The 55,151-nt window shown below is 40.1% G+C and overlaps 2 protein-coding genes across 10 annotated transcripts; one reads left to right on the forward strand and one right to left on the reverse strand.

Moving 5' to 3' along the window:
- Positions 1 to 1,399: 1,399 nt before the first annotated feature.
- On the reverse strand, positions 1,400 to 6,988 carry LOC119566783 (protein BTG1). The gene is made up of 3 exons (XM_037904158.2): positions 6,655 to 6,988; positions 1,818 to 6,152; positions 1,400 to 1,536 (listed from the first exon to the last, which is right to left on the reverse strand). Exons 1-2 carry the CDS (start codon positions 6,770 to 6,772, stop codon positions 5,800 to 5,802), a joined length of 471 nt encoding a protein of 156 aa, XP_037760086.2. The 5' UTR covers positions 6,773 to 6,988; the 3' UTR covers positions 1,400 to 1,536; positions 1,818 to 5,799.
- Positions 6,989 to 24,925: 17,937 nt separating this feature from the next.
- LOC102944948 (ATR interacting protein) lies at positions 24,926 to 52,081 on the forward strand. 9 transcript variants are annotated; one of them, XM_007055588.4, is made up of 14 exons: positions 24,926 to 25,062; positions 27,294 to 27,747; positions 32,123 to 32,205; positions 32,496 to 32,666; positions 34,704 to 34,819; positions 36,548 to 36,708; positions 38,856 to 38,951; positions 39,829 to 39,958; positions 42,716 to 43,432; positions 44,905 to 45,047; positions 48,595 to 48,686; positions 49,588 to 49,671; positions 49,930 to 50,179; positions 51,336 to 52,081. In XM_007055588.4, the coding sequence occupies exons 2-14, from the start codon at positions 27,312 to 27,314 to the stop codon at positions 51,401 to 51,403; spliced, it is 2,547 nt and encodes an 848-aa protein (XP_007055650.1). In that variant the 5' UTR covers positions 24,926 to 25,062; positions 27,294 to 27,311; the 3' UTR covers positions 51,404 to 52,081. The 9 variants fall into 9 exon arrangements, with proteins under 9 accessions (XP_007055650.1, XP_037759871.1, XP_037759872.1 ...); XM_037903943.1 differs by having other exon boundaries at positions 24,938 to 25,032; XM_027817995.3 differs by having other exon boundaries at positions 24,947 to 25,002.
- Positions 52,082 to 55,151: the final 3,070 nt, after the last annotated feature.

A 55,151-nucleotide genomic window follows, 5' to 3' on the forward strand; every position in this document is an offset into this window, starting at 1 on the left:
TCAGGTCCCAAACGATTTCTCAATTTGGAATGAACTAGTTTAAAGGAAGACAATATTCTTTCTACACCGGCAGAAGAAGCTACTGCTGTTAAAAGTGAGATTATCACTTCAACAGTCTCTGAATCTGAGTCTCTGTGACTTTCTTTAAAACATCATCAGCAAACATATACTTCTTGAATGGTTCACCCTTAGCTCTGAAGTTTATTATAGTTGGTATTATGGTGGGATGATTGCTGGATGTCCATGTCATAGCCAACTCCTCTTCTTCAGCAGTTAAGGTTTGACCGTGGTACCGAGTATTGAGAATATTTGCAAGAAAATGAGCTGGAGATAGTGCTTGTCCCATTCATTTTTTTAATGCTTGTAATTTAACTCTGTCATTGCATATTTCTCTCTTTAAGATCTCACTCAGTTCCTTCCAAATTTCAACAGCGTCAGCAATAAAACAGCTGTTTCCCTGCATTTTTTTCAAGGCTACAGAAATAGGCTTCAGGGTACTCAGCATGTGTTCAACATTTCTCTTAAGCCCAATGTTGAGAACTTTGGCTGTGACAGTGCCATCTATTTTGTCACAATTTTGTTCACTAACTGTCATCAGATTAGGCCAGTTCTTGATATAGTGCTCAAAACAGTCCACCACTAAGTTCCATCACACGTCTTGTTCTCTTGTCCCGAGAGTTCGCTTGGTTCCTCCCACTTTTTTCAGAGCAGCTACTGCAAAGTGGTTGTTACAGAAGTATTTTGCAATTTCAGCAACTTTAGCCTTTATTTCTGGACACTGAAGTCTTTGGTTAGGAGGTGCATCAAATGAGCACTGCAACTGTATGTTATTAGCTTGGGACTATCTTCAGTCTCTTCTAAATAATTTCTTCTCATCTTGGATACATTTGCAACATTGTCTGTGACCAAGCTGCGTACTAGACATTTTAATTTTTTTTCACAGTTTGTAATAGCTTTTACTGCTACTTCTTGTAAATATTCTGCTATGTGTGCATTTCCTGATGTATCAAATTGTTTCTGAAAGGAAGACATTCCCTTCTTCTGTTGTCACACAAGCACATACAACAGGATCATTGTGGTCATTGCTCCACCCATCAAGACTCAGGTTAACAATTTTACCCTCTAGACCTTTTGCACATTGCTCAATTTCTCTTTCATACACTTTATCCAGCAATTTGCCTGTGACATCTGGTCTGGGTGGACTGTATCCTGGTCTTAATGACTGAACCATGTTAATGAAGTGTGGGTTCTCAATCATACAGCAAGGAGAGTTTGTTGCATAAATAAACCGGGCAATTTTTTCATCAATTACCTCTTTTTGTAATCTGCTGGTTCTTATCATAAATTTATCTATGGTTGTTTCTGGATGATGGAGATTTTTTTTTCTTTTTGCTACAGGTGATATATTGTGGCTATATGACATACATTATGTGACTGAAACACTATCATTGGCAGATAATTCTGGAACTATAGAAAATGATGGTGATCTTGAAGGTGGATAGTCTTCAGAATCCTGTATGTTGAGGATGGATTCTCCTAAACAAAATAAGTCAATGCAGTTATTTAATTATTACTACCATACTGCTCATTTAGTATTACTCACTGCATTCACTGACACTCAGTACTACTTTAAAGGTGAAATTGTAAAAGGAAGATCTGCCTATTTCAGCTATTTATTTTTTATCAGAACTACATCTAAAATGATAGTAACATAGAGTAACAACTATATTTTTTGCTCAAACATGAGAATTCAAGAATAGTCCAGAAGGAAGACAGGCAGTCCTTAAGAAAGAAGTATGAAATAAAAGTTTACCAACCTGAAGATCCTGCGTGTTCAGACATGTTCCTTTCATCATCTTCAATGCAGCTTCCTCCTGAGAAGGAACACTTCTCACGATGTTGTTTCAATCGGATGACCAGGCCTTGGATTTCTTTGATGTACTGTTTGCATTTTACACACATGCCTGTCTTACCCACAGGTAGAGGAACTTAATTAAACTAGGTCTCTTTTACGGCCTGCTGCCATTATAGGTTTTCCCTTCTAGTGAGACAATGGTACGATAGATCTCAAATCAATGAAGGCTACACTCAGAAAGACCTCAAGACTTCTGAAATATGCTGCTCAAACAGTTTCACTTTTTTGTTCCTACTGCCTGTTCCTCCCTTCTCACATTTATCTCCAGACTTCTTTTCCTTGTCCAGATTTATTCCGCTCCCAACAATCTTCTTTTCATTGAACTTTTTGAAACTTTGCACTTTCAGAGAGAGGTAAGGGATTGACTCTGTGTACAGAAATTTACAGAGGGACAACTGGGTTGAGGTCTGTTATTTCTCACCTCCATATATTATTTATTTATTTAAAAACATTTTTGCTGCTAGCAAGCGTGTTATCTTTGGAGACACAAATCCACAGTTTGAGAACTGCAAAACTAAGCATCTCTGATGGTATCTTCTAGACTGAGCACTGAGTCCCATTGGGTAAATAGAAAGATTAACCTAAATAATCTATACAGAAGCCCTTGGAACCTCATAAGATTGGGTCCCTAATCCATGAACTATTGGAACTCATTTCCAAAACTTTTCTTAAACATTACATGAATATATTGTCTCATGCTATAGAATTAGAATTTATAATCCCTATTCTATGACGAGATGTCTTTGAGCTATAATGTATCTATCTTTAGATAAAATGCTTTTTGAGGAAAACACCTATCAAAAAAAGCCAATTTAAATAAAAAAACCCGATTTTATTTTCTAAAAAAAAAAAAATCATTTATTTTTATCCACCCTGTACTGCCAGTGCCCTGACTACCCTAGGGACTCCCACCTGCAGGTAATGTTAGTGGATGGGGGAAAGTCTAGCATACCTACTTCCTGTGAATGAGTAATGAACCAATGCCCCAGTATAGCGACGAGAGCATTATGCTATGAGAAGTGCCATCAATTGGCATTGAAAAAAAATGCTGCGGCTCTTCAAAGGAGATGAGGTGTAAACCCAAATATCTTAGCCAAAGTCCATCCTGGCTCCCTAACTTCACCTTCCAGTCAGCAGAATAAGATGAAGTCTTACAATGTGTAGCATAGATATATGAAATTGAACAACTGTCATATTGCACTCAAGAATAATGGCATTTCAGCAGTTAAGTATCAGTGTCATATTTGTAAAGGATGTTGTGATTCTTGATGCAAGATATATCTTTATGAAAATGTATGCAGTACTAACTTTGTTTTTCCTATTACTATGTGAACATATCAGTTACAATTTAAAAAGTATAAAATACCTTTTTCATGTTACACCAGCCACGTGAACATACTTCACTTGGAATTCAAATGGCAAAGTGTGCTCCTTAAAAAAATTACAATAGCCTGGTACCAAAGCAGATTTTTTCTATAAGCACTTGCTAAGATGGTTTGTTTCATCAAGCAAACAAAACATGTAATGACTGGATTCATTAAGGTATATCTCCACCCTTCCACTTTAGAATTTCACAGAAGGCAACATGCAAGAGAAACATTTTGATGAAGCCTGCCATTTCCATCTTTTAAATACTCTGTCTACATGTCAAACCACAGCCAGGGAACTGTCTCTGCAGTTTTCATAGCACCCAGTGTCCTAAAGAGCTAATGTACCTGCTGCTCTCTAGCTAGCACCCAAAGAAGTGTTCTTCCAAAAGCAGCACAAACCAGTAATTCATAGCTTGAAATAATAATTTTCTAGCTTTTGCAAGACTGCCCTGAAAGAACCCAGAGGTTACTGAAACTGGTTCTTTTATTTCCCCTGCCTCGATTCTGTTTCTTTCGAATTCTTTGCTATGCAGTTCCATGCAAAAGAAAGACAATTATACTACAGTCCAACACAACTTTCATCCACAAACTACACAGAGAGAGAGAGAGAGAGAGAGAGAGAGAGAGAGAGAGAGAGAGAGAGAGAGAGAGAGAGAGAGTCTTCTAAAATTCCATTCAATGAAAACTAGGCACGACTAGTTAAGAATTTAAACCATGGAACTATATTTTGTAGTTTTAAATCAGGAAACAAAAATACAGCATCTGTACCATCTTTCAAAAAATATTCTTCTTCTAGAAACTTTAGTCTACTTTCTCTTTTTCAGTTACTCTTTCTACTAAACATCTGTTTAGAACTGATTGTTACGTGTGTGTGGTAGGAGTGACATATTAGAAGCGTAGCGGTTATTTTACTGTATGTTAACTTTTAAAAACTTAAGGTTTTTTTTTAAAGAATGTAACAATTATGCATTCAGTTCAGATTAATAGCTCCTGTTACACAAAACCACTGTCACCTAGTTAATTAGGATGTAACCAGCAGTTACAAAGCTCACCAGCTTTTCCAAAACAAAAATGGATTATTTTCAGATGAGTTACAAGGACTATTTCTAACTTGCCTGGACTTGTCCATCAACTGCATGTTTTGCCATGTTAATGAGACATTTTGCAAGGCTTATTGCTGACATGCTGACAGTAGACAAAGCTCTCTTTCATTAACCACGTAATTATGATCTAGTACAGGGCTACTGAAAACATGAACACTGGCTGTATGCAGTCCTCAAAGGTTCTATTAAAACGTATAGCTTATGACTACTAAAAAACAAACTCCTCCCAACATCAAACAATTTCACTCTATCTTTTGGTGAAGCATTAATACCAAAATCTCCCATGTAGCAGACTATTTGGCAGGCTATTAGCCTACTTTTTATTAAAATCATTACTTCCATCAAACTCTGTAATTGATAAAGTACTGTAGATCATATTTAAAACTTTAAAAAACAACTAAAATGGCATAAAATGAAAGTTTTAAAATTAGTACTGTAAATTTGTAATTTCTTGTAAAATAGGATATAGATGAGACATTACTACATTCAACTGTACAATTTCCATCTGGTTTAAGATGAATATACTATCTTACTCTGTACTAAAGATGTCTATGACTAACTGAAAACTCACTTTTCCAATTTAACAGCCAAACACCCAGAAGCATAAATAAGCCCTTTACTAAGTCAGATGTATTCTACCTTCCTATTTGCTCAAAATTTGTTACGAGCAGTTCTGGAAGGAAAAAATGGCTACAGAACAAAACAAGTCAAGGTGAACTGACATAACGAAAGAACCTTACACTTTTCTGAAAAATATCTTATGTTCATTAAAAGTTTTTATGTATTGTACTGAAAGTTGGATGAACAGATTTGTCTGAGCACGTCTCTACCGTATTGGTTTGCTCCAAGATAGTCTTTAAGTTTATAGGGAAGTAACTCCTTCTTTGAAAGCTGCTTGGGCAAGATAGGATTTCTTCACCATGAAATATGTTAGTAGGAAAGTTATATTTGTCATTTGTGCCTTCCAGCTGTATTTTTATGACCCTGAGAAAAGTTTGTACAGGCAAGTCACTGGAGAGATTTTTAATTACAGTTGGTTAGAGCTGTGTTTTTTTCCTAGAAGTTACTCAATAAGTACAGGAATCTTGTAAAAAGTTATTAACTAAAAGCCATTGTAAAGAGAGAATTAAGTAACTTTTCTTTTTATTACAAATAGCCAAGGATTCTGTCAAAATATATATCTGTAGAACAATCAGCTGACTGTACATTTCATTTACAGTATACAATCCAGAAAATTACATGCAGTTTAAAGAACTGCTTATACATTAGCCCTTGGCCACAACGAAGAACTTGGCAGTACAACTACAACTTTAATGGCTATGGGGTGAAAATCAACATCTCAATTACATCATCTAACTTCATTATGAAACTGGGATACATACATACATCATTGTACAAGGAATGTTAATTTTTAACTAGAAACTGTCATCATGTTGTAATTCTTGGAAGGGCTTGATCTGCCAATTCTCCATTCCTCTTTACAGCTGTTTCTACTCTCCAGAGCTTTGGCAGTCTTCAGACCCGGTGGGGGGCTTTCATAAAGGACACAGATAGACCCATCTTCTCCTATTCTATAGGACACCTCAAAGGGGTCAACCCAAAGAGTCAATTCACTGGGTAAGAGCTGGAAGAGTCTCTGATGGCTCAGTCCAATCATGCCGGCTGCCTTCCCTATCAAGGGGTCCATCTTGTGGTTGATCCTAATGCATCGGTACCCTGAGCCCTTGGAGGGCATCAGGGGAAACCAGTGGTGTCTATAATGGTCTGTGCGAGGGAACAAAGAGAAAGACAGAAACGTTACTGCTTGCACAAGGGTCCAGGCAACTCCAACACAATCACCTTCCCTCAATCCCTTTATGAAGGGCCCCCCAGCTGCACAGGGATTCACAACACTAACGCTGGGAAGGGGGGATACTAATCAATGGAGGATTCAAAGTAACAGCCGTGTTAGTCTGTATTCGCAAGTACTCCTTTTCTTTTTAATCAATGGAGGGTTATTTAGCCACAGACGGGGGTGGGGGAGGGAGTGGGGGGACGTCCCAAGCGCCAACCACCCGTCGGCCCGAACAAGGGAAGAGAGAACCGATAACGCGGAGGGGCAGAGACAAGGGAGCAGAGGGAGACAAGGGAGCAGGGGTGCTGGGCTGCCCGCCTGGGGCATCTCCGACACCTGCGGGCACAGCCAGTTCAAGGGGCCTGAACCTTCCTGCCCCCGATAGAAGGGCTCAGGCCGACCCCGGCACCGCCCCCGCCCGACCGCCCACACCTCGCAGCGCCTCCTGCAGTGACTCGCTGAAGCAGCGCAGCTGCTCGTCGCCGATGCCGCCGGGGGTGCGCAGCAGGCGGGTGATGAAGCCCGCGGCAGTGGAGATCTCCGTCTTCATGGCCGCCGGCCCCGCTGTCCGCCTCCTCAGCGCCCCACACCAGTGACCGAGTGGTCCGGCGCCTGCCCCGCGCACGATCCGCGCCTGGCCCCTACCGGCGCAGGGCTCAGCCGCTAGGTGGTGCGGGACGCGCGGCCGGCCCCGCCACCCACTGGACGCTGCTACAGCGACCGCTGGGCAAAGAGCTTGAGTAAACAGTGAGGTACCCTCTCTCCGAGGGGCGGGGCCCACCAGGACCAATGGCACCGCCCCGCACCCACTGCGTCACAGAGAACGGCCTCCAAGCCTCAAGACACACCAACGGCCTCTGCACCCCGATTGGCTGGCAGTCGGGGGGGAGGAGAACCCGAGAGCACCCTCCCGTCCTGATTTGCCGTGAACAGACGGAAACAGAAGCGCCGTTTGTGTATGTCTGTGGGAGGAGGAGTGAGAGCCCGAGCAAAGGGCTGTTTGAAGGGGGCGGGGACAACCTGAACTCCGGCAATGGGATTGGGTAGGAGGTAAACCCCACGAGCGGGAATGACAGCTAGGGGTACCAACCCCCGAGCGACTGGCTGGGGCAAGGGGAGCCGCGCCCGTAGGCTGGCTGAGCGGGGCACTGTTGTGTCGGGCGTATGGGGCTGGAGAAACACACTGTCTGTAACGGGGTAACTGGAGAGAGAGGCTCCTCCTCTGCCCCGACCGGCGGGCTGATGTGAAAACACGCACCTCTGGTGCAGGCCGCAGAGAGGGGGCGAGGCAGTGCACCCACCTGCCGGCGCAGTGCCGGGGGGTGAAAGGAGAGTGGGGTTATCCATCACACACACGCACCCACCCAGGGACCGCACCGCGCTGGGCTTTCGCTTTGTGTGTTAGCAGTGGCGAGATTTCGGAGTCCTTGGGAATATTAATTTAAGAAGCCTGGTTTAATATACACCCCAAATGACCAAACATGTATTTTAGAGATTAAGTGTGATGGTGTCCGACTGTTTCTCCCCTTCTCCACATTTGTCATTCTTTTCAGCCGCAGCCAAAAGACAGTTTGAGAGAGCCTTAGGGAGTCCTCGAGCTGGCTAATGATCAGAGCGCATCAAATTTACGATCATTCTTGAGTTTCCTAACTGCAAACACTGAAATCAGTATTACTGGGATTGATGTGATTTTTATCTAGGGGTTGGGAAGAAAAATAGTGTTCTCAACGTAATAGGGAAACATCTTTCATCAAGTTTCAGAGTAACAGCCATGTTAGTCTGTATTCGCAAAAAGAAAAGGAGTACTTATGGCACCTTAGAGACTAACCAATTTATTTGAGCATAAGCTTTCGTGAGCTACAGCTCACTTCATCGGATGCATACTATGTTTTTATACACACAAACCATGAAAAAATGGGTGTTTATCACTACAGAAGGTTTTCTCTCCCCCCCCTTTTGTAGTGATAAACACCCATTTTTTCATGGTTTGTGTGTATAAAAACATCTTCTGTATTTTCCACAGTATGCATCCGATGAAGCGAGCTGCAGCTCACGACAGGTTATGCTCAAATAAATTGGTTAGTCTCTAAGGTGCCACAAGTACTCCTTATCTTTCATCAAATTATTAATCACACCCTAGAGGCAGATTTTGGGGTTAGCTGGAGATGACTCCACAACAATGAGATTTAAGACTTATTTTCCTCAAAGGTATCTGTTATTTGGTGTACAGGTTAAAAATAAGTCCCTGCAATTTGGATTCAAATGTCAGTTAAGAGGCTTGCCTGTTTAGTGAAAGTTCAGAAGCATGAGCAAGAATGTAAAAAAAAATAATAATAATAATAATAAAATAAAAATCCTAGCAACATTTGGACAGTCAAGCTTTCTTTAGTGTGATATAAACTGAAGTAAATTAAGAACACAAGAACGGCCATACTGGGCAGACCAAAGGTCCATCTAGCCCCGTATCCTGTCTTCCGACAGTGGCCAATGCCAGGTGCTTCAGAGGGAATGAAAAGAACTAGTAATCATCAAGTGATCCATCCCCTGTCACCCATTCCCAGCTTCTGGCAAACAGAATTTATCAAGTTCTTTTTCTGAACCATTTTGTAGTCTTGGCCTTTACAACATCTTCTGGAAGAGAGTTCCATAGGTTGAGAGTGCACTGTGTGAAGAAATCCTTTCTTTTGTTTGTTTTAAACCTGCTGCCTATTAATTTCCTTTGGTGACCCCTAGTTCTTGTGCTATGAGAAGGAGTAAATAACACTTCCTTATTTAGGTTTCAGAGTAGCAGCCGTGTTAGTCTGTATCCGCAAAAAGAAAAGGAGTACTTGTGGCACCTTAGAGACTAACAAATTTGAGCATAAGCTTTCGTGAGTTACAGCTCACTTCATCAGATGCATTCAGTGGAAAATACAGTGGGGAGATTTATATACATAGAGAACATGAAACCGTGGGTGTTACCCTAAACACTGTAACGAAAGTGTCAAGTAAGGTGAGCTATTACCAGCAGGAGAGCAGGGGAAAAACCTTTTGTAGTGATAATCTAGGTGGGCCATTTCCAGCAGTAGACAAAAACGTCTGAGGAACACTGGAGGAGGGGAAGGGGAATAAACATGGGGAAATAGTTTTACTTTGTGTAATGACCCATCTGCTCCCAGTCTTTATTCAAGCTTAAGTTAATTGTATCCAGTTTCCAAATTAATTCCAATTCAGCAGTCTCTCGTTGGAGTCTGTTTTTGAAGTCTTTAACAAAAAGAATTGCAACTTTTAGGTCTGTAACCGAGTGACCAAAGAGATTGAAGTGTTCTCTGACTGGTTTTTGACTGTTATAATTCTTGACATCTGATATGTGTCCATTTATTCTTTTACGTAGAGACTGTCCAGTTTGACCAATGTACATGGCAGAGGGGCATTGCTTGCACATGATGGCATATATCACATTGGTAGATGTGCAGGTGAACGAGCCTCTGATAGTGTGGCTGATGTGATTAGGCCCTATGATGGTGTCCCCTGAATAGATATGTGGACACAGTTGGCAACGGGCTTTGTTGCAAGGATAGGTTCCTGAGTTAGTGGTTCTGTTGTGTGGTGTGTGGTTGCTGGTGAGTATTTGCTTCAGGTTGGGGGGCTGTCTGTAAGCAAGGACTGGCCTGTCTCCCAAGATCTGTGAGAGTGATGGATCGTCCTTCAGGATAGGTTGTAGATCCTTGATGATGCGTTGGAGAGGTTTTAGTTGGAGGCTGAAGGGGATGGCTAGTGGCGTTCTGTTATTTTATTTGTTGGGCCTGTCCTGTAGTAGGTGATTTCTGGGTACTCTTCTGGCTCTGTCAATCTGTTTCTTCACTTCAGCAGGTGGTACTGTAGTTGTAAGAATGCTTGATAGAGATCTTGTAGGTGTCTGTCTCTGTCTGAGGGTTTGGAGCAAATGCGGTTGTATCGAAGAGCTTAGCTGTAGACAATGGATCGTGTGGTGTGGTCTGGATGAAAGCTGGAGGCATGTAGGTAGGAACAGCGGTCAGTAGGTTTCCGGTATAGGGTGATGTTTATGTGACCATCGCTTATTAGCACCGTAGTGTCCAGGAAGTGGATCTCTTGTGTGGACTGGTCCAGGCTGAGGTTGATGGTGGGATGGAAATTGTTGAAATCATGGTGGAATTCCTCAAGGGCTTCTTTTCCATGGGTCCAGATGATGAAGATGTCATCAATGTAGTGCAAGTAGAGTAGGGGCATTAGAGAAGGAGAGCTGAGGAAGCATTGTTCTAAGTCAGCCATAAAAATGTTGGCATACTGTGGGGCATGCAGGTACCCATAGCAGATGTGAAATAGTTATGGGTGAGGACTAAGTCACAAAGTTCAGCCACCAGATTTGCCGTGACATTATCGGGGATAATGTTCCTGACGGCTTGTAGTCCATCTTTGTGTGGAATGTTGGTGTAGAGGGCTTCTACATCTATAGAAGCTAGGATGGTATTTTCAGGAAGATCACCGATGGATTGTAGTTTCCTCAGGAAGTCAGTGGTGTCTTGAAGATAGCTGGGAATGCCAGTAGCATAGGGCCTGAGGAGGGAGTCTACATAGCCAGACAATCCTGCTGTCAGGGTGTCAATGCCTGAGATGATGGGGCGTCCAGGATTTCCAGGTTTATGGATCTTGGGTAGCAGATAGAATACCCCAGGTCGGGATTCCAGGGGTGTGTCTGTGCAGATTTGTTCTTGTGCTTTTTCAGGGAGTTTCTTGAGCAAATGCTGTAGTTTCTTTTGGTAACTCTCAGTGGGATCAGAGGGTAATGGCTTGTAGAAAGTGGTGTTGGAGAGCTGCCTAGCAGCCTCTTGTTCATATTCCGACCTATTCATGATGACGACAGCACCTCATTTGTCAGCCTTTTTGATTATGATGTCAGAGTTGTTTCTGAGGCTGTGGATGGCATTGTATTCTGCACGGCTGAGGTTATGGGGCAAGTGATGCTGTTTTTCCACAATTTCAGCCCGTGCACGTCGGCGGAAGCACTCTATGTAGAAGTCCAGTCTGTTGTTTCAACCTTCAGGAGGAGTCCACCCAGAATCCTTGTTTTTGTAGTCTTGGTAGGAAGGTCTCTGTGGGTTAGTATGTTGTTCAGAGGTGTACTGGAAATATTCCTTGAATCGGAGACGTCAAAAATAGGATTCTAGGTCACCACAGAACTGTAACATGTTCGTGGGGGTGGAGGGGCAGAAGGAGAGGCGCCGAGATAGCCCAGCAGAAGAATCTGTCCTAAGAGTATAGTTGGATAGATTAACAATATTGCTGGGTGGGTTAAGGGAACCGCTGTTGTGGCCCCTTGTGGCATGTAGTAGTTTAGATAGTTTAGTGTCCTTTTCTTTTTCTTATTTACTTTCTCCACACCAGTCATGATTTTATAGACCTCTATCATATCCCCCCTTAGTCATCTCTTTTCCAAGCGGAAAAGTCCCAGTCTTATGAATCAATCCTCATATGGTAGTCGTTCTATACCCCTAATAATTTTTGTTGCCCTTTTCTGAACCTATCCCAATTCCAATACATCTTTTTTGAGATGGAGCGACCACATCCACACGCAGTATTCAAGATATGGGCATACCATGGATTTATATAGAGGCAATACACTTTCTTATTATCTCTCTCTTTCTTAGTGACTCCCAACATTGTTTGCTTTTTTGACTACCGTGGCACAGTGAGTGGATGTTTTCAAAAACTATCCCCAATGACTCCAAGATCTCTTTTTGAGAGGTAACATCTAATTTAGACCCTATCTTTTTATATGTATAGTTGGGATTATGTTTTCCAATGTACTTTACTTTGTATTTATCAGCACTGAATTTCATCATCCATTTTGTTGCCCAGTCACCCAGTTTTGTGAGATCCTTTTCTAGCTCTTTGCAGCCTGCCTGGGACTTAACTGTCTTGAGTAGTTTTGGATCATCTGCAAATTTTGCCACCTCACTGTTTACACCTTTTTCAAGATAGTTTATGAATGTGTTAAATAGGACTGGGCCCAGTACAGACCCCTGGGGGACACCACTATTTACCTCTCCCCATTCTGAAAACTGACTATTCCTAGCTTTTGTTTCCTGTCTTTTAACCAGTTACTCATCCATGAGAGGACCTTCCCTCTTATCCCATGACAGCTTACTTTGCTTAAGAGCCTTTGGTGAGGGACCTTGTCAAAGGCTTTCTGAAAATCTAAGTATGCTATACTCACTGGATCCCCCTTGTCTACATGCTTGTTGACCCCCTCAAAGAATTGTAGTAGATAGGTGAACATAATTTGTTGGGGAAAAGTCAACATGGTTTTTTTTAAAGGGAAATCATGCCTCACCAATGTGTCTGATAATTTTGTTCTTGACTATAGTTTCAACCAGTTTGCTGGTACTGAAGTCAGGCTTACCGGGCTGTAATTGCCAGCATCACCTCAAAAGCCCTTTTTAAAAATTGGCCTCACATTAGCTATCCTCCAGTCATTTGGTACAGAGCGGATTTAAATGAGAGGTTACAGACTACAGTTAGTAGTTCTTCAATTTTGGTTTAGGTAGAGCCCATCCTTCCTTTCCCCAAAAGTTTCCCCATTCCCTAATAAATCAAAACCCCTCCTCCCTGCACCATTATCTCATCTACACATGGAGACCCTGCAGTTCTGCCCGTCTAACTGGCCCTGTGCCAAAGCATTCCAGGGAATGCTACCTTGGAGATCCTGGACTTCATCCTCTTACCTAGCAGCATAACTTTGGCCTCCAGGACCTCTCTCCTATCCTTCCTTATGTCATTGGTACCTACATGTACCATGACCACCAGCTCCTCCCCAGCATTACACATAAGTTTATCTAGATGTCTCGAGAGAGCCGCAACCTTCGCACCAGGCAGGCAAGTCACCATGTGGTTCTCCTGGTCATCGCAAACCCAGCTATCTATGTTTCTAATGATCGAATTGCCATCTCTTCCTAATAACTGGAGTTCCCTCCCCCAGAGAGGTATCCTTGGTGTGAGAGGATACCACAACATCATCTGGAAGGAGAGTCCCAACTATGGGATCATTTCCCTCTGCTCCAGTTGGATGTTCTTCTTCCCTGAGACTTTCATCCTCCTCAACAGCACAGAGGTTGTCAGACCGGGGGTGGGACCGTTCTACTGTGTCCCAGAAAGTCTCATCTATGTACCTTTCTGTCTCCCTTAGTTCCTCCAGTTCAGCCACTTAAAGCCTATACACTGTCTCTGAGGGCCAGGAGCAACTTGCACCAAATGCACACATACGCCACCTGCCCTTAGGGCAGGTAATCATACATGTTGCATTGGGTGCAATAAACTGGATAGCCCCACTCTGTTGCTGGGCTTTTGCCTTCATTTTCTTTTTTCTCCTGCAGCTTGTTCCTTTGTTGATGTTTTGTTTTTATCAGGGGGTGTTTTTGGCTGTAAATTTAAAGAATGTTAAGTGTATCTAGCCTCCCCCCCCACTCCTCCTCTAAACTCCCTCGCAAAACTCCCCAGTTAGCCGCTCCTGTTGGCTAACACAAGGCTTCTTCAAAGGCTCATAATTAAAGTTCTTTGTATGTGGAAATAATCCACCCAGTCACTTATTTCAAGGAAGTTTGGATCTTATTTCTGGGATTACTAGAGTTCCTTGTTCTCATGGAAGTGGAAACTAAACAGGTCCTCTAAACCTTGTCCTTGGGGAAATGCAGTAGTTCTAGAAACAGTCTGTCTTTTTCCTAAATTCAGACAGCTACTGGCCTTTTTGTTCCCAGGGCCCAGCAAAAGCTGCTGCTTCTAGACCATCTCTTCTTTCACTGGCTTCAGCTCTTAACAGAGCCTCATTTGGAGAGATATTTTGTTTCTCCTCACAGACTTTGTATGGCCTTATGTTTCATGGGCTTCCTACCTTAAGTTCTCTCCTAGAGAGAATGTAAAGAGGGTATTATTTTTCCTCTCTGGAAGAAAGATAGCCTGCTATTTATTTCTTTTATGATGCTGCCCAATGAAACCCAGCTGGAGGGCCCTACCATAATACTGAAAGTGGTAGCAACTGCTTCAGAGTACAGGAGGTTTTATTTCCTTTTCTAATCTCTTCACCTCTTCTTTGCCTGTCTTAGTGGTGTATAGATCTTGCACATCACATCTAGTTATGCATGTTATGGTACTTAAGTCTTGCAAGATTTGCATCTGTGGATTTTATAGAAGATTAGCTGTACCTCTAGGCTTTTATGATTTGTAGCACTAAACAAGGACATAAAATTGCAAAACAGAAGTTATAGTAGTCACTGGAAATAGTGACTCCAACAAAATTTTAGCCAAGCCACTACATTAATTTACTGGTTATCAATATGTAATAAGTTAATAATCTTTACAGCAAGCAAACTTTGGGAACAAATGTTAGATTAATTTTTCAAGAAGAGAAAAGCTGCTGATTTTCCCCACATTCCTTCACTCCAGAACATGTTGCTCAATTAACTTAAAATTTTTGCGGAAAAAACTCTCTTCGGACCTAGGACTGATGTGAAATTTCAGGCCCAAATAGGTTGTTTCATCAAGTGTGTAAGGCACGGGGAATCAAAAGGAAAGTCTTATAACATTAAGACACAACCACAATTCCACTTTGTACTGGAAGTGAGCAGGTCTCTTTTTGAGTCCTTTATAGCATAAATCAAATATTTCCTCACTAAACTGTAACTGAATTCTGGCCTAATCTCAGTTTATTTTTGCTAGCTTCTGCCACTCTGCCTTCTGAGATACTGAATTTATTACATCCATGTTGCACTAAGTTTGCAGTTAAAATCTCTTCACCCTGGTTCTGTATGTACAGACAACATGCTTTCTTCCTTTAATGGGACAAGTTCCTATTTGCTTTGAAACTGAACAAAATGAATATTTGTAACCACATGGTACAACTAATAACATAGGAATGCAATGTTCTCCTCCACTTTGTCTTGCTCAATTATAAAAGGTCAATACTGCCCAATCCATCCACAGTGACTAATACTGTATACAAGCAACAGGACTAAAAACGGATGACCAAAAAACTGGAATGATTGTACTACAGTCATTTAAGCCTTTTTTGTTTTGAAAACGAACTCAGTGACAGTGACCACGTCCTGTCCTAATGGAATTGCAAGACTCATGAATGAGAAATGTTATACTTGATTAAAATAGTGCACAAAATCTATTCTAGAATCAAACTTAGGTTTCAGCAATTCAAAATCATTGTCCAAGTGTTGACATCAAATTAAACTCTGGTAGATTTACTTCTTAGGCCTTGTCTACACTAAAAGCACTGTAGTAGTGTAGGAATACTGCTATGATTATATTATTCCAGGAAAGTGCTCTTAGAGTGGATACAGCTATACCAACAAAGCTGTACTTTTTACTGATACAGTAAAACCGTCCTCCACACACACATGAGCAAAAGAAGCTGTACTGGGAAAAGCTCAGTTTTGCTTGTTTAACTGCACATACACTAGAGGCTTCATTATATCCTTAACCAACAGTGCTATGCCAGCATAAATCCGTAGTGTAGACTTGGCTTTACTCTGGCAATGCCCATGGATTTAGGCCTGATTTACACTTCAGTTTTGCCAGCATAGGTATGTTGGTTGGTTAGGGGTGTGATTTCCCTCCCCAGTCCTAACCAACATAGCTGTGCTGCAAAAGATCTAGTGTAGATGCAGTTCCACTGGCAAAAATATCCTTTTATTGGTATAGCTTATTTACTGGTAATTTTTTGCTTATATAAGCTGTGTTTCCACTAGCTACACTAGCAAACCTTTTCTAGTGTAGGCAAAACTTCAGTTACTGAGGTAACAAGTTAAATCCAAAACTTAACAGCCAGATAGGTCACAGAGTCAATCTGCTTCCTCTGAAATCAAAGCGTGAAAAAAAAATCCCAGAGCAATAAAATCAAGACTAAAGAGACTCATTCATTTGTTTTCCTGCCTATATAGCCACTAAGGTCTTACTTTGAGAATTCAGGCCCCCCATGTCCATCCCAATAAGGTCTATGGCCCAAAATATAGAAGGGTTTGATGACTCTTGAAAGCTGTCTCTGCCGTTTAAGAAGAAAACTTGTCCACATTATATCCCTTCCTAGCCACCCTCTGAGGGGATAAAATTATGCTTCTGACTACAGAAATCAAAGGCCACTCCAAAAATGAATATACTCAAACTCCCACTCTGATGTACATTAAAGATTAACTAAAAGAGCTTTTACATTGTCAGAAACTGAACTGTTGGCAGCACCAGTTGATGACTATTAACTAGAGGGTCATACGCTTCATTGTTCTATAGGCAGAGCTCATTACACTGTATGTGAAATGGGGATAATACTTGCTGATATTGGTGACGTTCAGATAAAAGACTAATTACTTAGTAAGTATTTCTGTGAAAAAAAAAATTCTCAGAAGATTACAGTACTCTGCCGGAACAACATTGATTTAAGAAGTCTCACTTAGCGGTAATCTAACATAGAACCGGGAATGAACTTCCAGAACAGAAGTTGTTCAGTAGCAACTATTTATAAGTCAGCTATTTAATTAGATGCAAACGTAATATAGCATCTGCTTATAAACTCAAGCTCCAGGACACTAATGTGTTCTAAGATATTTCAAGTTACTGCAACCTACTACACATCTTCTGCAATTAATAAGGAATATCTCAAAGAGGGGTGAAAATAACCTGCCTGTCATCTTTGCTTCTCCTTGGCATGTGGGCTGGAGAGCAGTACATAAAGAAGATTCTGACAGAAATTAAGTTAATCAGTATTGTATTGGGTAGGTGGGGGAGCTAACAAATTGAGGTTCCTTTTAAAAAAAGACAAAAAACACTCTTGGCAATCAAGAAGAGTTATTGTTACATGCAATAATAAATTCTTTCTGATCTTTCCACCTAGATTGCATGCAAGGGACCTCATCTTCCTAAAGAAAAGTAATCAAGTCAGAATTAATTTGGGGACTAAACAAAGAGCTGCAGGGAAGTAAAGTCGATCCATAAGAGGGAGGGCGGAGGGGAGGAAAGGGTAAGATTAGTAGGGCTTCACAGTTAAAATGGCTAGCTATGTGCACAACTTGATGGTGCTGTGTGTTTTTTTTTTTTGCCATTGTGCTGTACCATTAAAAGCAAACTGACTTTACCAAATGAGGTCTGAACCTTCCCCTAACCATTCCCTTTAATAAGGAAAAACTGCCACTAAGGCATGAATTCTTAGATCTATATTAACACAGTTCAAAGTGCAGGCAGTTTCTTTCAAGGCTGTATCACTCCACAACCAAGCATTGGAAAGCATGGAGAGAGCAATGCGGTGCTCTTACCCTGGGGATTGAGAAATACACTTCATCGCTGATGATTCCTAAAGTTAGTCTTCATTTCATGTTATCCACTCATCCATGGAGTGTACTTTGGGTATACTAAATATCAGACTTTTCAGCACCCTTGTGAGTATAAGTACGAATAAAACTTCTGACTGAGGCACTGAGATCAAGTAATAGTAAGACCCTTATACTCAAAGGAATAACAAAAAAACAATATTCACTATTAAGCTTGTTATGCTAGATCCATCACCAGTTGATAATATATGCTACTGTTGAAGCCTAAATATAAAATAAATATAAAAGTTTTAAAGTAAAATTCTGTGCATTTCATAAAACATTGAAAAGGAAAATATAGCAATTTTCTTCAAGCTGCTATTTGAATTAAATAAAGTTGATTCCTCTTACCTTTGTTTTTCACTACAATTCTAGTCCTGCAAACATTTAATGCTTAATATTAAACACAAAAGTAGTTCCATTGCCTGCACAGCTTGTGTACTTAAAATTAAGCACATGGTTAAATATTTGAAGGACTATGCTTCTTTAATATTTTCACATCTATAAAACCTGCTATCCAAGGCTATCAAACTACTTTACAATGAACTCAGCCTAATAGCTCCCTATGAGATAGGCCTTCCACTTCTTACTGATTATGTATCCTAGGATCTAGGGTATAAGCTGTGCCATTGAGTACTTAGTTTGTACAAGGCCTTTTTCTCTAGTCATATTGTACGGTCTGAGGCCTTTGTCTGAAGCCATATTAGACAAGCAGCAGCCATAAGCCAAGAAGCAGAACATCACATCCTCACATTCCATCTAAATTACATTAAAACAATGTAATATCGGGCTGTTAAGAAGATGATTTTGCCCTAATAGTACCCACCATCACCAGATGAAGAAACAGATCTTAAGATGGTTCAAGAAAACTTTGTTTGCTAGCATTCTGTCTGGCAAGAAATCACTTGTCAATAGTTTGTGGTTGTGAAATCCCCATTTCTATATATTTTTGGTCTTTATGGTCCCCACTTCTCTATTATTTATCTGTATGGTCTTTGTTACATAATTAATTTTGCTACGTGTAAATTAATTAAGGTGGTGGGGTATGATTGGTTAAATAATTGTTTTACAATATGTTAAGTTTGGTTAGAGAATTGTTTAGTAATATTTTAGTAAAATGATTGGTTAAGGTATAGCTAAGGAGGACTCAAGTTTTACTACATAAACTGGGTTCAAGGAGACCAGCAAAAGAAAAAGAAGAAGGAAAGACCTGGAAGAAGAAGAACTCACCTCTAAGACACAGCCTAAGATCAGAGCTGCTAAGAATTCTCTGCACAACCGTGATGTGCAGCAACCAGAACCCAGATGAGACCGACCTTGCCTGGCCAACAGGGAAAGTCTGCCTGCATGATCAGGATTCGTGAACATAGCATTGTATGCTTAGCATATGTATTCTGTTTGGTAATTGTTAACAAATAGAGGATAAGGATATTACTGTGTAAGGCTCTTTCACTGGTAAAAAATCCTGCAAACCCACAGAAGATTACACCGTGAACTCTAGGAATTGGGTAAGAGAGGATGCCTTTTGCCCAGAGCCCAAGAAACTGGGAAAGAGTGGGGATGCCTAAATTAACAGGGTTATACCTTGAGCCCACAGAAGGGTAAAGGTGGGTGCTCTAGAGTGTGTGTAACAGAGAATTGGGTACTTAAATTAACCACATTACACCCTAAGCCCTAGGAACTGGGCAAGGGTGGGTGCCTTTTGCCCAGAGCCCAAGGAACTAGGCCAGTCAGCCTCACCTCAGTCCCTGGAAAAATCATGGAGCAGGTCCTCAAGGAATCAGTTCTGAAGCACTCAGAGGAGAGGAAAGTGATCAGGAACAGTCAGCATGGATTCACCAAGGGCAAGTCATGCCTGACTAACCTAATTGCCTTCTATGGATGAGATAACTGGCTCTGTGGATGAAGGGAAAGCAGTGGACGTGTTATTCCTTGACTTTCGCAAAGCTTTTGATACGGTCTCCCACAGTATTCTTGCCAGCAAGTTAAAGAAGTATACGCTAGATGAATGGACGATAAGGTGGATAGAAAGCTGGCTAGATCAGGCTCAATAGGTAGCGATCAATGGCTCCATGTCTAGTTGGCAGCCGGTATCAAGCGGAGTGCCCCAAAGGTCAGTCCTAGGGCCGGTTTTGTTCAATATCTTAATTAACGAGCTGGAGGATGGCATGGATTGCACCCACAGCACCCTCAGTGGTAGATACACTGGAGGGTAGGGATAGGATACAGAGGGACCTAGTCAAATTAGAGGATTGGGCCAAAAGAAATCGGATGAGGTTCAACAAGGACAAGTGCAGAGTCCTGCACTTAGGACAGAAGAATCCCATGCACCGCTACAGACTAGGGACCGAATGGCTAGGCAGCAGTTCTGCAGAAAAGGACCTAGGGGTTACAGTGGACAAGAAGCTGGATGTGAGTCAACAGTGTGCCTTTGTTGCCAAGAAGGCCAATGGCATTTTGGGATGTATAAGTAGGGGCATTGCCAGCAGATCGAGGGACGTGATTGTTCCCCTCTATTCAGCATTGGTTAGGCCTCATCTGGAATACTGTGTCCAGTTTTGGGTCCCACCCTACAAGAAGGATGTGGAAAAATTGGAAACAGTCCAGCGGAGGGCAACAAAAATGAGTAGGGGGCTGAAGCACATGATTTATGAGGAGAGGCTGAGGGAACTGGGATTATTTAGCCTGCAGAAGAGAAGAATGAGGGGAGATTTGATAGCTGCTTTCAACTACCTGAAAGAGGGTTCCAAAGAGGATGGATCTAGACTGTTCTCAGTGGCACCACATGACAGAATGAGTAGTAATGGCCTCAAGTTACAGTGGGGGAGTTTAGGTTGGATATTAGGAAAAACTTTTTCACTAGGAGGGTGGTGAAGTACTGTAATGGGTTACCTAGGGAGGTGGTGGAATCTCCTTCCTTAGAGGTTTTTAATGTCAGGCTTGACAAAGCCTTGGCTGGGATGCTTTAGTTGGGGATTGGTCCTGCTTTGAGCAGGGGGTTGGACTAGATGACCTCCTGAGGTCCCTTCCAACCCTGATATTCAAGGATTCTATCAACTGGGAAAGGATGGGGGTGCCTAAATTAACAGGGTTACGTCTTGAGCCCACAGAAGGGTAAAAGGTAGGTGCCCTAGAGTGTGTGTAACAGAATTGTGTGCAGGTAACAAGTCCTCTGAAACAGGGTATCAACCTCATCCCCCATCTGTAACACAGGTATTAAAATAAAAAGAAAAGGGAGTACTTGTGGCACCTTAGCGACTAACAAATTTATTTGAGCATAAGCTTTCGTGAGCTACAGCTCCCTTCAGCGGATGCATGCAGTGGAAAATACAGTGAGGGGATTTTATATACACAGAGAACATGAAACAATGGGTTACCATACACACTATAACACCCTGATCACTCTCGTTACAGTGTGTATGGTAACACCCATTGTTTCATGTTCTCTGTGTATATAAAATCTCCCCGCTGTATTTCCCACTGCATGCATCCGCTGAAGTGAGCTGTAGCTCACGAAAGCTTATGCTCAAATAAATTTGTTAGTCGCTAAGGTGCCCCAAGTACTCCTTTTCTTTTTGCCGATACAGACTAACACGGCTGCTACTCTGAAACCAGGTATTAAAATATTTACCCATCTCCAAGGGAGAGCGGTTGTGAGTCTTAAATATATCCATATTTGTAGAGTGCTTTGAGAAGTTTTCATGACAGGTATTTTTGTTATTACGTTTGCTTTTAGTCTACAACCTTTTAATATCAACATAAGGTTTGTAAAGTATGTATCACTGCCATAATTTCCTGCCAATACATTTTATTCTCTTGACAGTTGTTTTTATAAATCAAATATATTTTTTTAAATTCTCCATCTTACACTCCCTGGCTTGTCAGAGGATGGGAATGTTTCAGAGACAACATACTCAGCCACTCAGGATATGGCTACACTGCAGCTGAAAGTGAGCCTTCCAGCCTGGATAGACAGACTTGTGATAGCAGGACTCCTGCTAGCATGTTAAAAATAGCTGTGTTGACACTGCAGTCTAAGCTTGGATGGCTTGACAGCTTGTCTCTTAACAACAGAAGTTGGTCCAATAAAAACTATTAACTCACCCATCTTGTATCTAATACTTTGGCACTAACATGGCTACAACCAGCAAAGTTATTGGGGGATTTTCCTCAAGCTATTTATTTTAAGTTTCTCTTTCTCTTGCATTTCAGTTTCCTTGCAAATCAGCTGCCAGATCTATCTTTGTGTGACACCCTGCAAACTCCATGCTAACATGTCACATCCACTACAGAGTGAACAAAGTTTTTAGGGTCAGGTGGAGGCTTTTTTTCCTTTAAAGCATACTGTGCATATTTATACATTTTTTGTGTCTGTTTTATGCATAGTAGGATATAAAATAAGCACATTTAAACTACAAAGTTAAGAGAGCAAAAACTTAATTCCCTCGGTGCTTGTGCCTTGACATATGCCTCTGAATGATAAAATCTGAGTACCCAAGTCAGCTAAAGCAATTCAAACTCCTCACACCTGATTATGTGTAGGTGAGCTAGACAAATTCCACAGTGTAATTATGAACAAAATGAAATAACAGGACTTGCAAAATAGGTTTGACTGAAAGATACCACACTTCTCAGATGATCTTTGTAAAAATTAGTCTTCTGTGTAAGTGTGCATAAGAGAGAACAAATGTGCTTAAAGAGAAAACAGTCATACCTTAGGTAGAAACAACAAGTACATTTCTCTATTACTTGGACTACATGGCCAAGACCTAGTCCAGTATACTTCCTACAAGCAATAAGAGATTTTTGGATCAGAAAAGAAAACCTCTTTTTAGAAGAGATATCTAACTCTCCATTTTTGGAGAGTCAACACAAAAATAATAATTCTCCTCAGTTGTTTTTTATTTTGACTACCTAATCAAATACAATTCATAACACAAAGTAAACAAACATAAAAAAGTTGCTCATCCTACTCCCTCAGAATTCTTTTTAAATTTTTCTCAGTAACACCTACTTTCCTGTGAGACTGTCCTCTTTATATGAGCCTTTTGAAAAATTAAGGGCAGCTGTCCTGTCTCCTCTTTAATTTCCAGGGCCCACTTCTGGGTCCTCTATTTTGGGGAGGGGGTGTCACAAGGGCTTTAAAGCCCCCCTTTTAGATCCTGTAAGGTGTATACCACCAAAACAGATTATAAGCAAAATTAGGCAGTAAGCAAGTGAAAAGAAATTATGATCTGTTATAGAAGCCATTTTAAGAATGGAGGCTACAGTTAAAGTCATTGACTAAATTAACAGAGTTGAAATGATACTGAGAATGATACAGCGATGATACAGAAAATGACACTTTACACTTTTCACCCAGAGATCTCCAAGTGTTTTACAAAGATTGGTAAGTATTATTATCCACATTTTACAGAAGGGAAATTGAGATACACAAAGGATGAAGCCTAGTTCTCAGTAGAAAACATTTGCTGATATAGCTGTGGCAATATAGTCATACCAATAAACTCTCCTAGTGTAGATGCAGCTTCTACCAGCAAAAAAGTGCTTTTACCAATCTAGTATATACTGGTACCCCAAGCAAAATAATATATACCAGTAAATGCACTTTTATGCCAATATAAATGCATCTACACAAGGATTTTTGCAGGTATAGAAATGTAGCAAAAAAATAAAAATAAAAATCATCACACCCCTACCCAACATCACCATATTGATAAAAGTTTATAGTGTAGATCTGGCCTGAATGTCTTGCCCAGGGGCACCCGGGAAATCATTGGAAGAACTCTGAAAAGAACCCAGTTCTGATTCCTATTCCCCTGCTTTAAACATTAGACCAGCCTGTTTCTCTTAAACCACTTGCAGTCATGTCTCTATTGTGTATGCTTTCAATTGTTAATCTTGCATTCTCCTTTCAGGAAAAAAGAAGTATGAGAGGGAACTGAAAAAAAATTAAGACTGCACAATTAACACCCTTCATATGATTCTGCTGATGCAATAACAATACTAAGGGCTAGTATCAAAATGTTATTCTGTGCTGCATCATGTTCATCTATTTTTTCTGCAGTTTATTCTAATCGAAAAAACCCAACCAACCAAAGGCCTTACACCCTCAGTTTTGAAGTCATACAAATGAAAATTGCTCTGCTAGGATCACCACAAGACCCAATATTTTGTAATCATCTAGATCGTCTCAAGGTGATCCTCCACAATGATCAAGCTAGGAGTCACAAAGAGGGTAACCATCTATGTTTAATGGAAATAATAATGAAAAACTATATGAAAAATACAGGATAACAATTTTAAGGAGCAATGTGCCATTTGTGCAAAATCTTAAATTCATAACATGTATACTTCTTTGCACAATTATTGCTGAAATACAGTATAAATAAAGTGTACACTCCCATACATTATTGGATTGGTAGAGGGCATTAGCCACCATAGCAAGGACATATAATCAAATAAGGGTGGAATGTGTCTACAAAACACCAAGACATCAAAATACAGACATGTAACACTATGATGTATCATGGCACTGTGATGTTGCCACAGTGTCATGGCACCACAACATTGGCAAACAATGCCAGAACCCATTATGCTGCTTCTACTTTACCAAACGGTGTCATAATGTCATGATACTGTCAGACTAGGCCCTGGTGTGTCACGACACCATAATGCTGCCAGATCAGGTCAAGCTATGTCATTGTACCAAGACATCAAGCTATGACATGCCACGCTGCACCATGGTGCTTCAACTCAGAGCACCGTGATGCTACTCAGTAAGATCCTGTCCCCTGCTGTGGTGTCACCAAGCAAGGCACTGTGACGTGCCAGGATATCACCAGGCCAGCCCATGCCATGTGCCAGGCTGTCACGTCAGCAGGCCAGGCCAGGCCAGGCCAGGCCAGGTGCTGTGATGTCACCTGGTAAGGCTGTGAGGTCAACAGGCCACGCTCCGTCATGGGCCACACTGTTCCGGAGGTGGGTGGCTTTGTTCTTTATCCCCACATTTTATCCACGTCATTCTCCCACGAAGCAGGCTCCAGATACCGCAGCTGGTACCGGGTCGTTTCAGGGGTCCGGGCTAGAGCCTGGAAACAACGGGGCGGTGAAGCACGAAACGGGGCCTGCTATTCGAGGCCTTATCCCTCAGGCGAGTGCGTGACCAACCACTGACAAAGTTACAGAGCTGGCCAATCGCTGAGACTCTTACATCCGGCAGCTCCACGCCCCTCTCTAGCAGATCCTCCGAGGCTGCCGGAGCGAGTGATGCTGGCCGGCGGTGCTCTGATTGGGTAGTGGGAATAACTGCTCGCCGCCGATTGGCTGCGCTGACTGGCGCGGCCAGAGAGCGTGGAAAGGCAGGTGGGGGCGGGGGAGCGCACCCCATTGGGAAGGCCGCGATGCCGGGACCGCAGCGGTGAGGCGGAGCCTCGTTCCTGGCCCCTGTGTGAGCGGCGATCAAGCGGAAGCCCTCGCGGTAACGGGCCCGCCTGTCGCCCCGCGGGGCAGGGTGTTTTCCTGGGCAGGGGCTGCCTTGAGGAGGCAGTGCGGGCAGCTGGGATCGGACAGCGCTAGCCCCGCGCTGCGGGGGGAGTGTGCTCGGAGCTCTTGCTCCCGAGACTGTCCGGGGTGGGAGCCACAAACCGCCTGGCCCGGGGGTGCGAGGGGCGGGGCTGTGCGCACAGGTACATCGGGAGACCGTGCAAGCTGCGGTCAGCTCTGCTCGCTGTTCAGGAGGGTCCCATCCCGCCAGCGTGTCCGAGGAAGGGCTGTAGGACAAGAGCCCGGAGTGGTCATAGAGGATCTGATCCTTAAATATGGACAGACGGACTCCAGGGCCCAGCCTGGCTTTTGCTTCCCCAGTTGGCTTGTTTTGGCATCCGTCAGACCTGCAGGAGTGTTTCTGTTTGGCTTGTCTCCTATGGCGCCAGAGCGAACTCCGGCTGGAGATAATGTATCAGCCAGAGTTCGTTCAAAACCAGTGATTGTGGTTAGAAATATATTGCTTATGGCGACAGGTGTCTTCTTAATTTTTTCCTGAATTACTTTTATCTGCCCAGTTAACTTTTCTGTGTAATGTAACTGAATCGAGTGATGCACCTTCACTGCCCTGCATTAGAGAATTTAACATAATCTTGATATGATGTGGTTTGTGTTAATGTAAAAGCAATCCAGAAAATATCAAAGCAAAACTGATGTCTTTCTTATATGAGTAGTACTTTATTTTCAAATAGTAGAAATCAGAGATGTTAAAGACCTTTTAGGTTATTTACTTAAAAATACTCCTGTCTATAGTGGTGGGCTTGTGGTTTTTGGGGGGAGGAGTGGTACTTTTGAATGTCCCAAACAGAATGAGGTTTCTAACATTTCCTTTGGGAGAACCAATTTCATAGTTTTATAGAAATATTTTTGATACTCAGACTAATTTTGTACTACTTTATTTAATGAGACACTGGAGAATGACTTAGGCCCCTAGCTTTTAGAAACCTTTTAAAGAACATCTGATGATTATGGCTTGTCTACAGTTAAAATGCTGCACTGCTGTAGTGTTTCAGTGAAGACACTATTTGCATCAACTGGAGGGCTTTTCCTGTTGACATACGTACTCTGCTTCCTTGAGAGGTAGTAACAAGGTTGACAGGAGACTTAATCCCTTGACCTAATGCGGTCTACACCATGGGTTAGGTTGGTTTAACCGTGTCACTCAGGTTTGTGGATTTTTCACACCTCTGTGCGATGTAGTTATACTGACCTAATTTCCTACTGTAGATCAGGCCTTAGAGTTAAATGTTGCTTTCTAAAACAGATCGTGGCAGGACTGGCAGAAGTCTGTACCACTTGATGTATGTCATATATGGGTACTTTGATGCTAAGGGGACAACTATCAAGAAACTAAATATCTTTAGTGTGTTCTAAACTTTAAAATCAGAGTAATCTCCAGATAGTATTTTACTATGCATATGTCAGAAAGCTGCTTTTCTAATTGGGGGAATTAAAATAAAACTGTAATGGTGTTATCAGGCATTCTTTTGTTCAAAATGTTAGCTGATCCTATGTATCAGCTAGTCAAATTTGACACGAGATTGCTTTAGAATCTAATGCCACTTCAAAAAATATGTTGCTGTGACAGTTTTATGTTCTTGTTTAGCTGATACAGAGACTCTAAAAATAAGACCATGTTGTGTCTTGCTCTTGGAAAACATGAAGAGCAGAATTTCAAGGTCATGCAGCCTTCTGTAGGAAGAAAGAACAGGGGCATGTCTCCTCCTTTTTCTGGCCTCCTCCAGAGCTGTTTTTCAAAGGGTGGTTGGCCCTTTTGATTCATGGATAGTTTCCTCTTGGTTAAATTTCCATGGTGTTAAGTAATATTCTGTAGAATGACATTATTCTTATGGATGTAAACAAAACTACAGTTGTTTCTTTTGTTCATTTCTGATGGCGTGAAAAACATATGTTTCTAGGTTGCTCTACCTTAAATGATCCAAAATCGCTTTCTAAATGGATGGGAAGCTCTGGAGTTTGCAACATCGCTTCATCTTTTCCAGTCAGTTAGTGATGGACTGTGCTGAAGACTCTTGAACCCAGATCACTGTGTGGTAGCACACTTGTTTCTTCATATGTTCAATTGTTTGTATTTTGTGGAATAAATTTAATTGGGAAAAAGGTCCTTTGAGCATTAAAATGTAATGTTTTTGTTTTGTTTCGTAGGGTAAATATTTATACAGAATGTCGGTGAACTCATTATTTGGGAATAAGAAGAGAAATAGCTCCATATTATATGGTGTGGATCAGGCACAGATTATGGCTTCGTCTTCTGTTTATCGAGAATCCACTAGTCGAGGATCTGTCGGGAACCACGGAGATGGCTTTCCCCCAAACAAGCGTTACAAAAGCTTTGAGTCAAAGTCCAAACAAACAGAAGATCCTTTTGGAGACAATGATGACTTCACAGCTGATGACTTGGAAGAAATAGATATAATTGCCTCACAGGCTTTATCACAAGTTCTAGACTCAAATACTCATTCTAGAACAACACACATCCAGAAACCCGAGCAGAATGCTAGACCATCCTTAACCCCAAACAACACCAATCAAAAGTCTTTGAATATTGAACAATGGAGTGTTGCCTCTAGTGCAGAAAAAGATATGAAAGACCAGTTCGGTATGTGTAGTCTTGGAATATGGGACTATAATTGGGGATGTGAATGCCTTGATGTCTCCTTATTTTCCAGATCTGGGGATTGACATGCTGAACTTGTTCTTCCTAGAAAAATGTCTAAAGTAATTATCTTTTGAATAGATTCTTTAATCTCAGCCCCAAAGTAAATTTCACTGTTGCTGAAATGTTCATTTATGTTCTTGAAGCTATCTTGAGTTACCAGAATTAGTGGGGGAAAGTGTTCTAATCATCAGGGGAATCTTAATTTTTGGATAACTTAACTGTCAAGAGTTGGTATGTACATCTAATGATATGCCTTAAAGAACTAGTTATAGAGCTTGGCAAATAGTATGACTACATGTGATAAAATAGCATTAAGTAAGAAGTACTCAGAAGCTGTGCTCCAAATATTTGTAGGTGTAATCATTTGGAAAGATCACACTTTGATATGATAGCACAGTTTTTTGTGTGTGTGCAACGCCTTATTCTAAGGAAAGTAAGTCAATTTAGCAAGCTTTAACTCAGTGTCACAATGGCTCTGAACCAGGTGCTACTGTAAGGGGAAGTAGCTTGCTGATGGACAAGCAGCAAATGTGAGGCAGAAATGGAATTAGAATACCTGGCTTCCCAGACTTCAGTTCTAACCACTAGGCTACACGTGATTGTGTAATATCTGTCATACGCACAAGTGATTTTTAAATTCCCTTTTGGGAGAGAAGGGAAGGTGACCTGTTCATAAATATCATGCAATAAACTTAAATCCTCTGAATGGGTGGGATCTTCTACTCATTGTAAACGCTGATCAATAACTTTTTCTGGCCAAAACAAACCTCAGTTGTTATCTGCACTACTGTTTATAACATTTGTAATATTAATGAGAATCTACTAGTGGTCTAAGCACTGGTTATGAAATACCTCACTTCCCTGGAACATCACTTTTAAATCCTAGCAGGGTTTAAATGGGGTTTAAATAGAGTTTAAATCAACCTTTCAGAGTACGTAAATTGAATTTTGTGTGACTTGATTGAATATGGAGTCTTTCAGATAAGACAGGAATATCCATGTTCCTGACTCTTTGGCCAGTATGTGGAAGGTCCTGGAGCATTTGTGAGAGTAGAAGTTTACCCATGCCCTGGCCAAAATGCTCCCTCTCTTCCCATCATCACCCCCCCCCCCCCCCCCGAAAACTGTATAGCATGCTGAATGTGGCTGTGTTTCATCGGTGATACATGCATAGTTTACATAGTACCTTACAAACAGAAGAAAAATATCTCAGGTATGAGTGCCTGCCAGTTGACTCCTTGTAAGCTGTAATAGAAAAGAAAAAAATTTAATTGTTAGGAATTTAGCCTTAACTGGTTAGTGTCTGAATTTATAAAAGCTAAATAGATCCTTAACCCTGAAGCTTCTGTTTTGTAGGCAAAACTGTGGGCTGGTGCGTGGAGCTAGCCACAAATTCAGAGCCCAGGTTTATGCCAGTTTAATATTTGATGGGTGGGCACTGGAGAATACCTGGTGTTCTGAGCTCATTGCTTATCTGTGATAACAATGTGTACGCTTAAAGGACACTTTCTATTGAATTTGGCTTAAAATCTAAGTGGCTTGTGTGAGAATGGAGTAGGAGAAAAGAATCTTCTACAAACTTAAGACCAATAGAAGTGATTGCATACGTTAGAAATCCAGTAGTGTTTATAATCCAAACAAGTCAAAGTGGATAGGAACCTAAAAGAAAAATAGAATCCAGGGTTTTTTTGTTTATTTTTTAAGTCAACTTTCATGGAGGAAGAATTCAAAAAGTAAACAATCAGGATAAATATCAAAAAGTAAACTAGATGTTTAAATTCTTCTAATTTCATAGTTCCTAAGGCCAGAAGTGACCGTTGTGGTCATCTAGACCAGGGGTGGGCAAACCTTTTGGCCCAAGGGCCACATCTGAGTGTAGAAATAGTATGGCGGGCCATGGATGTTCATGAAATGGGGGTTGGGGTGTGGGAGAGGGCGAGGGCTCTGGCTGGGGGTGAGGGCCAGAAATTAGGAGGTTAGAGTGCAGGAGGGGGCTCCAGGCTGGGGCGAGGGTGGGGAGCAGGGAGGGTGAGGGCTCCAGCTGGGGGTGCAGGCTCCAGGGTAGGGCTGAGGATGAGGTAGGAGGGTGCTCTGGGCTGGGACCGAGGAGTTTGGAGGGCGGGAGGGGGATCTGGGCTGGAACAGAGGCATGGGGGGGTGAGGGCTCTGGCTGGGGGTGCAGGCTCTGCGGTGGGGCTGTGGATGAGGGCTTTGGAGTTCTGGAGGGTGCTCTGAGCTGGGACCAAGGGGTTCGGAGGGTGGGAGGTGGATCAAGGCTGGGGCAGGGGTTGGGGTCGGAGGGGCGCGCTCAGGGATGCAGGTTTCGGGCAGTGCTTACCTCAAGTGGTTCCCGGAAGCAGCGGCATAGCCCCTCTCCGGCTCCTATGCAGATGCATGGGCAGGTGGCTCTGCTGCTTGCTGCCCTGTCTGCAGGCACCGCCCCTGCAGCTCCCATTGGCCACAGTTCCTGGCCAATGAGCTGTGGGGGTGGTGCTTGGGGCAGGGGCAGTGTGTGGAGCGGAGCCCCCGGCTGCCCCTACGTGTAGGAGCTGGAGTGGGGCCATGCTGCTGCTTTCTGGAGCCGCATGGAGTGGCCCCCGACCCTGCTCCCTGGTTTGAGCGCCGGAGTGGGGCAAGCCCCAGACCCCGCTCCCCCGTGGGAGCTCAAGGGCTGGATTAAAATGGCTGGTGGGCTGGATCCGGCCTGCGGGCCATAGTTTGCCCATCCCTGATCTAGTCTGACCTCCTGTATAAAACAAACCATAGAACTTCCCCAAAATAATTTCTACAGCATATCTTTTAGAAAAATATGCAATTTAGATTTAAAAGTTCTTGGTGGTGGAGAATCAACCTGTGGCCAATTATTTCAGTAGTCTAAGGTACTGCAAATAGGGTGGATTGATTTAAATCTTCAAGTGGAAAACCTCAATTTAAATAATTGATTTTAATGAACTTTTCCATTTGTACGTTAGTTATTTTCTAAAGAAAGGTGCATTCTTATTGGTTTATAACCATTCAAAGATGTTGATTTACAACTAAGTAGAGCCTTTTCCCCTAGATTTGATACATCTTTTTGCTACCTAGGAGAGTACACTATAGTATACGTTATTTTAAGCAGTGATATACCTTTATATTTTCAGATTCTTCTTTATTAATTGTACACTTTAGTATGGCAGAAAATCAATGATACATTGCTTATTTAGTAGATAATTAACTTTTTGCTCATGATTTGTCAAGCTGAATGAGGATGGTAAATGGAATTTAATTAAACACACAAAACAGCATATACATTTAATTCTTACTAAACCAAACAAGTCCTTATTACACTACATAACCTGTTGTGCCATATTTATAAAGCTTGACCTTGAAAACTTGATGGTTTTTCCCCTGATTTTTTCTTTATGGAGAAAAAAGCACACTTCAACTTAAATTTTTGATAGAGGCTTCTGGATTTAACGTTTTTATTTAAATGTTTTGAGATTATAAGAAGTTTAGGCCTTAACATATTTTGCATTAAATTCAGATTTTATTTTAAACAGGCTTATTTTTTAAAAGAAACACTTCTTATAATTTAAATGACAAAATAAAAATCGTAAATTTTTAAAAACTTGATTTTATCAACCCTCGTTACAAGTTGCTTGCTTTGTTGGGTTTTTTTGTTTGTTTTTTGAGTAAAGAAATCCTAATGGATGGGTTATAGTAAAGTTATTGTGGAAATAGAAGTATCAATTTCCTGACTTGGTGCCAAAATACTTGTGTGTGTGTGTATGTCTACTGATACTTCTATTTCCACAATAACTATATATATATATAGTCTTGGCAGAATTCTTTTTTTATTTGTTTTATAATTTTCAGTGGATGACATTGATTATTTTAAAGCATTTTTTTCAATTTTTATCAATTTAAATTTTCACAGTTGTGGGAAACTATGGGGGTGAGGTCAGACAATTATTTAATGACAGTAGATGTTGACATTCAAAAAGTTAAAGCTTTATAACTATAAAAACACAAATTGTCAACATCACGTTTCAAACTATACAAAGTAAATATGCTTAAATCAAACTGAGTTCCCAAATAACATTTTTCACACTTTCCCGGTCTGTAAATTTTGATTGACAGAAATATTTTTTCATTAGTTTGCATGTGTATGGTGAAATTGACATTTACTGACATTTACCAATAAAAATATAATCCTTACAAGCTAGAAAATATGTGATGAGTAATAATAAAAAAGTGAGATGTTGAAATGTTATCAATAATAACTTGTTATATGCTTCAAAGTGGAGTTGGTATCAGAATTCCCTCTTTTCACCAGGAAATGGCACTGAAGATATTGGAATTAAAGACACATTTGGATTTGAAGTACTGCAAACACAACATGAAGAAGTTAAGCAAAAGGTTAATTGCCTCTTTTTTTCTTAATCGGCTGGTGTACTGGTTATTATAGCAATTTTTGGTGGTGGTTTAATTTGTGACCTTTGGATTAAGTCCTGTTTCAGGTATCTTTAATCACCTTGATTAGGATACCTGGATCTGCAGAAGGCCAATCTGCTTAAAAAACAAATCAGGTTACCCTTCAGGAGAACAACTCTAGGCCAAAATTGTGATTTCTATTGTTTTTGGCTGAATTGAATCCATAATATCAGTGTTGTAAATCCACACTTCTTAAAGGTATGCTCTGCTTGCAGCTGAAAGAAATACAGGATGAAATCCTTATTAAAAATGGAGAAATTAAAATTTTGCGGGACTCAATGCTGCAGATGGAATGCACTTTGGAGGAACAGAGAAGATCATACATGCTATTGGAAAAGGAAAAAGATCAGACACTAAGTGAAAAAGAAAAGGAGTTCTCCAAAAAGGTAGCCTGTGTGGTTTGTTTTTTGTTTTGTTTTGTTTTTTCTCCCCCTGTGATAGCTGTCTAACTTCTTATGTGGAAAAGCTCAATTGTTTGTTTGATTCTATTTTGCTTAAGTGACAGTCATTACCTAATCAAGAGAAGGGCACTTAAAGCAAACTTTCCTCTAATTTTTTTATCCAGCGAAGTTACATACAGGAAAAAATAGGCAACCAAATTATGGGATAACTTCCTCATAGGGGACAGTGGTGATGCTCTTCTAACAAATTATAGGAGTGTTGCACAAGTGGCTTTTGGAAGGACCTGGAACTAGAATTACAGCCCCATAACTGAAAACTGAAAAAGCATTGTATTTCTGTTTCTACAGCCGAACTCCAACTTTCTGTCTCTTCAGTTTTCCCCCAAAAGCACTGTGAAAGGTTGCTGCTGCTGCTTACCCCACTGCTCGGGTCCTCTAGTGCGTCCTCCCTTGAGTAGCAATTAACTACAGTAACCATCATGATGAGTTTGCCTTATTGTACTAATGTTTGGTTGTGTTGTGTTGTATCTGATTCTCAGCTGGGATAGCGTACAAATGAACTGAGTGTTTTGGCTTAGGTTGCATTGCGTTAATAACTGTAGTTTTGGTGTAGTAGTATGGTAATCTATATGTAAGCATGGGAAGGTTGGTGGTAGCTGAGCAAAAGGTGAATTATTAGCATAAACAAGTATCTTCGTGGCAAAGCCCTTTTCTTTTGACGCTGACTTGAAAGGGAAGGTTATCTTAAAGCTTCTCAATAGCAGTTGAAACTTTATGCCCTTGTCATTAATAGGTTTGCTCCTTGGTGACTACTTAGAGATTAAGGGTAGGTCTGCGCTACCCGCCGGATAGTGATCGATTCCCGAATGCTCTCCCGTCGACTCCGGAACTCCAGCACTGCAAGAGGTGCAAGCAGAGTCGATGGGGGAGCGGCAGCAGTCCACTCACCGGTGTGAAGACGCGGCAGTAAGTCGATCTAGGTATGTCGACTTCAGCTACGCTATTCTCGTAGCTGAAGTTGTGTACCTTACATCGACTCCCCGCCCCAGTGTAGACCAGGGCTAAGAAGATGATTGGTGAGACGCACACACAGAGACTTTAGTTTTATTAAGAGCATGATCAAGATAAGCAAAATCACAGAACTAGAAAAACAAGAATGACAGCAGAATCCACATCATGTATACTCATGAATCTGCGGATCTGTGGGTTCCCCTTAAGATGAGATTTAGCATTAAGGTGGTCACCAACCTGTTATTCCAAGGTCCTTCTGAGAGCTGGGTATGATTCCCTTTTTAGCCACCTATTCCTTACATCCACCTATTTCCAAGACCATATTTGATTAAGTCTTGTCTTTTTGTTTATATTTTCTATTCCTGCTATTTATTTTTGGGACAACTGTTGTAAGCATTTGCACCGATAGATTGTTCTGTATGCAGTCCTGTTAAGGAAGCCTGGCTAAATAAAACCTTTGCTGTCTAGACAATTTAACCACAAAATATATATATTGTTAACTCTTCTGACCAAGGTTACTTACTAATGCTAACTTGTATTAGGCCTAATGTGGCCTTATGCTAATTATTACTACCAGTAGGCCACAGGCTAAATACTAGGAATCAGACTCACTGCAAAGCCTACTTTAAAATGTTTGTTTCTTTGCTTATTCCTGTATGAATTATAGCATTAGTTTCATTTGCACTAATTTAGCAAACATCTTAACTCTTTCTAAGATAGAAATGATTATTCCTGATCTGAGCTCAAGTCATGCATCAAAGGTCAACAAACTTATGCTGTAACATCCCAGTCATTGAAGGTTTTAAAGAATACGTTAGTCAAACACTGTCAGGATGGTTTAAGTATACTTAATTCTGCCACACCACTGGGGGGAGGGAAGCAGGGGATGGAATGGACTAGATGACCTATTGTGGTTCCTTCCAGCCCTCCATTTCTATGATTCTGTGTTTGTTACTCTTCCAGTTTATATAGTGTTTAATGCAAAATTACTCACTTATAGTCCTCTTTCAGTTACAGTCATTGCAGTCAGAGTTGCAGTTTAAAGATGCTGAAATGAATGAATTGAGAGCAAAACTTCAGAACTGTGAAAGAACTAAGCCTGTTACTCCGTCAGTTACAAATGACAGGTACCAAATAGTTTCGAAAGACAGAAAATTCAAATGTGAATTATTTCATGTATGGAGTTTCATTAAACATTGCAGAGCAACTTCTCTGCTGGCATAACTCGATTGGTGTCAAAGAGCAAAGGTGTTGAAAATTGCAGTGCACTAGCATTCTTTTGTCAAACGCAGCACAAATATCACATGAACAAATAAAGTGTATGAAAATTAGGTTTCCGGGGTATAAAATAACAAAGCTAAAGTCTGAAGTATAAAGCTCTGATTTAGTATCTTTTCATTGTAAAGTTGCTTCTAGCTAAAATGTGTCCTTTACTGTGAATTTTAAAATGTTAGGTTTATTGACATTTGTGTTTCAGGTTTATTCAAAGCATGTTTTGATACAGCTCTAAAAATATTTATTACTCAGATTAAAAACTCTTCAGTTTTCCAGGGTCTTTTGTAAGGCCAAAGAGAACTCTTTCACTTAATGCATGGAAAATTTCTTTAATATGAAATGTTTTGAGTTCAAACTCTTACCATAGTGCATGCACTGTTATCTGTAATCATTTAAAGGTCTAGAAAACATGACTTATGAGGAAAGATTGAAAAAATTGGGTTTGTTTAGTCTGGAAAAGAGAAGACTGAGAGGGGACATAACAGTTTTCAAGTACATAAAAGGTTGTTACAAGGAGGAGGGAGAAAAATTGTTCTTCTTAACGTCTGAGGATAGGACAAGAAGCAATGGGCTTAAATTGCAGCAAGGGAGGTTTAGGTTGGACATTAGGAAAAACTTCCTAACTGTCAGGGTGGTTAAGCACTGGAATAAATTGCCTAGGGAGGTTGTAGAATTTCCACCGCTGGAGATTTTTAAGAGCAGGTTAGACAAAGACCTGTCAGGGATAGTCTAGATAATACTTAGTCCTGCTATGAGTTCAGGGGACTAGACTAGATGACCTCTCGAGGTCCCTTCAAGCCCTATGATTCTATGTTGCAGAAGTTCACCTAACATGGTACCTTTGTCCTCCGTTAGCCTGGGAGGATGTCTCTCTCTTTTTTGCTCTGGCCCCCACCAGTCCCAGACACTTGTATGATGGGATTTTAAAGTTCCCTGTGCCTTGTTTGTTTTTAAATTGAGAGCTGGATCAGGACCCACATGTTTTACCTCTTGGAGCTGCTTGAGGGGGGGGTTACTCTAACTTTAATCTTGTAATATGCTACATGCCTGTACAGCCATAACCGGTGAGACAGTGGATTCATAATAGGAAGTTGTAGAGCCCAGAAGACGAGATGCTCTCCTGTGAACTCTTCCACTGTCTTAACAGATTTTTTTTTTCTGTTGACCTGCAGTAAGTTGACCTCTTCCCCAACAAAGTAAGTTTGACTTTTTCAGCCAGAATCCACATCTTGCATTGCCCAAAAAGCTATATGTATTTTGAGCTGGATCATGCTCTAGCTAGTTAAGTAATTCAAGTGTAAATAACATACACTAACAGTACTGTAAATACAGGTGGAAACGTAGTATGTTCGTGTATTTTGTGAAATAACTTGTTTTATGATTTTACAGAGTGTTAGCAAACACTTCAAAATGTGCAATTTTGTCTTTGAATAAATTAGTACATAATGCAATACCTATGACACATCAGAATTCATGGAAACTGATGTGTATTTTAAAAAAAAGTGTGATACTTCTTATTAGTAACATTCAGAAATTAGCCCAAGTAGTCCTTTATCCAAGCATTTGATTTAATCTTTTAGCCCTAAGAAGAGTCCCTCCAGAATTGTAAAATTGGAAGGATGTTCTCTTCAGACTGGAAAAAAATCTTTTCCTACAAAAGAGACTTTCAGCGCTGACATGTCCCTTAAAGTATCCTGTTCTGCAGCAAATTTGCCTGCTGAGACTTCTTTGAACAAGGAGGGTAAGGCACTGTTTTTATAGCATCCAAAAAGTAGCTAGATGTAAAGCTTTGGGTTTCACTGTTGCTTGTATTTGTCTTGTATGTATGAACAGTTTGTAGGGCCTTCCTTCACTTACCACAATAAAATGCTCTGGCTTTCCACTCAAAAATTCTCTTTTCTTCTCCTGTGCAGCTAGTTGTATTAACTCCCTCTGGCTGAAATTTGCTCTAGACCTCATGTACAGTCTCAGGACCATGAATATTGCTCTCAGGCATGGTCTACACTGGGAAGGGGGGATAGATCTAAGTTACACAACTTCAGCAACGTCAGTAACGTAGCTGAAGTCAATGTACTTACTGCGGCGTCTTCACTGTGGTAAGTCAACTGCTGTCGCTCTCCCGTCGACTCTGCCTGCGCCTCTCGCCCTGGTGGAGTACTGGAGTCTATGGGAGAGTGCTCAGCGGTCGATTTATCACGTCTAGACTAGATGCAATAAATAAATAAATGGACATACCCTCAGTCAACTATGAAACTTCTGTTAGCACTAGTGGGAGTTTTATATTGAAAGGCATGGATTTAAATGTGCACGTTGCATAAAAGTGACGATGCTTCCTGTGCTGTCTTAGTTTTTTAGGGAAGACTTGGGTTCTTCATGCACAAGCCTAGTATCCATGCTCTATTTGTGCTGTTCCCTATGACCAAAAACCTGGGGAAAATCCATGTTATCTCATATCCCAGATACTTAGTTCTTTCCTCTTGAATAATTACCTTATTTAACATCTCTTTCTGGATTTTTGGATTAGTACCTCTTGTTGTTTAATAGCCTAATATTTCTTTCGCTTCAAAAAGGAAGGGATGTATGTATTCTGTGTGTTTACTCTCAATGAAGGATTTGGAAGACTGTTTACACAATTATTAGTTTTGCATGGATTTGGGGATTAAATACCATTAATAAAATTGTTTCAGTTGCTGGACACTGGAAGAGTACATGACTATTGGAGAACCCTACTTTGAGAAATCTGACTCTGCAAGATTCTCTCAATGAAGTAAATGGAATTACTCATTAGATTCTTTGTGAGAGTAAGGGGTGCAGGATCAGGTCCATACACCGAAACAGTGATTAAAATTTCATGTCTTCTAGAAGGTTGGTAATATGGCAAAAGTCTGCCAAAAGGATGTAATAGTTCATCTATCTCTTAAAAATAAATATTTAAAAAATGATGTAGATAAGTAAAGAATACTTTAAAAGACAATTTGAAGCTGAGAAAACAAAGAACTAAATACAGTGGTGTAAAGTGAAGTAATGCACACGTGGCAGAGTCACAGATTAATGCTAGGAAATGATAAAGCTAAGAAATCTGCTCAGATCTGCAAATGGCCAAACGATCAGCTAACCTTTATAGGAGCAACTATGCTGAATCAGGGCAGTTGTCCATCTAGTCCAGTATCCTGTCACAAACAATGGGCAATACCAGCTGCTTTAGAAGAAAAGTACAAGAAACCTCGCAATAGCTGTGAAGTATAAATACTTACACATCCATTTCAAAACACTGGATCTTTAGGAATTACTGTTACAACACTCAGTATTCTTGTTATCCATATAAATAGCTAATATCTTTTTTTGAATCTGGCTAAGGTTTTGGTCTTAATTGTAACTTTGGGCAAGGAGTTCCAGGGATATCTCTGATTACATAGTAAAGCACTTTGACAAGTGGAAAGAACTATAAAAGTGTTAAGTATTGTTGAGGACTGCATGGTCACTCTGAAAATCTAGGTTCACTTATATCCTCACTCCTTGACAACTAATGTTGACTGTCTACTAACTAATTTTTTTTTTTTTTTTCCAAAAAATCACTCTGGAATGGTAATGTTGAACTAGCCTATGACTAAACTGTAGAGCAAAGGCACACTTTTTCTGTTGACTTTCTCACTGTCTAGTGCAGAGGGATGAATTATGGTTGCCACATCAGGATTAACTCTTGAGACTTTGTTTGAAGTAACTGAGTTAAGGCAAAGTAATGTAATTCATAATTACACTTTTTTCTCCAGATACTTACTAGCTATATCACAACTGTTATCTGATTGAATATGCATGTTGATTAAATACAGTTACAAATGTATAAGGAGCTGGTTTTACTACTTGCATGACTGTACCTTTTTGTTTCAGACAGTAAGACCCCGTGTCCTGAAACTGAACTTGTGACGCAAGAAGTGATGGAGAGAAATGTGACTTACAGTTTTGTTCAAAGACAAAACACCCAAGGTAACTCTATCTTCTTAATTCAGAAATTAGGTGGCACCAGAGCCAGAAGCTGTCTAAGGAACACTGGGTATGCTTCTATTAAACAACGTTATTATGTAGTGTACGAAGTACAATATTATTGTTCAGGAAGGTGGTGATGGAATAATGCTTTCGTTGTTAAGACTGGGATCGTAATCTAGAACTTGTAGGAAGATATTGTTATCCTATATTGATCTAACCTCCCTCAAAAAAATATTCACTTTGGCATTAGTGGAAAGATATGGGTTGAAGAATTTCTGTGGTGTAATTATTTGGCCACCTCTTTCTTTGACTCCAAATCAATTGATGTAATGATTGCTTTTATAGTAAGTAGATGTAGAAGAGAGGAAAGAAGAGGTGTGTTGGGTTTTTTTTTGTTTTGTTTTTTTAATATAAGTACATACAGTAAGAGGATAGCAGCATCTCCAAGCCTTCAACACGAGGAAGCTACCAGTATACTATTTTATTCTGAGGTCAGGGTGGCATTATATCTGTTAACACCTAGTTTGGCTCTTGGATACTGTCCTGGGGGCCAAATAAGTAACTAGATAGAGTAAGTGTGTTACGAGGCCTTTGGCTAAGGCATTTTACTAAATTGAGATGTGATAGGGACTCTATGGATATGTTTCTGTGGTGATGACTATTGACATAAAAATGTAATTCATGTTTGGAGATCTGTTTCCATAATTAAGGTGAAAAAAATATTCCATATAAATCTTAAATTCACATTTTTGTTAGGTGTACCACAAATACTGTGTAGTCTGTTGGAGTTTAGATTCCTTGTTTCAGTGACAGCCTTTTAGTTTCACATTTCAATGAATAGAAAAGAACATCCTAAGGCATTTATATGTCTTTGCAGGTTCTGTGTTACTAAATGCACTGATGAAACAGCCTATTGCCCCTGGGTCATTACTAGGACTCTGTCATCTTCTTAGCAGCAACTCTGAAGTGCTATCTGGATCTATCTTGCAGCCTAACTTTTTCAACACGTAAGTTTTTAACTGTTAAAGACTAGTAATGGTAATAATTTATTTCTTTACAGGGAGTACATTTACAGCACCTTTGAAGTTTATTTAAATATGAATGTGGGACAAAAACTTAAGTGCATAGGCCTTGTAGCATGGCTTACGAGATTGTTTTGCTCATTTCTGTTTGCCTAACTGCTTTTTGTAGATCACTTTTCACTTGATGTACCAAAATTATTTTATCCTATGCTTAATTATTCTAGTAAACAATCCTGTGTGTTACTCTTGTTAACAGTGTCTTGCCAAACTTGTTTGCTCACAATCTCTCGATCTTGCTGTGTGATATTTGGGGGTTTTTGTACCTTATAAATGTTTTCTTTGATGTAATTATTCAGAGGTCTTTTGGTACATATAAAATTGAGTGACCATAAAAGTCTTGTCAAATTATGCTTTTAATCAATATTGCTTGTAATGGAGGACATTTATCTAAGAGTCTTGTTTGCACTGCAACTGTCATAGCAGTTATATAAGTTCTAAAATGTCCTATACATTTCCAACTTTTAAAGGATCTACAGTAATTCTTTGATGTGTATTGTATCTCTGGATATGAAAGGACTGATAATTTTAGATCCAGTTGTATTTTGGGGGCATATCTTGAATTTTTTTTTACACCTTTTTTGATTTTTCATCACTCTGACTTCTAATTGTATAGAAATCAATTTCTCCTGTACTGAGATTACCTTCTAAAGTATCTTCATCTTGAATAACTTGCTCTATAAGTATTACTGCTTTGTCTCTTTCCAAATATTGTGTTCCAAGCCACGTTGTCTTCAATACCATAGCCCTAACTATTTACATAAGTAAAGGCTGTGCAACTGATTTCTGTGAGCCACCATTGTTGTTGCTTCCCCCCAGCCTCTCCATTGTTCGTTCTTACCTGCTATGTTTCCTGTGACCGGTTTTCTCTTCATTGCATCAGATTTCCTGCAATAACATAATTCTGCCTGTTAGACTGTTTGGAAAATATGTATTGTTTGTGTTCGTTTAGCCCTTCACTTATGGCTTCTACATATTACAAGATCTTTCTTCGCAGAAATTGTGCTGGATTCCTTTTAAATCAATTTGGGCTTTGATTCTTACTGAAACCCTTTGATCAGCTGGTGACTTTCCCTATAACTAAAGCTAACGTAGTCTCATCAGTAAATGTCTCATTTGTTCCAGGCAGCGAGAGCCTCTTTAAACAATTGCATTGTGATGCTTATCTTCAATTATTCACTCAGCTCTCCTGTAGCATATGAACTGTTGCTTCTCTCATTTATTTACTTCTACTGAAATGGTAACTGGTGGTGGTTTGTGTGTGTATGCATGTACATAAAATTAGATAAGGGCATTAAGCATGTGTAGCATAAAAGGTTGCTAAGGATTATAGCTCGGATGGATGAAAACCACATGACTCCAATCATATTAATGCTATGATGTGTACCTGGAGGGAAGATTCAGGTTCTTCATGCACAAGCCTAGTATCCATGCTCTATTTGTGCTGTTCCTTATGATCAAAAACCTGGGGAAAATCCATGTTCTCATATCCCAGATACTTTTTCTGGCTGGTCACCACTTCCACAATAAATAAGACTTTTCCAGGAGTGCTTTCTTACTCCTTGTATAATAGTCCAAACTTCCTCCTCTTCCTTTTAAGAAATTATTTCCATGTTACACTCGTTACTGCAGAGGTTGTTTTTTTTTAAGGCTCTTCAGTTTTTGTACAATTGAAGTATTCTAGCAGCTGAAACCATGTAAATGCTTGTATGGAATTTCAGGTTTCATAGTGTGTTAGCATCCATTCCTTTGTCCACCACCTGATCATTCTGAAGAGAGGAATTGACAGTATCATAGTACTTGTATGCATCATCATCTGGTCAGGACAAACTTGGGACAGGAAGTACTGTAGATTTAAAAGTACAAAAATGACTCTCTAAGGTGTATTTTACACTTTAGCAAAACTGTGTGTGTGCAATAATGAAAATGACTAGTTGGTTACTTATGTTACCATATCTCCTGAAACCAGGAGACACCTGCATAGAGTTTAAATGTAAATTGTTCCTCTGCCAAAGACAATGGAAATAAATTATCAATGCAGCCATTTAATTTTACTGAGCTTCATTGGCAATCCTGCTAAATAGTTTATCCAATGAACATTTACCATACTTTAAAAAAAATGTACAATAGAGAGAGAATTATATATAAAATTAAAAACGTATACGCTAATTCCCCACACAATCAGTGGGGAGGAAATGTCTCAAAGTCCCATTGTCAGTGTCAACAGATTAAGGATGCAAATGATAAAACAGTAATAACAGATTTTTTTTTTTAAATGTACACCTAAAGTAGTGTAGGAGTAAGGGGTCTTTCAGAATATATTTTCTGTTTTGCAATTTAAATAAAACAGACTTGCATTTATTCACTGTGTGTAGCTGACTGAGACATTGAAAAATGGCCTTCCAGCAGCAACTCTACTGGGAGGACTAAAGGTAAGGTCAACTGTGAAGTTATGCTGCTTGCATGGTAGGGAAGGATGCTCTAGTAGAGCGTTCTTTCTCCCACATGTGCATAAAACAGTGACTTAACTGTCTTATTTTGAAATTGGACATCTTAATACAATTCATTTTTCATATTACATACAGAACATGAATAGCCAGAGGTTCAAAGGATACGTATGCATGGTCATTTTGCTGCCTTTGGTACATTGCATGTTTTGAACTATTTCATTTTGTTTTTTACTAGAGGATCTACAGGAATATCCAGCATCAGGACAACTTATTCTCAGGATGGAACTCCTTCTTCTCTTGCTGCTTTAAGAGAAGCTCAAAAACTTGCAATAATGGGATTGAACTTGATTGCTATGGATGAAGGATCATCCGAGGGAGACCTGGCAGAAAGTGAGAGTGGACTGTTCCTTCTTAAACGCTTTAAGATCCCAGGTGCAGTGCATCTTCTACCTCTAGTGGAATACCATATCAGTGCATACTGTCAAGCTCTGCAGTTGTCTTCAAAGTCAAGAAACAGTCCTGAAAATCAATCAGTTAGTTCTTCTAGAACTAACTCAAGTATAATATCAAGTACCGAGGATTTTAGATCTACTCTGCAAGAGACTACAATTACATCTCTAGGTGTTCTTTATTACTTGGTATATTACAGCTGGGATGTTGTTTATACATTACTATCTTCTGAAGTGAAAAGAGTGTCTGAGATGGAGAAGAACATGGTGTGCAATAATCAATCTGATGATAAAAAAGAAAATTCCAGACCACAAGGCCAAACTGGAGAACTACAAGATGCTGCTAATAATGACCAATCCCAACATTCTTTGTTCAAAAAACTGCTTCAGCTGTTAACTTTGTCTTCTACAGCAACAGGTTCCCAGACAGACAATATCATGAATCAAAGCCTAAAGGTTTTGGTGAAACTAGCTGAGAATTCAACAGTTGAGTTACTAATAAGGTAAAAGACAGCTTGAGAATGTTTTAGAAAATTATTCCATGCCTTTTGTTTTACATTCCCAAACAGTTCCTATTTTCCTCCGCAAAACTGTGATTCACACAGATTTCAGCAAAAAGTGTTATGTACGTGAGAGGATCACAGATTCCTCTCTGCTACTGCCTCTAATAGCAACTGAGGATACACCAATGCCTCCGTTACTCATGAACATGATAGGTTCCCACAAGCAGTAAAGCTGAACTGATTCTGCTAAGCTTACACTTCACAGCTGCTGTTGCCCTAGTGGGAAATTATCCCATCTGTCACTGGCAAGTGAGAATATTTCAAGCCTTTGTCATAGTCATAATACCCCTAAATGTGTTCCGTTATATGATCAGAGTCACTGGTAAGTATGTACAGAACGCAGACATCTTGCTATGTGGTTTGTGAACAAAATCTCACTTAATAAATGAGTAAACCTCTAAAATAGATTTGGACCTGCAAGTGATTGTTTGGATAACTGCAGGTTCAGTTTTAGAGGGTGGATTTAGAGGCCCCTTTGAAAATGTACCTCAGTGAGTTTATTTACTTGGAGTGTTTTTCTTTCTTCTGACAAATAGCTTTTCTCCTAAACTTGAGGAATAGCTGCGTAGCAGACCTGTGTTTTATCTGGTGTGACAGTGTCGGGCCAGATGGCTATAGGAGAGTAATAGAAGGCAGATATATTAGCCCCAGGCTAAGTAGGTCCCTTTTCCCTGGGTAAGGTAACAGGGAAGGTTCCAGAACAATCAGGAACCTTCTGGAGACAATTAAGACAGGCTGATTAGAACACCTGCAGCCAATCAAGAAGCTGCTAGAATCAATTAAGGCAGGTTAATCAGGGCACCTGGGTTTTAAAAAGGAGCTCACTTCAGTTTGTGGTGTGCGTGTGAGGAGCTGGGAGCAAGAGGCACTAGGAGCTGAGAGTGAGAACATGGACTGTTGGAGGACTGAGGTGCACAAGCATTATCAGACACCAGGAGGAAGGTCCTATGGTGAGGATAAAGAAGGTGTTGGGAGAAGGCCAAGGGGAAGTAGCCCAGGGAGTTGTAGCTGTCGCACAGCTGTTCCAGGAGGCACTCTAGACAGCTGCATTCCACAGGGCCCTGGGCTGGAACCCGGAGTAGAGGGTGGGCCCGGGATCCTCCCAACTCCTGGTCAGACACAGGAGGAGTCGACCTGGACTGTGGGTTCAGAAAAACGGCCAAGCTGAGGGCTGCCGTGAAGCTCCAAGGCGAGCAAATCCGCCAATAAGCGCAAGACCCACCAAGGTAGAGCAGGAACTTTGTCACACTGGTTAGAGCAGTGGTGGGCAACCTGCGGCCCGTGGACTGCAGGTTGCCCACCACTGGGGCTACAGTCTCATGTCCACATTAGCGTTTAAAATCCTGAGTAAAATGATTTGCTTCCTAAAGTCGTTGTGTTTCCAATTCCTAACTCTGATTTCCTTTTAAAAGTTTTTGGCACTTGCTAACTAGCCAGATGCTGCTTCGCTGTGTGTGTCCTGAGACCCCTTTGTCTGCTGTCCATCTGACTGTGCGGCTGTTGGCCATGCTTATTCATCACAAGAAGCTAGCTGCTCAACTTTGTTGTCATTCAGGTAGGAGAGAAATTACTTATCGTTATCATCATTCTTAAACATCTTATTTATGAAGCTTAGTTGAAAATATTTTTATAGGTGTGAATTATGGGTGTTTACATAAGTCTTACGCCAGTTCTTAACTCAGAAAAGCAAACTATGCAGTATTATCTGAGAACTGGCCAGCTGGTGCTAGTTTTCAACAATCTGAAATTTTAATAACCATGTGGATTTCTCTTGGCTATTTTCCAGGTCTACTTTCAAGATGTTGAAAGTTTAATATGGAAAAGTGCTACTGAGAAGTAAAAATCAATTTCCCTCTAATTGGTACCTGACCTTAAATGACATTGTTGGTCTCTGGGGCTTTGGGACTCTAGACACATCACAAATGTCAAGTAGAAGGTCTTTTTCTAAGAGTCTACCTGATGGTGGGATTCTGAATAGCCGTTCCCCAAAGCCACGTAAATTAACTATTGAAAACTACAACAGACATATATGGTCTAGTGCAGAATGTACTGAATTAGTATTTCTGATGTAATGCTTAGTAAAGGTAGCTGCATCAGAGTGGACTGATTTAAATGACTGATTTTAATCATGATTAAAACCAAGCAGGAAACCTTGGTTTAAATCTATTTTTAATTGTGTTTTGCATTGAGATTATATATATATATATATATATATATATATATATATATATATATATATTTTTTTCCCCAAAGAAAAGTTTATTCTCGTTGATTGGTAACCATTAAAACATACTGATTTGCAACTAAATGTAGCCTGTATGATAAATTAGGTGCTTTTTTCCTAACTAGGAGGTTGCACTATACCTATACACATTTATTTAAGCAATTATGTAGCTTAACTTAAATTTACTCAGATTCTTAATTTTTCCATCTTTTATTATGTTAGAAAATTGGTGAACGATATATTTCTTATTTACAAGATGGCTACTTCTTTAATTCCAATTTTGATCAAGCTCTATTTGGATGGATGTTCAAATTCCATTCAAAATGCACAAACAACATTTTAATTTTTTTTATTAAAGTGATTGTTAATGTGCTGGATACATAAGAAAAATGTTTATCAAAGCATGTTTTTCATTTAAAACTAACTCATTTATTAAACAAAGGAATTATTATCTGTAGTTAGTGAATTGAACTGATTGTTTCTTGTCTCCATGTCCTTCAAGATATTAGAACTAGTAGATCTCATCCTCACACACCTAGTTTGTATTGATGGATTGGAAGAGGGAAAACAAGCTTTCCTGTTTTTCAACTCCTAGTTGATTTCTTACCTTTGAATGAACTAGTCATTACACTGAACTAGTTTAATAAACTGAAATGAAGAAAATATTCTCTCTGCACCTGCAGAAGAGGCTACTTCTGTCAAAAGCTGATTTAGCACTTCAACAAACTCTGATTCCAGGTGCTTAGCCAGTAACTTTCACCAGTTTAGTGGCTTGACTTTTTTTTTTAAATTCGGCAGCAAACATATACTACTTAACATTATATTTATATTTCATTTAAACTATTGTAATAGAATTATAGTAAGCTTAAGTGTTAGCAGATTGTCAATTTCAATTTTTTTTAATTGTAGATTTTTATCCACCCTTAAGTCTAGCTTTGGACTAGAATTAATGGAACTGCTGGCTTGGTGAGCAATTTGTAATGGACTAGCTAAAAAGGCAACAGACAAATAATGAACATCCTTGGTTTGACTCAAAATGAAGCTGGCTCTTAAAACCCCACATCTTAGAAAAGGGAGATTGACCAACAGCCAATTTATTGGTAAAATGATACCTTCCTCCCTTTTATAATATTAAAAGAAAGGTTCAATCTAGAAACGGAGTGACAGTATATCCAGATTAAACATGCCATCTTCCTTCAGGTTGACCCCAATGCATGCACTGCCCAAGGCCCACCCAAACTGCTTTCATTTCTTCAAATATTACCCAGAAAAATTAAACACAATTCCCTTTTTTTTTTAAAAAAAAAAGGAGGGGTGGTAGGGGAGGGTGGAACTAAGCCAGTTATTCTCTGCTAACCAATGGAAGCAGGTTTAACCAATGCTCTGAACTGCTTCTTAGACTTCCAGTTAAGATTAATCTATCAGAAAATCATGGAAGATGCAGTGGATCCCTGTCAGATTGTTCAAAACGGGTGATATTAAGTTAGACAATTGTTGATACTGTGATTCATCAGGTGTTAATTTAACTCATATGCTCTGGCAGTGTTCTTACACTTATATGTTTTGGGCAGAATTTTAATTAGAGATAAGTTTTTCCTGTCAACATTGTTACAAGCAAAACATGTAATTTTAAACCTAATGGGTATTAATTGGCAGCTGAATAAATATGAAAAACTTGATTCAGCAGAGCATTAATAATTCTTAAAAGACTAGTGCTGCAAAAATGGAAATCCAAAAAGCAACCAACAGTTGAGGATTGGCGGAAAGACGACATCATAAGCTTGACTATGATGGAAATACCACAACAAAAATACCCCTCCATCCCCAAAATTGTCAGATATGGGATGCTTTCCTGGAATTATCTGAGTGATCCTATTAAATGTGTGCCCCCCTCATCTCCACCTCTTTTCTGCCTACTTCCTTTCCTTGTCTTCTCTTCCCCCTCCTCTGAAGTTTTGTTTGTTCTTCTAATATTTTTTTCAGTTTCTCTGTACCTTAAAAAGAATAAGGCAGAATACGATTTTAAAACAAATTTGATTTTTATAAAGACGTGTTGTTTGCAAACTGTGTAATACAAATAATTTATTTATATTTTAACTGTTCCTATTATATATAAACAAATCTTTCAAGTATAGGTTAAGGTAAGATAGCAAATGATTAACACATCATGAGAAGTTTATATTATGGGGGGTGTGTACTAAAAAAAAAAACCCTGTCAAACACTTATCCCAGTCACTAAACCCTCCATTATCTGTCCTGATAGATAAATGCCTATGTAACTCATCCTCGACAAACTATGAAGAAGTCCTGAAGAACTTACTTATCTTTACAGCAACTGTGATTCTTAGAGATTTTCTGTCCTATATGAATTCCACTCTTGATGTACATGTGCCAGAGATGGGAATCTTTTGGCCCATGCCTGCGCCTTAATTTTCCTTGCTCTATGCTTGGGTATAAAAGGATGGAGAGAGGCCAACTCCTTACCTTCCATAATGAAGAATGAACTGCTAGCAGTGTCCTTTGCGTATCTCCAAGTTCCAGGACCTATTCCAACATTTTAATTTATCTAGGTATTTATGGTCCCTTCACCATAGTGTCAGAGTGCCTCGCAATCTTTATCCTTACAGCACCCACATGAGGTAGGGAAGTATTATCCCCAACCCATTTTATAGATGATGATCAGAGGCACAGAGAGAGTAAGTGATTTGTCCAGGGTTGCACAGGAATTGAACCCAAGTCTCATGAATCCCAGCCCACAAGTACCCATGAGCACCCAAACCACTGGGCTATCCTCCCTCACCAGGAGAAAAGATATTTGTATCAACAAACAAACTACTTAATAGAAGAATTAATGAAATTTGTTTAAATATAATTTCAGAAACCTGTCTTCTTCTTGCACTGTACATGTATATTACTTCAAGACCAGATAAATCTGCATCTGAAATGCTTTGGCTTCAGCTGGAACAAGAGGTAAACAAAGACTTTCTTTTCACATGTGCTTGCTTGTTGTTTCCTGATAATGGAGAAAGTGTCCTGTACTGCCCAAAAGTCAGCCTTGTAGCTGATTTGTTGTGACATTGAAGTTATCTGCTCTGGTATTAAGAAATGGAACTTCTGTTTTCAGGAAGAGCTATTTGAAATTTTTAATTAAGCTGTAACTATTTTTACAGCTGTACTCAGCCATGTTCTTGTGGACTATTAGTACGAGTAGGAAAGTTTTATTATGCGATTATATATAATAGAATCAGTCTGTTCCAGACAAACAGTTCTCCATACAGAAAAGTGAAAAACAAACTTGTTCATAATAATACAAGTACTAATATGGAAAAGCTGGCCTCCGATTTGTTGCTGTAGCACTTCTGTACTGACGTACAGTAATGGCTTGCTATGTTGGCTACTGTCCTTTGTTCCTTTAGCATTGTAAATTCTTGGCATTTATTTGAGTTAAAACAGTCAACTTTGAGTCCTGTTCTTAAACTTCAGCATGACCTTACTTATTTTTTGATTGTGCTGCTGTCAGTGTAACTTTAACATTAATTTTCAAGGAAGCTGGGGTTTGGGTTTTGTGCGCTGTGAAGATTGAATATATTCTATTTTACCACTACCTACAAACACTGGCACCCTTTATCTCCAGTGTTGGAGAGGTTTTGCTTGCTAGTCAGAAGGAGGATCAAAATGTAAAGTAGCACTGGAAAACTGTTATGTTAGATTTGTGCAAAACATCTACACAATGTTAGTTATAAAAAAACTCAGGAATCCTTGAAACTAGTAATGAAATGCCATTTCCACTTTATTTGTAACATAATCGTGTTTGCTTAATCTCCAGAATCCTAGTTCTCAGTGTAATGCAATCTGCATGTTTTTATATTAGACTGTTAGATTCCTGACTAAGTGTGTGTGCTGCTCCAGTCCATCAATTTTACTACTTGGTACAGATTGCCAGTGCAGCCTCGAGGTATGTAACTAGAGCTGTTTAATTAAACATACTAAAGAAGACACGTTCCACTTAACATTGTTATAGTAACAACATACATTGTGATTTAGGAGTGTTTAAAAGATGCCTTCTAATATGAAGCTTGAATTTCTCTGCTAGACTGTGCCCTGAAACTTGGACACTTGCTATGACTGACTCCAGTAAAAGTCATAACAAAATAACAGAAAAACAAAATTACCTATTAGAAAACAATCTCCTATATGACTCTTTCTTCTGCAGGTAGTCAAGGCGCTCATTATAATGTTGCATAGACAATGGGTGAAGGTTAGAAGATCTGAGAGCAACTTGAGTGCGTATAGAGAACGAATTATTCAGTTTTTACGGGACACTGTTTTGCTCTTACATAGTCTATCTCAAAAAGATAAACTGTTTCATGAACATTGCCTGGAAGTTCTCCATCAATATGATGAAGCCATGCCTGGTGTCAGAGCCATCCTCAAAAAAACTCCAAATTTGAAGGCCTCTGAAGGTAAGGTCCTGGCTGAAACTAAAGGTGGTTGGTGGTTTTTTTTTTTTTTTTTTTTTTTTTTTTTAAATCAAATGAACAAAACCCATTCTTACTATCTTACCATTCTCAAGAGCAACTTTTCATGGTTTTTATTGCTGCTTGAATTTGGGATAGGGTTTAGTAAGAAGATCCAATTATTTGCCTTCCTGCAGAATGCTGCCTATGACTCCAGCATGTTTTACTGGCCTTACATAAACCTCTGTGTTCAAAGATAGATGTAGTTCTTAATGAATCTGTCCCTCAGCAGACACCAAATAATGAATTCTACTTAAATTTGGAATGTACATCTTGTAACTGATGCTGACATCAGTTGCCTCCCATGTTAGGATCTAGAAATCCACTGAACTAGTAGTTATGCCACAATATTGAAATTATCTGCTGCTGGATCTCAGTGCCTGCTTCATCAATTTCACACTCTTCTCTTCAGGATTGCTTTCTTGCACTTAGGACCGCAGAGCATGCAGGCTTTCTTGAAGCCAATATCATCTCCTCTGCCATTGCTGAACAGTTGTCTGCATATTCCTGCTCCTTAATATCCATTCTTACCAAATGAGAAGTGCTCATTTTCACGAGCTTACATAGTGGAAATGTTGAAGTTCTTTCTACATTTCCATGTAACACAATGTTGTTTCTCTGCTGCCAGGGTAGTGGCTTTTTGAAGGTGTAACTGTTTTATTTTGTAAACTATGAAAATTAGCCCTAAAATACTGTACATACTATAAATAGGTAGTATTTTCAACAGGTAGCTAACATTTGGAAACACTCAGCTAAATTCAAGGGGCTTTTTGAAGCGGTTCTTGCCTCAGGTTGGGTTTCAAAATGTTTTTGTGAAGTAAAAGTTCATCGAACACAAACACACACGTTAACAGAATACTTCACTGGATCAATCATTCTGAACTCTGTCAGGATAGCAGTCTTTTAAATGGTGTTCTTGGTGGGGGGCTGGAGTGGGAGGAGGGGACTTCTGGAGCGGAGTATTATTGTTTCCTTTAATACATAATGCTCATTTGTGTTCTTAACCAAAATTAATATGTTTATGTTTAAATACATTAACTGAGGAATCTGATGTGTAAAATTAAGTTCTGACATTCATTTGTAAAATAATATTCTGTTTCAGAGCTGGCTTTGGATGAGTTGTATCCTCCTGAGCCAGAAGTAGATGATCAAGAAATGGACTGCAGCTAGTAATTCAGCAATAATCCACCCCCATCTGAATTCTTGTTACTTACTTTGTTACCAATATACATGTGTGAAATATAACCTGTGTGTGGTAAACTTTTAAATTAATGGTGTGCTAAAGATTAATTACTGTCACTTAAGTGTAGCATGACTCAAATATAAAAGTTTGAAGTTTTTTTGACTATTTTACTTAATTGCCAGCTAAATTTAGCATAATGTATTTTGATATCAAAAATCTTTTTGATACTAAGAAGAGAATTAAACTTAAATCTTGTTTTATTATGTATTTTTGCAGTGTGAAAATACTTAACTTATAAGAGACATGGAACTAAACTTGGCACAAACATGCTGTGAATGAAGTGAAAACTTCAAACTGTCACAACACTTTCCAATTAAGTGTAATTAAGTCTTTATGGTGTTGAATGTACTGAGTCTCAAGATCATTGTAACTTTACCACGCAAGACTTTTTTTTTTTTTAAAAGTGTGTTTTTTTTCATATGCTATTTTTATTCAGTGTTTTGTCTAAATGACTGCATTTTGTGTTTGACAGACTTCAAGAATTTGCTCATTCTGATAATGGTAGTGACTTTAGTACTCTGATTTTAAAATATATGTATTGTATTTACATAGTTGACAACTTTTGCCTTGAAAAAAGGGTATTAAAACCTACTGTGTCCCTGCAACTATGACTAATAGTCATCTATGTTTCTGAATTTCATAACGGGCAAAATCTACGAACACAGACATGGCGAGGTGAAACCAGTGAATCTCAAATGTTAAAAAAAAAAAAAAAAAAAAAAAAAAAAAAGGCAGCAGCAGTGTGTCATCTTGTTTGCGGGTGCAAAGATGAGGCAGATTTGGGAAAAATCCTACTTTCTCCAATGGATTCATCATGTGTGTGCATTGCTGCTTTTGCAACATTTGAAACTATCTGCCGCAGTAAGTGTGTGTTAGGTCTTCATCCTATGATATAGCAACACTTAGTGGAGCAATGGAACTTTGTTTAACATTTTATACGTGCTGAAGCCATTCAATGGCTATAATCGGTGCAAATCCACTGCATCTTTACTGAGAGGGGGGAAAAGGTTTATACTGTTGTGGTAGCATCACCTGTGCCATACTTGCTTTAAAGATGAGATTTCTGATATGGCTTATATTCTGTTTATCTTCTTAGAGCTAGAATAGATTTAATTTAAACTGTATGGAATAAGGTGGTTTTACAGATGTTTTTCAGAAGTTTAAATAAGAGATTCTACAGGCCTGGAGCTTAGAAAATGAAATAAATGCATCTCTTCCCCCTGAAGAATTACAGTTAAATTACCAGTCCTTTTAAAATGCACAGAACTGAAAAGGTATTCAAAGCTAAATCAGTGGAGGTGTGTATCTAACAAAGTAAGGTCAAACCCAACTCTATGGCATGTCTCTGTTTGTAATGTGATAAGTTGGTAATGCTGCATCTTCTCAATTCCAAAAATTCAGGGAATATTCTAGGTAGCAACAGATATAACGCTGTTGATTTTTGTGCAGATTAAAATGGGAAAAGCCTGCTCTGTGTGGAAAACCAGGTCCCTTTACCTGCCTGGGGAAAGTGTTAAAGGTAGAAGAATATTTTTGCTTCCTATGTACATTACAGCCAGCCATTTAACTTGCTGGAGGTGGGGGTAGGGAGTGTGTTCCTAGCCTGGTCTCTAACAGACAGAAGGTGGCCTTTATATCATGGCTGGTGGAAAAGCGGGAAAGGACCGTGAGGCGAAATGGATACCCAGGAGTGGAAAGAAGAGTGGAAGTGGAGGAAGGAAACAGGGGGCAGAGTAAAGAACTGAGGAAGCGGTGCTGGGGGAGCTAGGCTTATGGTTGGAATGAAGTTAACTTAGCAATGGCAGTTGCAGACCCCTGTAGTGAGGAGGGAATCAGGGGCCTAAGGGTGGAGGTAAGGATGGGGGGGGTGGGCAAGTTCACAGACCTCTGTGGTAGAAAGGAGGAGCAGTGTGTGTGTGTGTGGTGGCGGAGGGAAGTAATGGAGGAAGGCAAGAAGCACCTGCTGAGTGCAATGCCTTGTCCTGCTGAAACCTGTCAGCTGTGAGACCCTTTTAGTAGTATTTCTGTTGTCATGCTTATGCCCTGTCATTCAAAAACAGGCAGTGAAAGCATTGGTAGAGTCAGGGGGGCATGGTCTAATTCTAGCACTAATGTGCTGGGTGAGCTCACTGAGAGTAAGGGCAGAACTTCCATTTTAAATAAAGGCCTTCATCACTGCCCTCTTTATATCATTACCCCACCAAAAAAGCTAGTATTTACATTAGTGCTAGTGGTTGGATACTAGTACTCCTTTATTCCTCCATGTGCAGTGGAGACTGTTACTGCCCTGCAATTGCTCCTTTCTCAGTTGTTCCCCTGTTACCTGTAGCAGCTTCTCTTCTCCATGGCAGGGCACAGGCTGGAGCTGGCAAGCTTGCCAAAGGGCTCTAGAGCTTTCAATTTCAGCAGGGAAGTAAAATATGTTCCAGTCCCCCACGGACAGATTTGAAACATGTTCTGCAGGGAAGCACTTGCTGGATTGGCCCTGTTTCAGCTCCTCCACTCATGAGTACAGCCAAGCTTCTCAGCGTGCCAGGCTCTGTGAAGCAGCATGCCTGAGCCCTAGCAGTGCTGCAGAGGGAGGAGTTTTGTGCCTTACACCAAAGTTCAACTATTTAGTTCCTGAAATTATTTTACACCCAACTGGTAACCTTTGGCCAAACATACAGGTACTAAAACTAAGATATGGGAGGGTATCCTTCAGGGGAATCTTACACCAACTGTGCAGGCTCCTGTCCAGTAGATTGGTGGGAGCCAGGCCGAGGACCCTATTCTTCGTTTTGCAGGCTCTTGCCCTCCAACAGGGGTATGAGGGCTTGTCACCTCCCAGGTGCAGTCTGGGAGCCCTAGGAACTGCTGTGCCCCTCTAACCACTCTGCTCACACTGCTTTGCTGGAGATAAGAGGGCCTGGTGAGGCTGGCAGTTAGCACCACACACCCAACTGAGTTACCTGAGTGCTTTACTCTAAGCCACTCAAAGACAGACAGCCAATTTCCTAGCTCCCCAAACTCGTACCCCCTGCTAGAGTATAAACCCAGAATTATATAATCTTATGCTGCACAGGGATTTGTACAAGGTAAAACTCATTAATAAAGTTTGCCTTCCTCTAAACGTGGGAAAGGTATGCAACAACTGTTGCTCACAGAGCTGAGATCCTCCCTAGACACTTCACTTAAAGGCACACTAGTTTAGATAAAGCTTAAAATAAGTTTATTAACGACAAAGATAGATTTTAAGTGATAGCCAACAGATCAAAGCAGATTACCTAGCAACTAAGCAAAAATGCAAACTAAGTTTAACATACTAGATGGCTAGGATCTGAATTAGCAATTTCTCACCCTGACTGATGATACAAGCAGTCCACCAAGTTTCCATACACAGGTTAGAAATCCCTTTACCCAAGAACCAGCACTTCCCCAGTTCAGTTGTTGTTCCTCAGGTGTTTCCAGGAGTTCTCTTGCAGGGGGAGTGAGTCCTAGAGATGATGTCACAATCCACCTTATATAGCTTTTCCATAGGGCAGGAACTCTTTGTTCCAAACTCCATTCCTAGTTCAGCTTGTGGAAAAGTACAGGTATCAAAATGGAGTTCAGTGTCATGCGTTCTGGTCACATGCACTTGCTGAATCACAGCAACCATTACTCTCTGGCTGTCCGGAGCCTTCTCAGGAATGC

The sequence above is a fragment of the Chelonia mydas genome, chromosome 7 (assembly GCF_015237465.2).
Source record: "Chelonia mydas isolate rCheMyd1 chromosome 7, rCheMyd1.pri.v2, whole genome shotgun sequence".
In the NCBI taxonomy this organism is placed as follows: domain Eukaryota; kingdom Metazoa; phylum Chordata; order Testudines; family Cheloniidae; genus Chelonia; species Chelonia mydas.

Excerpts from the sequence above, each read along its gene's own strand:
- LOC102944948 (XM_043552474.1), top strand. The coding sequence starts at position 25,507 with ATGGCGCCAGAGCGAACTCCGGCTGGAGATAATGTATCAGCCAGAGTT. Across the intron at positions 32,206-32,495 it reads ATGAAGAAGTTAAGCAAAAG|CTGAAAGAAATACAGGATGA; the intron begins GTTAATTGCCTC and ends CTCTGCTTGCAG. Across the intron at positions 32,667-34,703 it reads AAAAGGAGTTCTCCAAAAAG|TTACAGTCATTGCAGTCAGA; the intron begins GTAGCCTGTGTG and ends GTCCTCTTTCAG.
- LOC119566783 (XM_037904158.2), bottom strand. The coding sequence starts at position 6,772 with ATGAAGACGGAGATCTCCACTGCCGCGGGCTTCATCACCCGCCTGCTG. Across the intron at positions 6,153-6,654 it reads ACTGCAGGAGGCGCTGCGAG|ACCATTATAGACACCACTGG; the intron begins GTGTGGGCGGTC and ends TCCCTCGCACAG.